Genomic DNA, 69,073 nt, shown 5'->3' on the forward strand with positions numbered 1-69,073 from the left:
CCCTGCAGAATCACAGGTAAAAAATAAGAGTCCTTTGGCAATGCTTTGAAATAATCATAGCAGACTGGCTGTTGTGGATGTTCTTCTGAAGATGAGAGATCCTTAGCCAGGGTTACAAGAATTTGTTGATATCCTAGTCTCATTCTGCTGGTTCATTCCCAAAAGCTTTACCTGATGCACTCACACAGGCCCTTGTACGATCCCCTCTCCTGGATCCTAATGTGCAGCTTGTGTGTACTGGGAAAACCTGTTAGTATTGGTCATGAACAGATGTCATAGCCTTTATTCAAAAACAGAGCAGAGCTGAAGCTCAGAAGGTAGACAGCTGGTGTCTACCAGCTTCTGAAGAGCAGGAAACTATCAAGTTTCTTATCCCGACACTGAGGATATCAGTTTAGAATCTTTGGGTTCAAGTGACAGAAAACAACTCAAATTGGTTTAAACCAAAACTCTTATTTAGTGGTTTCCATAGCTTAAAAAAAAAAATCAAAAACAAAAACACAGGTACATAAGCTTCAGGAGCAGTTTGATCCAGAAGTTGGATCACCAGGGATATGGACTCATTTTAATTTTTCCTCCGTTTCTTGTCCTCCTTTCTGTGTTGCTTCAACCTCAAGCCACAGCCCTCATGATTCTTCTGGTAGCTTCTGCTCAATGGTGCAGAGGCTGCATTTCCTTCTGTATCATTGGTTTAAAATGTGACACACGCTTATCCTAATCTAATCAGGGGTAGGAACACTGACTGGCTCAAATGAACTCAGTTTAAGGCAACAGCATTACCTTCTTTGTAACAATTTAAGTCAATCATGTCGAGGTAATCATTATTCTGACCTTAAATTTTATTTAAAAAAATGTAAACTAAAAATCTAATGTATGTGTAGCCACATTATCTATAATTTTTTTACCTTTTAGTTTTTGGATTACAGGGATAAATGAAATATTACATGTAAAGATTGCTATAATTGCAGTATAATGCATATTTCCATTCAAATATATATCCTAACATACAAAAATAACCAGTGCACATCTTCTCTAATATATTTAATTTGAAAAGTGAAATGGGTCTGGCCATTAGTGGCCTTCTTGGGGCAACATTACATGTGCCAATTTCAAGAATCTAGTAGAGTCTGAAAATGAAATTCTGTATAATGGCAAGGAGTCCTGGGGATTCTTCATGAGTTTTAACAATTATAGTGACTCTGAAGGCCTCAAGTCCAGCCTAGCTTTCCCAGAGGTTCCACAACGGGAATACCACCCCCACCCCATCTCCATTTCAGTTGGGCTGGTGGAACAGTGAGAACAGTGGGGTCACCAGGCACGGAGGAGCTGCTTCAGCCTCCCAGGGTCCCTCACTGGCTTTGCAACTTTGTGTATTCCACATCGTCTAAAAAATGAGGCAGATAATGCTCAGCAGATTGCAGTGAAAATCAGAAAAGCTGTGTGAACAGCTTTGTGAATGGCGAGGTGCTGCTGACACGCTGCAGGCCCTCAACAGGAAGCAGTGGTGGGCTGTGTGCTGGGCCTACAGCCACTGAGGGTCACAAGGCCGCCTGTTCAATTGGCCTTTTGCGACTGAGCGATCCAGGACAGATGTTCATTCAGGAGCTCTGGGAAACTGGGTATGCTCCCCAGAAGGCGACTCAAAGGACCCATTCACTCACAGTCCAGTCAGAAGCATTCCTGGCCTTCAGTCTTAGAGGCCCTGCCTGGGATCAGCTAGTCTGTGGCAGCAAGTGCCCTGACACCATACTCTGCCCCGCCGACCCTCCTACCCAAGCCAATCCAAGAAAGGAAGAAGAGCTTGGAACATAGGGTCCACCCAGATCTCCTGTCCCCCTGTCCCTTCTCTTAGAATAAGCCCCAGGTGGTGGTGTCCAGGGGGCTTTTCAGGGTTGGCTGTGGAGAAGTAACCAGCACTGGGTTCACGTTAGGCACTTCCAGAAGCCAACTTTGTGCCTGGTCCTTAGGGGAAACTTACAGCAATCAGATAGCAGCCAAATGAGACAGGTAGAGGAATGACACTCCATCAACCAAGTGAAAATACAAGGATCCAGCAACCTGCAACAGAGCCCTATGACTGGCAGATGGAGGAGCCGCCTGAGCTCTAGGTTTGGAATTGGAGAGTAAGGACTCGATTACTGGTTTTGTGACCTTGGGGGTGAATGGTCTAATCCTCAGAGGCCTGGGGATGACCTCAAGAGGAAGCCAGGGGGATCAAATAGAGGGACTGCAAATAAAAGGCACCGGGAACATTCAGGAGCAAAACACTTAAGATCTTCAAGATGAAATCTGCTTTAAGTTTAAAATGAGGAAACGGTTATCAACAAGTTCTCACCTTCCTCCCTCTGAACACCCACAGCAGTGTCCATCTCATGACAACACACTCCCAAAACAACAGGCAGGACTGTGGCAACTGCTTTGCACAATTCTCTTATCATCTTCTGTGTGACTGTGGGCATGAGACAGTTTACTCAAGTGTAAAACAGGGTCACCTGAGAATTACAGTAGTATCAATGTAGTATTGATCAAGTGCTTGTAACAGTGAGGATTAAATGAATTAAATTTTATAAAGTCCTCCAAACAGTACCAGGTCTTCTGTTTATCTAATAAATGCACATTTATTAAATACACTTTATAGAAACCTCATCCATCCCTGTGCTCACACAGAGTAAGTTACCTGCCTGAGATAAAGGAGCTAATCAGGTGATTCTGTGTCTGCAAGAAATCGTGTCACCTAAGCCTCATCTGCACAGGTGTCTCACTGCCCACTGACCCAGATACCACATCTCATCCATCCTTGTTCTTCCATGGTATCTGGCATGTTGCTAAATTAGTTTTTTAAATATCTGTGCCTATGCCTTTGGAGGGTCAGAATGTTTCAAAGAGAAATAAAAATGTAATGCTTTTTAAAAAGATTTTATGTAGTAGAATCTTTCTTTAAAAAAAAAAATCTGATGGCAGCAATAATTTAATGACAAGCTCCAGCATTCCTCAGAGTGGAGGTCCACTGCACAGTAGCTGTGACCAAGTGACCAAGGGACAAGTTTTATTCTGATGATTTCACAAGAAAGGTCCAAGAAGTTTACTAGACAGCCAGCCCATGGCAAGATACAAAATGATTAATGACATTAACAGTCACATTCCATTAGCTAAGTGCCACTTGGCACTACGAAACTGCCCCGGGGACATCTCTGGGCTCTCATTTCCTAACCGACAGCCCAAAGAAACAAAGTCTTTTAAATCAAGACCCTAATACAGAGGGATTCCAGAGACGACTAGGAAGACAGAATGGCTAAGAAAGCCCTGCTACACTTAGCAATGTGTGGAAGAGATGAGGGGTGGAAGGCACAAGACTGCAGGATGAAGCTGTATTTCTAAACACAGTAATAGGGAGGCAGGGATGGCAAGGTAGCAGTGGCTGGGATCTAACAACGGGTCTCTCTTCTACTTCTTCCTCCCGCCTCTCTCCTTGAGGGCCAGGTGGATCACAGCGCCATTGGCCATGTTGTAGTAAGCCAGTGAGTTGGAATCCTTGATGAAAATGCCCTGGAAGAAAGATGGTGGCCCTTTAAGTGCTAGGCAATCCAGCCTGAACATAGTACAGCAGCCTCAGAACTGAGAAGATGGGGGTGTGACTGGAAGGGTCCCTGGTTCCTCCCAGAATGCTTTTTCCTTCCTTCTCACCAATCCATGCCCTTCATCTTTGTCAATAGTTGGCTCAAAGCTCAAATCCCAAGATCACCCTGACTAACCTTACAAAATTCTGACTTTCAAATCACACGACCTTTAGGGATCACCTAACCCAATGCTCTCATTTTAGAGTGGGAAACTGAGGACCAGAGTGAGGCTTTTTCAGCCTAAGAGGGAGTACCCAGCACCCTCACAGATCACATTGGCTGAGAGGGCTCTTAAGACTGGGCCCAAGCCTGCCAGAGGTCACCCAAATCCTGTCCCCAGAACTCTACTCCAGTGACTGAGGCAGGGGTTGGCTACACATCCTGCAAGACTTTCCTGTGACCCTGCGAAGGCCTGACTGTCAGGCTAATGTGCCCAAGAACTCTCAGGCAGCAGCATCACTTCTAGGATGGACTTGGGTGACCAAACCCAAATGCTGCTCCACTCCTTTGTGTTTCTGTGTGGGATTTAGCTTCTGGGGCTCCAGAGACGTTGGGGTCACGAGATGCAGGACCCTGGACACCATGACTCACCTCATACTGCAGCTTCTGTTTCCCTGCAGGCATGCCTGTGGCTTCGTGAATCTTCACCTTGATGACAGAGACCTGTGGGACCGAGGAGAGGACCTTCACCCCCTTGCTAAGGCCAGCTGGAGTAAGCTGTCCCCTGCCCCCTTGGTTCCCATGCACCTGATGCCAGCTGGCGGCAGCAACCCATACCTGGTCTGTGAGCGGGAGGGTGAAGACCAGCACCTGTCCATTCAGTTTCCATTCCGTCTTATCCTGCATGTTGGGCACCTGGACTTTGATGGACACTGGACCCTGCAACACAGGAGGCAGTCATTATGCAGGAGCCCTGGGCTACTTGATAATGTTGCCTGCTCCTGGATTCTGGTCCCTGGTTCTCTACTGACAATACTTACAACACAGCACAAATCCCTTCCCCTTTCCAAGATCTTGGCTTCTCTTCTTTAAAATGATTCTTGCCCTACCTCCTGATGAGACTGGAGCTGAAGTGACAAAGTTAGAGGAAAATGCTCTTTGCAAACCCCAAGGAGTTTCACATATGGAAAGGATAGGAACTGTTAAGTCACAAGATCTGAATTTCAGTTTCCCTGTGAACTTGGTCCCTTTGGGCTTCAAGGCCCTGATCTGGGAACAGGGTAGATTCTATTCCTGCACCACACCCATTGGGATCATGAAGTAGGAAAGTCCACATAAGACGCTTGGCTCTATGCAGACACTAAGTAAGCAGTCAAGAAAGGGGAACTATTATTACAATGAAAAGAAAAGATTTGTTCAAATCTTGCCTCTGCCTCCTCACTGGAGCCTAAAAGCTTCCCTAAAGACCAGTAGGTCCAAGGTTCCCCAACAGAATCCCCCCATAGAGGCAGACCTCCCAAGGGCTGGAGCTGGGGAGAAAGGTCACAGAAGAACATGTCTTCAAAAATTAAACCTATGAATGGAATTAATGTCTAAGTCCCCAGCCACATAGAAATTAAAAACTGCACCCAGAATTTCCTGCAGATTTCCAGATCCTCTTTCACAACAAGTCCGGCTGCTTGTGCAGTTGGGTCTCCCTGCTGGACCCTACAATAGTTCACACCAGGGACCACCACCAGTGACACTGTTCCTCTGACTATTGACCCCAAATTAGTGTTTGCTCAGGAGCCCTCAGAGGCCTCCAATGGTGACGTAGACTCCAGGAGAACAGGAGTCTGTGAATGGGGCAGGACCGGAACCACCCTGACCCCACCAAGCCAGACACTTCAGGCTCACAGGCAGGACGCTGGAATCACAGACCTTGTTTCTGCGCAGGAACTCCTCCTCGGGCATGAGGCTGTCTTCTGTCTTCAGTTTCTTGGAGGTGGGCTCATCTTCCATGGGAGGTGGGGGGTGGACAGGGGGCATTGGGGCAGGAGCTGGAACAGGTGCCACAGGTGGAGCAGGCACAAAGGCTACAGAAAGATAAGGAGAACCGTAAGGCAGGGGAAGGGGTCCAGGACTCAGCTGGTGAGAAGTGAGAAAGGAGATTGTAAAGGTTTCCTGCCACTCCCCAGTCAGAGGCATGAATGGCCACGCCTCGCTGAGTCTGGCAGCCTGTAAGTTCCCTGGCAGGGGCATGTGGGAGTCCACCCAAATTGGGCAGCAAGGGATTGGAGGAGGAGCAGGGGCCAGCTAACAACAATCATCTGCTGAGGCCTCTGTGTCTGTTCAGGGCCTGACCCCTCCAGCCCACACCCGAGCCTCTCTAGGTGCACAGATGCCAGCTGTGCCAGTTCAGCCTCTTGTCGCCACCCAAGAAGCTGTGGTTCCCCAGCTGCCAGCTCAGGGATCTTTCATGTGGAGAAGCCCAGGCTCTCCTCTGGGCTGGGCCTCAGCTGGAACAGCTGAGACTAACACTGACCACCGTTCTTCGGCCAGTCCTTCACCTGAAGGCCCTGACCCGATGACCTGGAAAGCAATGTAAGAGGCACTGACCTGTTGGTACAATCATGGGAGGTGGGCGGGGTGCCATGATAGGAGGGGCCGAGGGAGGCATGGGCACCACGTTGATCCTAGGCGCGTGAATGATGGGTGGCATGGGGGCGATCACCGAGCCCGGGGGTAGGCGGACCACAGACGCCATTGGGGGCCGGGGCATGACGGGCACTGCTGACACAACAGTGGTGCGGACGGGAGGCGGCATCTGTGGGGAAGGAGGGACGATGGGGACCATAGGTTGCAGGAAGCCAACGCTGGACTCCAAAGGCAGGCAGAGTAGGCAACTGGCCACCAGCAGCCTCTGAGGGTGGAAGCTGAACGGCTCCAAATGGCCCTCAAGGGGCTGAGGCTGCAGCTTCACGCCTGGGGTGTCTGACAGAAACTTGACTTCTGAGAGCCCAGAGCTACTCTCTCCCAATTGGGACTCAGCAGGTCAGGCTCAAACAGTGGCTCGTGGCAGACCCTGAGGGAGCCGCTACAGAGGCTGACCTCGGCTCAGGCTCTTGGAGTCAGGCCAGCAATGCTCAAAGAGCAGTTAAGCCCTGATGCCCTTTCTGCCTCAGACATGCCTCTCACATTTGTCACTTGCCTCCCTCCCTGATCTACCCTCCTACGCAGATCAGGCTAGAGTTTCCCACTTCCTTTAAAGGCTTCCTTCTCTCTCAAGTGGACCCACTCAGACCTCAAGTCCCACTATAAGGCAGTTGCCCTTCTCAGCCAACAGCCAGTCCCCAAGAACCACTAGAAGCCAGTCACAGGGTGGCTGTGGGCTTACCGCAGGTGGTCGGGGCACGGAAGTGATGGGGGGAGCTGAGCTGGGGATGTTGGTGGCAGAAGAGGGAGGTGGAGGTTGCTGGGGGATTTCATTGGGCTTGCTGGGGCCGATCTTCTCTTTGGTGTCATCTTCTGGCACCAGGCCCTTGGCCTTGTGAATGGCTTCGATCTGCTCCTGGAGGGTAATATTGGCCTGGGCAGCCTGCTGGGTCCGGGCCATGCTGCCCGAATGGCCATCCCAGGTCACCTGCAAGGAAAGCAAAACCATAGCTCGTCAGAGCTCCCGGAAAAGGCCTGAGCATGAACGACTGAGGGCAGAGAAGGCACTAGAATCCATCTTAGCTGTACCTTTTCCTCTGGCTTCTGGATCTCTTCCTCACCGATCTTCTTACCGATGGCAGTTTCCTCTACACCAAAGATGTCAGTACGCCTCTCAGCCAACTGTTTCAAGCTGCTCTCGATATCCAGACCTATGTAAAATCACAGAATAGGTACAGGGAATGTGAAAGTAAACTAAACCAGGTGCCCTTCTGACAAGGCAGCAACTTTCCTAGGGTGCAAGGTAGAGGCTGGTTCCTTCTGACAAGGCCAACTCTGCGTCCTAATGTAGTATTCTTGTCCTCTGAGCCTGCAGGCCACTCAACAGGCACCAAGCCTCTAAAACCAGTGCGTATCCAACCTTTTTGACTTATACAAGAAGGATGGTGGGCCTGAAATGGCAACTGAGAGGACAAGGCCACAGGAGTGACAAGGAGCAGAGTCAGGACTGAAATCCTGGGATCCAGCCTTTTGGGCATCTCCTCCCTATTGAACTGTCTCTCACGCAGGAGCGGCAGTGCCATCGTGTTATACTCCAGAAACAGTTCATCTTAAGGACCTCAGCAACCCCTAGCTTCAGCCTTCTTGTATGTACAGTCTCAGGAATGAACACCCCTCCTGGCTACAGGTAACTCTTGCTCTAAGATATCAATGGGCACATGTCACCTACGTCCTGCCTGCCTTTAGAGGACTCCTGGAAAATGGAGAGTTCCTCTGTAACACCAGAGGTTGTGCCCATCCTCAAAAGTTTTTATCGACCTTGTTGCTTTCTATGTTTGCTTAAAGCAACCTGATTTTGAGATTCCCACGAACCAGAATCAGGGCTGAGTTAGAGAAAGGGTGTGGACTGGGGAGCCTACCTGGTGCGTACACCTCATCATCACTCTGCTTCTCACGGATGGAGCGATCCCGCTGCTCCAGCCAGCGGGGATCCAGAAGCCCGATTCGCATGTGTTCTTGCATTTTGCTGGCAGGGATCTTTTCCCCCGTGATGGGGGACACAAGATATTCATCTGGAGCAGGTGCTGGAGGCAGTGGCTTGGAAGCTAAAAGGAAACAGAGAAGTTTGAGAGAGCACTGGGTGGCAGCCTGGGTTAAGAGAGTGGTGTTTCATTCATGCGTCGTTTGTTCAAGTCACATCCATTCACAGCCATCCTTGCACCTGGCACTTACTGTGCAAGGCACAAGGGCACCAGACATGACCAGGCCCTGTTCCTCATTGAGAGGTCCTCGACAGAGGGATCACCAATGCTTTTACAAGCTGTCTCAAGCCCTTCCTAGTCACACGGTTCTGAAGAGCACATGGAATGTAGAGCAGGCCTACCTTTGGGGTCATAGTCCTTACGGACAATGACTTGGTCTGGAGTCGGGGGCAGAGGTGGAGGCATGGGTGTCTCTGGGGGTGGGGGCATTTTCTGCCCTTCTTCTTCATCATCTGAACCCTGAAAACCAAAGCAGTGAAAGGACTCAGAGAGGGGATGAGAGGTCACCTCCCTGCCGCTGAGCCCTGGCAGCCGTCAGGGTGGCAAGAAGCCTTGGCCCCTGTCAGCCAGCGTCTAGTGCTAAGCCTCCTGGAGCAGCCGAGGCCAACGGGCAACAGGCCAAGCTGTTTCCTCACAGTATGAATGGGAGTGCGGGGGCTGCGGTGCTAACACTCCTCCTAGGCATTTCCAGCAGCTGGCACCAGGCAGTCCCAAGAGGCCAAGAGCCCTTAGCATGCTGGAGAGGGGGGCGGAGGGAGAGAAGGCGCTCAGTGGTAGCTGCTCATACAGAGCAAAGCTGGGAGGGAGAGAAGTAGTCAATTCCCACAGACACAGGAGCCCTTTCTTCTCAGACTGTACAAAAATTCTTTGAGGGGAGGAGAGCAGCTTGGCTCTGCAAACTCTGGGCCAATGCCTGTTTGGAGGCCTGGCTTGAAAGGAGCAGAGGTGGCCAAAAGGAAGTGCAGGCCACATTTAGAAAAGCTCTGGGAACTACTGGGCCATTTGGCCCTTGGCTAAGAGCTCAAAATGCTGGGAAAGCATAAGGAGACACACAGAGGGTTTCCTACCATAAGGCTGGCATGGAGTGGGTGGGAGCAAGGCCTCTGGGCAAAAGGGGAAAGAAGGCCACAGAACAAGAGAGCCAGCAAAGCTTTTAGATTCTTGCCTGTCAATGAATGTTTGTGCCTGAGCTGGAAAGAGGCTATGTGCGGCCTCAGCCCAGCAGCTGCATGTTCAGTACGTCCTTGTTCAGGGTCCAGGCCTCCTCTTGAAGTTCAGAGGAGAGCTGGATCTGACTGCTGGAGAGCATCATATTCTCCTTGGGCTCCAGGGAAAAGGTCACCCGTGGGCTCACCCAGACCCTACCTCATCCATGTCTTGCACTTGAGTGTCCTGATCCAACTGGGAAGGAGGCTCCTCTGCCTTCTCCTGTTTCTCATCTTCCTCATCAGACTCGACCTCCATCTCGACCTCTTCACTCTCCCCGAATTTCTCATAGCGCTCCTGAATGAGGATTCGGGCCCCCAGCTCCTCTGGGGTGGTGGGAGGAGGGAAGTTCCCTGGTGGAGAATGAGTCAGAGTCAGAGGGATTCCCCCACAGACACTCCTTATCAAAGGCCCATCAATTTGCCTGTCTTCCCTTTCTAGATGGTGAGCTCTCTGATGACTGGGGTTGTGTTTATCTCCGTATCTCTAGAGGCCCACCCAGGATCTGGCACAGTAAGTCATTTGCTGAATTGGATCTAATTTTTCTTAGTGGCAAGAAATGAGCAGAGATGACACAGACGCTGATAAAGCCTTCTGAGAGTCTGTTGCTCCCTGGAAATAGTTAACCTCCCAGGATGGCCCAGAGTCCCTGGGTCCCCACCGGGAGTCACCCTTCTTGCAGACCTGACCCACCTTGCTCATTGGGCTGGAAGTCTACTGTTTCCACCACCACAAAATCGTGCCAGTCAATCTGAGCATAGGCCACTCGCTCCTTCTCCTTCTCCTCCTCTTCCTTCTTCCTCTCACGTTCCTGGAACTTGGCCCACTCCACTCGGTAACACACCTGCAGGGATGGGCAATGGCATGATGCTGAGGCAAATCAGGGTCTGCTCCCCAGGAGGCTGTCTCCCACACTCCGGAGCCTTTAACACAAGATGCTGCTCTGCCCACAAGGGGAACTTCCTGGAGCAAACTACGGTATTTTTATTTGGATTCAGGTAGGTCCAGAGTTTGGACAGGATGAAAATCCTAAAGCCTCCAGAGACTCCCAAGGGCAACTGTTTGTTATGACCTCAAAGTTTTCTGCTTGAGCCGGCAAGGGTCTCTGCACTCAGTCTCAAGCCCCTTCAGGAAGTCTGCGTGACAACCTAGTGCCCACAAGAGAGGCAGCAGCCGGAGCCTCAGAAACAAAAGCCTTCATGTAGCCACTAAAACCAGCCAGTACTGATATGCCTTCTCTTCTCAGCTCTGAAACCCTGGGGAACTTCAAAAAGAATCTATTACCAGAAGATATGCTCAGGAGTCTGCTTTCTAGCTACAGTGGAAAAGAGGGAGATTTGTTAAAGCTGAGAGCAAAGCAGAAAGTGGTGCTGTCTGGGAAGCATATGGAATTCAGGTCCCTCTGGTCTTTGCAACCATAAGGCTTTTCTTCCCATTACTATTGTGCTAAAACATAACAAGGTATTGCCTTCAAGACTTTCCAAACTCGAAACAGAATCCACATGGTCTAACTTTCATCATCGGTAACTGGTTATAAGAGATCCTGTTCAGCTTACCTGATCCAAAACTTCTCGGGGATTTTCAGCCTCTTTCTTGAGCTTTGTAAATAAGCCTTTGGGTGGAATCAAGATCTGAAACACAGAAAACAAGTTTAGTCAGCATCACCTCCTGGCACAACATGGGGCAAAGAGGATGCCTGCCTGGGCCTGTGAAAGGCTCAGGAGACGGGAAGAGCATGGGATTCTGGGCACCAGTCCCAGTTCCACTTGGCCAGCCAAGGTATTTAACCTCTGGAACTTGGTTCGATTTTCTTCTACAAAATGGTGATACCACTGCTTAAAGTTGATGCCACCAACTTAAAAGGCTACTGCGAGGATTAGCAGGAAAGCATACAAGACCACTAGTACCTAGCACACAGTCAGTATGTGACAGCTGCTTCCATGAGATTGTTGTTCTCCAACCCTTCTCACATGCTACTCAGGCCTCCTTGACTCCCCTATTGAAGACTGCAGCCCACCTGCCCCAACTCACCAGATTTCTGCTCCACTCCCTTTTCTTTTTCTCCTTAGTATTTATCACCACCTGACATATACTGACACTGCACTTGTCTGTGTCACCCCCTCCCGCCATGCAACTAAAAACTCCATGAAAAAAAGGATTTCTGCCTTCTGTTCACTCCACAGCACCTGTAAGCAAGGGCAGCACTCAATGTGTATTTATGAGGGAATGAAAGCTGGCTTTTTCCTAAGCAGTCATTCCAGCTGCTCCAACAGGATCTCCTGCCATTGGTGAAGTGGCTCCGTATCCCACTCCCCACGCCCCCACCCCTAGCCCTCCTTGACCCTTGACCCTAAAAACTAATTGCTCTGAGGGTTTCCAACAACAGCAAAACACCAATGTCCAGAAGTTCAGTAGTAAATGGAATATCCAGGTTATGAGGAAGAAAGGAAAGGGAAAGTAACAAATAAAAAGGGATCTGGGGACCCTTTGATCCTGGAAGCTCACTTAAAATTGATACTTTACTTGTAATAACCCTTGGCCTTGGACTTTTGATGATTTTTTTTTTAAACTATTCTACTGGCTTCTGAATTTGTTTCTTTTCTGAACACACACATTTTTATAATTCTCTCCAGTTGTATACTTGGGGTGAGTTAAGTCAGAGGAAATCATTATGAATTGTGGGGAACTGAGTCTTCCCCGTTGCCTGAGGCATCTCTGGGGTGGTGGCTTAGAACGCTGAGCCACAGGCCTGCCTAGAATGCCATGCAGGCCGGCCCTGTAAAGAAGTGTGTCTTGTGACTACCATTGTCTTAAACCTAGATTGTATTCACCTGATGTAAACCTAGATTGTATACACCTGATGTAAACATAGGTATCTGGTGGGCTCTCCCACACCTGAGCACCTTTAGCATATACACCTGATCTTCTGAAATAAATAGCTGGAGCAAGGCTGCATTGTCGTCCACTTAGCACGAGATGCAAGTGGGCCCCCTGCTCCCTTAATTCTTAACTTTGTGTCCATGTCTCATTCCTGCGTCGCCCTGTCAGCAATAATGAATCCTTTCAAGCACATCTTTAATGTGCTGCTTCTAAGTATCAAGAACAGATGTGTAGAACATCACACTAAAAAGGGAAGGAAAACAATCTCGGCCACAAGTGCGACAAGAAAATAGTGCCCCAAGAGAATAGGCCACAGGCCTATCTTTGCCAGTGTACTTTGAAATAAGTTAACAATCTGATTATTTTACGTTCCATTATCAACTTGTGCATATGCTTGATTGCAGCAATGTAGCATGGTAATATCTTAAGGTCTAGAGTAAACTGCCAAAGCACAAGGCCCAGCTCTGCAACCTTCTCTAGCTGTGTGATGCTGGCCAAGTTATTTAACTTCTCTGTGTCTCAGATTCCTCTTCTGTAAAATGAGCATAGGAATAGTGGCTCCCCCAAAGATTTTAGGAATTAATAAGAAGATACTGCCTGTGTAAGTACTCAGTAAATGTTAGCTACATTTACTTATATTACAATGTTTTCCATCACCTATTAAAATATTTCTGCTTCAATAGTACTTTGTAAAGTGGAAAATCACTAAGGTTTTAGAGTCAACTGTGGGTTTCAATCTCAGTGCAGCTATACTCTGAGAGACCATAAGTGACTTCTCCAATTTGAACCTCAGTTTACTCTACTGAAAAATGGGAGTAAAACACTTACCTCAGGGATTCTTGTGAGGATTAAGTTACATAATAGGAACTGATTATTAAGGGTTTGTTTCTTCTTGGACTCTGTGCTAAGCAGTTGGAAATGTAAATGTACTTAAATTACCACCACCTGGCTTCATCACATAGTAGACACTAACCTAATGGTAGTTACTAACCATGCGTTTCATTTCTCTTTAGAAACAAGCAGCCTGTGTGGCCTTTAAAAGAGAGTAATTGAATAGAAATCACGATTTCACATTAAACTGAGATTTTTAACATTTTTCCAGAGGAGTGGTGCCCTGGAAACAGTGAGTGGATGGAGTGCTTGCAGTGAAGTGCCTACCTTCCCTGGGCCCAGCACCCCAGCCCTCCCCTGCCCAGGCACCTTGGTATACTGTTCCACCAGCTTCGTGAAGTAGTTGAAGAGGCTGTGCTGTGGGCGGAGAAAGTCAAACTGGTAGTTGCGCTGCTCTTTCTGCATCAGTTGGGTTAGAAACTGGCGCCCATTCCGGGCCACAAACTGAGCCGTCAACTTCACCACATCCAGGTCGAAGGCTGAGATGGAGGGGGGGTCTGCAATGAACTCAAACTCGGGAGGGGGCTCTTTGGGAATGATGGTCTCTTGGATCACCTGGGCTTGGACCTAAGAAGCAGAGGGAGGGTAGAGAAAGAGGCGAGGGATCGAATGGCTGCAGAGAGGGATTGGAAGGCACCCTCTGGCAGGATGGTGCTGACCTCTCCACTCCTACTAATTACACACACACACCACACTGGCAACTGGTGTGAGAGAACTGTACCAATTTCTCAGCCAACTGTGGTCTAAACTTCTTGTACGGCCTCAAGTTAGACACATGCCCCTCTGCTCAGCACCATGGCCTAACAAATCCCCCCGAGGGGATGGAGGACGCAGCAAGCCTTATAGGTGTGCAGAGGATCCCACTGTACAAAGTACTTTTACATTTGTCACCTCACCTGCCCTCTACACAAACCACATGAGAAGGCAAAATAGGTACTATGAATCCTATTCACAGATGAGGAAACTGAAAAGCCCAAGGCCCTAGGAGTAGTAAATTGCAATGCAAGGTCTCAGAATCTAACTTCAACCACCCAAAGGCAGTGCTGCCTTTTTCATTACAGTTCACAGTGAAGGGACCAATCCAGGTCTGCACAGGAAGCTTAATGTGCTGGCCCTTCTTGCCTTATCCACACCCCACAGTTCCTAGTGCTGAGTCTTGCTAAGCCCAAGCCCAGCAAAGGGAAGGTGGCATTAGGGCAGACCAGATGGAGGGGCCCTAGGAAGAACAAACAGCAAAAAAGGATGGCTCAACAAGGGGCCCACAGGTGACACACTGTATCCTTCACATCCAGGGCTCACACCAAGGTCAAGGCAGAGGGGAGGGGCTAAAAGCCTTGGGAAAATCCCATCTCCCTCAATCCTCAGATTACTCATCTATAAAACAGTCACTCAGCCAGGCTCCTCGTGCACCCACTGCGAGGATGTAGTGAGACAACATACATAAAGCCCTGAACAGAGCCTGGTAGGCAGTGCTCAGTAAATGCCAACTAGCATCAAGGCTCAGCATTCTGAGCCCTAGTTCCTGTCTCCGTAAGATGGGGATAATCATCTAACTTTCCTCCCTGAGTGAACAGGAGGTTTGCGTAATAGTCAATTGCCCATCCCCTCCCTGTCCTTGCCTCCCTCTCAGCCCTAGGAAAGTGAGGGAGCGGGGCTGGACAAACCTTCTGGGGCAACTGCTGCTGGGTGGCTTGCTGCTGTTGCTGCATAACCTTGGGGATGGCGGCTGAGGGCTCCTGAGCCTTCCCCTCCTTAAACTCGCTGACCTTGTGGCGGTAGTAGGCATGGTAAGGGTCATTGGGGTTCAGGAAGTTGAACTTGGGGTTGTTGATCTCATTCTGTCGTATCCTGGCTTCAAATTCAGGCCCATTTCTGGAAGGAGGAAAAAAGAATTACCACCACAATGCTTGTGAAAGCTGAGACCCCAAATACCCCACACTCAAGGTGACTTCTTGCCACCACCTACAGCTCAAAGGAGGCTGTAGATCAGCATCACTGAAGGTCTCCCTGAGCCTACAGGGTCAGCGCCATCTCTTTGCTTGGCCAGGAACAGGGCTCGTCTGCCAGGGAGTCTCCAGACTTTAGTCATTTCTGCACTCCTCTGACAGTTTTGCCATTTCCCAAACTATCTGGACTACTGCATTTTCTTTTAATAAAAATCTTTTACTGTTAAAAAAAAAGTATTGAAAAGGAATATTTATACTACTACTTCAAATAAAATTCAGTACCATTTTACTAACAGAAGGCAGAGAGTTAAATGCAATGAAAACAAAGCAATGTCCAATTTTAACCAAAAGTTGGTCAAGACTCAGGCCAGTTCTCTTGGCTAAAAAGAGTAGGATTAGCAAGTGCTGGAGAGGTGTTAAAGACATACTAGCCCTAAAAAGACTTTCCACGAATGAGGATTGCAAAAAGCTCGAAAATTTAGACTACGTGGTTTAGTACCTTGTCCAAGTACTGCTAACATCACCTCACTGATACTGGTGAGGCCCACACAGGAAACACTGCTCCGCAAGGACCCAGATTGTGTGGCTTCCACCACACGTCCCTGGCAAGGCACAATCACATCATGGGAGAGCAGGCCAGTCTACCTGGGACGGTTCCCCAAATGTACCCCCATGTCTACCATGGTCACACGTGCCTTCAAAGCCTGAAGAAAATGGAACAATGCCCCTATTGTGACATTTAAGGAACCCTGATTTTTCATTCTTAAAGAGCCCCAGTGGTAACATTTAAAACTTCCATACAATACCTGTTTCACTCAGAAAGAACAATTCCTTAAAGACACAAGATAAGGCACATCTGAATGCTGAGTTCACTCCTGTCTCATTCAGTGACCCAGAATAAGTCACTGAACTTCTCTTGGCCTCAATTTCCCCATGTGGGTCACTTTGTGAGCCAGGTGGCAAACACCACCTGCTCTCTCTACCTTCAAGTGTTCTTCAGATCAAATTAGTCAAGGAGACACCAAAGTCTTTGAATCACAGTGGTCTGCAAATGCAAGGGGCTCATACTCCTCTGCAGGCTCAAGGGTTGCTCCTTACCCACCTGGGAAGATTCAGGCACTGAGATGTCTGTGGGGCTTCCACCACTCCTATAGTCAGGGCCCTGCACTCAGAAACCGCACCCCGTCACCACCACCAAGGCACGGCTCCAAGGCCAGTGCCAGCTGGATGGCGCCGTCTTTTCAGGCTTTCACTCCCCTGGCTCTAGCAGTCGAAGAAAGGGCAGGAAAGGCTGGGCCACAGATTAGCCAATACAGCAGTTTGTGCCACCTGGTGGTCATCAACACCCAGGCTGGCTCCTGAGCATGTCCTGGTCACATGCTATGGTGTGACTAACAGCAGGGGTTCCCAATTTGACAGTGTTTCAGTCCAACTGGGACATAAGGCTTTTCCTCTCTCCTGAAATAATGCAAACCACACATGAGGAGGAGGGTGAATACACACTTATATGCCACTAAACTAGGCCATCATGCCCAGCAAACACCAGGGCAGGTAAAGAGCTGCTAGAAACAGGGGCTCTGGGTGTATCCTACACCATGGGATCCTAAACCAGAACCTCAGACCTGGGAATAATCTGAAAGATAAAAGAACGAGAAGGCAGACATGCTCATTCCAAGCTAGTCTATTCCTTTAGAATAACTCAATGTTAATTTTACAATTATACATTCTAACACAAGGAGTAGATCTCAGCAGAAAAAGACAGGATTCTGGCTCAACTCAGCTGGTGGAGTTTTTATGGGTATTTCCACTTCAGTTTCTTGACAGGAAAATGCAAGCAAGGGGAGGCAACCGAGAGAAAAAATTCAGAAAATCACTTTTTGGTTTGTTGATGATGTCTACTGTGTGCACTATCAATGCAAGGGAACCCAGAAGGCAGGAGGTGCAGGGTCTCTGCATGCTAGCTTTACCCTAGAGGAAGATGTTGGTCTATTCTCTTCATTTCAACATGCTGCATAAGCAAACTCACAAACTTTAGAGATGACTACAAAAGTGATGGAAACAATAACCATTGCTATAAATCTGTCTATAAATGTGACGTATATTTATCTTTAAGGGAACTTAAATAGATTTATTTCTGTGGCAGCAGAGCTTGGCACCATATTATTGGAAAGCTATTTGGCAAAATGTTTAAGAATCTTTACAAAATGCTCTGAGCCAGGAATGTACCACCTAGGATTTTCTTCTATGGAAACAATCTAAAAGAGGAAAGTGCCCAGAGAGAGATTTCCTTGAGATACAGCCTTTTTTGCCAAATTGAAATGCTGGAAAACAACCTAACAAGAAAAGGGGAGATGATGAAGTAAAGGAAAACCCACCATCTTGAAGTGGCACAGCCTCACAAAGGAGGAAAGCGCAGCCTCAGGAAGACCACAGGCCAACCCAGGAATGTGCTCACAACATAACAAGAAAGGGGAAAAGCAGGATGGAAAAGTATCTCTGCTGATACTACAGCAACCTATAAAAAGATGACAAGGGCCAGAAGGAAACAGGAAAAGTTTAGCTGAATAGCTGAACTATTCTGGTAGCGAGACTGTGGGTGATTCTTCACCCAATACCCTTTTCTAATTTATTCTTTAATTATCAGAGGAAAAGAGAAAGTATGAAAGTTGTTAATGAGATATTAAAAGTTTATCTTAAACACATAACATGGTGCCCTATATCTGATGTGGCCCAATGGTCAACCAATCACGGACTGGTTTTTAATAACACCCAGGTTAATCAAAGTCCTTGAAATGAGATAGGATGAGTCTGTACAGAGCCTGATATCATCAGACATCAACCAGTGTGACATCTTTCCATATTGAATTTTATCAGGTGGCTGGGAGAGGAAGAAACCACCTGTTAAATGGTACATGCCAACGGGGATGCTGCCTTAGGAGAGTCTGTTGAGGCATGGTTCCTGGAGAGCATCTGCCCTGACTGAGGGCAACAGTTCTGACCAGTACCAGCCTATTGCTTCTACACAAGGAGGAGCCATTCAGTTTGTCAAGAAAAGCCAGAAATCCAGATTTTATGTGAAATCTCCTGATTTTTACATAGTGGCAACTAATTTGAATTTTTAGGAAATATTCTGAGGACAAACAAAAGACCTGTAGGCTGTATGTGGCCTGCTGGCTGTCAAAGGAATACTTTAAACACCCTAAACCAAGAGATTGGTTGATCTTTGGAATTTACAAGCAGCCACCAAGAAGATTTCAATTGAGGACGTGTGAGGGCGAACAGGTATGATGAAGAGGAAGAGGGTGGTACTTCTTTGAGAAGGCGACAGCAGCTAATGCCTGTATACCATAACTGAACTGCATCACCTCACTTCTGTCTCACAACAATCCTGAGGGGCCACTTTATTCCATTCTGCAGGTTGGTCACTTGAGGCTCTGTGGAATGCAGTCCTTGTACAATAAGAATGGTCAATTCCCTTTTTTTCCTTCCTTGGGCCAATGGCTCAAGATACTGACCGATGTCTTGTCCTTGACAGAGCAGTTTCCTAGGCATTTCCTCAGGCCAATTTTGGAAGCACAAGTTCCTGGAGACTCTGGGACTGGCTCTGACTCTCACTCCACCATAGCTGTGCTGTGTTGGAGAAGCCAGTTTCCAACCATGCTGTAGCATTAGATGAACTAATAGGCCTAAGCCAATACCCCTCTCCGAAAACCCAGGTGTTACCCACTTGTGCTGATTCAGGAGCTCGTGGTGCTAAAATCCACCAATGACCCACACACCCAGAAGTAGCTGCGTTACCTGGCCACAAAGCTGGCAGTCTTGTCGACAATGTTCCTGACCTCTGGAGGAGGGTAAATAATCCCCACCACTGGCTTGGAAGGGGTAGAATCCTCCTTTGAGGATGCTTCTTCTTCTGTTGGCTGTGAAAACAGGAAAAGGAAACAAAGTCTTGAAGTTCCTGGTTTGGGGCTGGAACCCCACTGTTAACCTCCTCCAGGATATTGTTGAAAGCAGACTTTCTTGCCAGGAAAATCCCACATCTCTCCCTTGGATTAGGACACTCTGCTTCAGAAGAGGAATTCTCTTCACACGCTAGCCTGCATGGGACTCTGCTGGGAAGTGAAGAGCAGCCTCCCTGGCTCTACCCCAGCTGGACCGTCTCAGTGGGACCTGGGATCTGCAATTTTACCAAATGCCCAGGTGATTCAGATCCAGGGAGGGCTCTGACCACATTCTCTGAAACCATGCTCCAGAATCCAGAAGGGCACATCTGTATCCCCACACCCAGTGCAGCACTTGGCATAGCATATCTGATTGACTGTTGCATAAAGAAACAAGAAACTCCTTGCTGGCAGCTGCTTTTGCCTTGCAAGCCCTTTCCCTCTGCATCCATTCCAGTCTTCACCACCAGACAATGCTCAAATGTTTTGAGACTCTATTGGAATATTCACTATTAATTGTTCCACAAATTCCTATTACTTTCCCCAATAGCTTCTCCTTAGTAAACAAAGGGTCAAGTCTCTCCATCTTAGAAAAATAAGTTTCTCCCCGGCCCTTGTGTTCCTTTCTGCTACCACCTTCTCCCAACCCTTCCTCTGGTAGCTAAACATCCTGAGTTCTCTTAGTCTTGCCATTCCTACTTCCTGACCTCCCATTTGGTCCCCATCCATTTCACATGCTTTTACCAAAGTCAGAAACAACTGCCTACAACAAAGTACAACGGTTATCCGGAAGTTTGACCAGTGACCACTCATTCGCAAAGCTTTCTCCTCAGCTCCCAGGCCCCATTCTTTCCTGTCTTTCCTCTCACTCTCTGACCACTCCATCTAAATTTTCTTCCTGGCTCCTGTTTTACCTCCTGCCCTCTAAATTCTGAAGACCCCCTTCCCTCAATTCTGTTCTTGGTTCTCTTGACAATATTCCGACTGTCCTCCATGCAAACACATCCTCTGCTTCCCCTACCACCTCTAGGCTGAACAATCCCTCAGGAGGTGATGTCCTAGCCCAAATCACAGTTTGTGCCACAGAGCTCTCGATCCAGCTGACTCCCAAGCACTTTCATCACTCACTCCTTTCCTCATGAATGGCCAGAAACCTGGGCCTCCTCTCCCTTCCTCAGCCTCCTCATGTAATCACTAATGATAACAATGGATAACATTTTTTAGGCACATACTAGGTCCCTGATGCTTTAAGCACTTTATATCAACTCGTGTATCCTTTATGAGAGGCCTATGAGGAAGGTGTTCTTATGATCCCCATTTACAGATGACAAAACAGAGGCATAGAGTGCTTAATGGGCCCAAATGGCAGAGCCAGGATTTGGACAGAGTACTCTGCGACAAAGGGTTGCCCATTCCATCTTCCCCATTCCCCTGCCACAATCTAAGCCAAGCCTTCAGCATTCAAAAAATGGACTGACTGGTCTTCCATCCTCCTAGCAATTCTCCACATCACTATGTGAATTTCTAAACACAAATCTGTCACTATCCTGCTTAAAACCCTTCCTCTTCTCCTGTCTCCAAAAAAAAGGTCAAATCCCACCACCTTCCCCATCCTATGCTTCAACCACACTTGTCTATTTATTCATTTATTTGGTTTTAAAGAAATGCTTTATTTACTACATCCTAAGAATGTAAATGGAGTAGTCTCTAAATAAATTTAAAAGCTTTTCAAATAACAATGCAGCTAAAAATAACTAAACCACTAGCATGTTTGAAAACGGAATTCTAAAGCTTTTTTTTTGTTTGTTTTTTAGTTTGTTCTTAACCCTAAGCAAAAAAAAAAAGCTCAAGTTATAAACTTACCTCGGTAGAATACATGAAATGGTTTTGAAACAGGAACAGACAGACCAAAATAGAAGGTTCACTGATACTTAACTGGCTATGTCACCAACATATGCTTGATAAGATAGTCTGGGAGTTGCCGTGTTAAGATACCTTTCTTTTTTCCCATTTCATTTCTTTTTCTCTTTTGCAAATAATTTACAGGCACATGTAAAATACAGTAAGGACACTGGGTCAGATTCTCATCCAGTGGACCGCCGGGATAATCCTTCACTGGAAGGAGAGTACTCCTTTCACACAAAGTCAAGGGATGAGGATCTGATCCAAATTGAATTTTGTTGGATTATTCATTCCAACATATTTGAATTTGAATGCAAGCTTGCTAGGTTCACCATCAGCAACACTGCACAATTACTTTATGTCATTTAAGAACCATGAGAAGGAATATTAGTAATGTTTAAAGACCTTACCCGGCTCTCAATAATTTTCTAGAATAGTTAAATAAATATTGCTTATATATATAAAATTCATCCCATCCCAAGATGAAAGGAGGCAGGGAAAGGCATCTAGGAATCTCTTAAATTTTAAAATGAAACTAAATATTTGCTAAGGGCATGATCCTATTATTAATCCACAATAAGAATTTCAGTCATCAGCAAAAAATCCAGTAAGTGGAACAATTTCATGGATCTCTAACATGACATAAAAACATGACTGCATGCTTACTACCTACTGTCTATTTACTCTTGATCAGAAGAATTATCTGCTAATTCACTTTCAGCTATGCCTTTGTGCTTATCATTATCTGGTAACATCTTGTTTATTCTTCCCCAGTTCCTGAAAAATGCCTGGGACGTAGAGGAACTTAATTTTTTGTGCCAAAGGCAGGGACTTCTGTCATGCTCCCTTTTGTATTCTGAACAGAAAGCAGTATATAGTATATGTTCAACAAATGTTTAATAAATGAACAACAATTGCTACTTCCCTTCCCCAATCACCTATACAGTGAACTCCCACTCATCCTTTTAAAAGCAACTTATCTCACGCTCCTATTGGCTTTACCTACTTTAGTATCTCCATCAAAGCAATGTTGATTAGGTTACTTTCTCCTCATACCCACCACATACTTTCATTATAGGGCATATCACCCCATGATACAATTATTTACACACATCTTTTCCCCTCAGCTGATGGAGAGCCTTTTAAAGGTCAGCCAAACTGTTGTGATTTTCGGTTATGGAGACAATAAAAATCTGTTGAGTATTCATGTCTGTCTCTCTCTCTCTCTCCCATTAGTCGGTAAGCTTTCTAACGCAGCGGTTGTGCTTCTTTCATTCCAGCAACATCAGAGGTTGGCATGGTGTCTGCTTACGGTAAGCACCAAGTAGACACTGAGAATTAATACCCAAAGGTGGGCCATGCAGGCTGGGACATTAGAGATTACTGGGCAAAGGCTGGAGGCAGGGGTTGGACAGGGGTTGGATCAGTGCTTCTCAAAATTTAATATGCATATGAATCATCTTGGGACCTCGTTAAAATGCAGATTCCTGTTCAGAGGCTCTGGGGTGGGGCCAGAGATTCTGCATTTCTAACAAGACTCCCAGGTGATGCTGAGGCCGCTACTCCGGGAACCACACTTCGAGAACGACCGTTCAGGAGTGGCCGTTTTCGTTTCCAGAAGGCAGCGCGGCGCGGGGAGCGCGCTGCCTCCTGGGACCTGCAGTCCCTCCAAGCCCTTCAAAGCGGCCGTTTCTTCCTGCACGAGTGAGGAGCACCCGCACTGGAGGGGGGGGTTCAGGCCCAAGCTCCGGCTGCCGGACGTGGTGCGGGGGGCGCGGTACCTGTTTGGGCTCGGTGACCACGGGCGGCGGCGGGGGCACCGCCTGCACCGGTCCGGCCGGCATAACTGCGACGCTTAGGGCCGCCAGTCCGCCTCCGTATCGATGAACAGTGCTGCGCCAAGACGAACTCCCCTCACGGACCAGACAACGAGCTACCAAGATGGCGGCAGTCGAGCGGGTCGTATCGAAGGAGGTGAGGCTGACACACTTCCGGGCCCGCCTCCCAGCTTCCTGTCCCTCCCTCACGGGCAAAGGTCGCGCACGACGCCGTTGCCATGGCAGCAGTCCCAGCGCCCGGCTGGGGGTTGCTGGGGTTCCGCGAGCTGCAGGTGTGCGGGGGGCAGTTCCATGAGCCGGCCAGACACACGGGCTGAGGCCGCGACTCAGGAGACAGGTGAGATGTTCTACGTCACCCCTCTGGATGCCCCTGGCACTCACGCCGGAGCCTTGGCCCCCTCCTTTACTCCCCGTGCCAGTTCTCCGCTCCTTTAGACCCCGTCTCCCAAGGCCCCCCACTCCCTCTCATTGGCCTCACATCTCCTCAGGGGCCCGTCTCCCTTAACCCCCTCATTCACTTCAGGCCCGTCTCCTCCACCCCTTTCCAAGTCCCTACACACTATTAATTCCCACTGGTCCCTTTCCTGGTGGACTTGTCTTCCCTAGATTCCCGCCCTCAAGCCCCACTGGACCCTCTCAGGCTATGTTGGGCTCCCTGCCACACAACTACAGGGGCGTCCCTGCAGACCACGTCCCGCCCCCTCGGCCTCCTCTCCTGAGGTCCCCTTATCCCTGTCCCTGCTCCCTTCTGTCCTAGCTTCAGATTGTGGGGAGGGGATTCTAAGCTGGTGCATGGACTTCACTTTCTTCACCTGTGGATAGAAAGAGATGCCTCCCACACCTGCTTCCGCTTGAGCACACACACACTCGCTCTGCCTGCCTTACTGTGGTGTTGGCTCCATTAGCATCCATCCCCTGTGCTATCACATTGGACAGTGCAGGGTTGGCAGCTTTGGGCTGAGGGTTCCACTCCAGGCCCAGGAATTACATAGAAAGCCCAAGCTCCGATTTTCGGAAGAAACCATATAAGGTAACCTTGGACATTTTTCAGTGTTAGGTTTTCCTCTTGTATATTCTTCTTGATGCTTTGCATTTGCTGCTGTATATCTGAACAGAAATCTAATGGGAGTTGGTATCTCAGGTGGCCCCAGATGGCAGCTGGAGTTATTTGAAGGTGAACAAATCAGTGTTTCATGGTGTCTTCTACAAGCAAGCTCCATGAGTTCTAGGTGCTTGGCGCCTGAATACCCTCCATCCAGATTGGGGTGTCTTGCTTGTTTCATTTATCTCCTTCCCCCCACAATCCAGGAAGGAAAGGCAGAATGATTGTTTTTTTTTTCTCTGATCATTCCTCATGCTTCACTCCTTGGGGACATAAAATCTTGTGGGCAGCAGTATCTCATGGGAAGCTGTCTCCAAGTCAACACCCATGTGTATGGGGTGTGGGCCCATGCTGTAGGTGAGTGTGTACATGTGTGCTGTGGAGTGGCTACACATCACCTTCCCGTCCTTGGGGATGGAGCACACGGAGCTTGCAGACCCAAGACTTACCACAGCACAGACCATCAGACAGAGACGGTGGTTCCTTGAGGCCAAAGCTCCACGTACCTGCTCCATCCCTAGTTCCCGATATAGAGCCCTGCATGTAGTAGGTACACAGGCAACGCTTGCTGAATGAACACACATCTGATCTACACCTGCACTGTCCAATATGTTAGCCACTGGCTCACGTGGCTGTCAGGCATTTGAAATGGTGACTGGCTTGAATTGAAAATGTGTACAAAAGAGAATGTAAACTATTTTCTTATTTTTTTAATTGATTTTATGTTGAAATGATAATGTTTTGGTTATTAGATTAACTAGAATATACTATTGAAATTAATTTACTTATTTCTTTTTACTTTTTAAACATGGCTAGTAGAAAACTTACAACCCCACCTATAGCACACATTATATTTCTTTTGGACAGTGCTGCTCTAGAAGCAGCATGGCCTGAGGACAGAGCAGAGATGTTGGACTCAGAATCCTAGCTCCCTGAGTGACTTTGGGCTAGCTCCATAACTTCCTGGAGCCTCAGTTTCCTCATCTGTAAAGGGGACAATAACCCCACCCTCTTTGGCTTGTTGTGAGGATTTCGGGGAGTGGCGCACAGTAGGTCCTTCTGTCAGAGCACTGCTGCCGTATGTCTGTGCTCAGGCTCAAGGCAAGCGTCCCGCCTGGCCCTTCCCCTTGCCCCATTCCTCCAGCCTGGAACACCTCCCCCCTTCCCAACAGCCCCCTCTTGGTGCCTAGGAAGCACCCCGACTGCCCTCTCACTCACTCTCCATTCCCAGGAACTGAACAGCCTCTTCGGTCCAGACCTTGCACTGGAGACAAGAAGCCGGCACCTGGATGAGCTTCTGGCCCTGAGCCTCAGAACCCACAGGCCAGCCCAAGGGCTGGACACACTCAGACACTCCAGTTCCAGCCCTGCAGCAGGCACCTGTACAGAGGTGAGGGCAGGGCTCTGTGCTCTGGGAGGTCAGAGAGTCCAGCTCAGCCCTCAGAAACCCCACCCCCCACCCCCCACAGGAGCCTTGAGCTTCCCAGCACCCCTGGACCCAGGCTGGTTCTCAGGCCTCTCAGCCCAGGCAGCTGGGTCACACTGCAGTAAACTCAGAAAATATGGTCTATGTGTTTGCAAGGAAGATGGACTAACTGCCACAAATAATTACTCAAATAATGATTTAGTCCCATGGGTGGTGTGTGGTGGGGAGGAAAAGAAGAGGATGCTCTGAGAATGTGTTACAGGAGACCTGACCTGACCAGGGGACTGGGGGAGCTTGCCTGAGGAGGAGACACTAGGTTGAGACCTGAGGGATGCTTCTAGAGACTAACCCTAAGGATGGGGCACATTCTGGATTGTGAGATGCAGAGGTGGGGGCAGACCACATGGGGCCAGGAGAACGTGGGAAGCTATAAGCCAGGAAGTGACCGGCTATGAGGTGCCTTTTTAAACGATCAGCCCAGCTGCTCGTACAGAGTAGAGAGGGGTAGTGAGGGGCAAGAGGTGCAGTTGGCGCCTTAGGGGGGCTGTGTCAGGGTCCATGGAGACAAATGGGTAGTTCTCTGGGTGGTCTAGACAAAGAAACAGCAGCACTTGGTTCTTAGATGTGGGAGTGAGGGAAGGAGGGGATTCAAGAAAATGCTGGGCTTAGGGGTGCTGTTTTCTGAGACAAGAGAGGTTTCCCAGCCAGGCCTGGACTCACTGGGTTCCTGAAGGGGCCACAGCCTAAATACTACCCAAGCAGCCCGTGCATTTCAGTGAGGGGTTATGCAAGAGGATGCTTTCTGCTGCTGAGAAATCCACGTAGGACAAGGGACCCTCACTGACAGGGTAAGGCAGGACCAGGGCTCAGCTGTCCAACTCCCAACAGAGCACTGGCTCTGCAACTAGCACATGGTGGCTGGGAGGAGGAGAGTAGGCAGTGGGACATGCCTGAGATGGTTGGAGGGCATATGGCCACAGGGAGCCTGGGGCGGGGGGGTGGGGGGTGTCATTGGCCAGCATCATGTAGTCAGATGGGGTTTGGCTCAAATTCCTGGTAGCTGAATTGATGAGATTGAAGCAGGCAGGCCTGCTGCCCAGCTGGAAAGGGCTGCAGTGGTTCAGGCGGGAGACGGGAGACGACAGCGGCCTGGTGTAGCCTAGCACACCCCCGTCAGTGTGACTGTAACTTCCCTTTAGTTGGGGTGGGGGAGCACATTCTTGTTCACAGCTGCATCTGCCCAGCCTCTCCAGCCCGGGGCCACCCAGGCTCTCAGGAGATACTGGTGTGATGATAGGATTGTTAGCGTGGGGCGTGGCAGGCAGCAGGTGAGAGAGTTTGCTCAGAACCTGGTTTTGGATCTTATGACCCAGGCCTGGGGCAGACTTTTGGCTCAGGAGCCACCTGGCTGATTATTGTTGTTTTTATAATTATGATAACATATATACACCGTAAATCTTGCCATTTGAGCCATTTTTTTATTTAGCGTATACTAATTACATTCACAATGTTGCACTATCGTCGGCAGCATCCATGACCAAAACTTTGTCATCACCCCAAACAGAAACTCTGTCTGTGCTCAGGAAGCGATAACCCCTCCCAGTCCCTGGTAACCCCTGAGCTCGTTTCTGTCCAGGCTTGAGCACTATCCCTCCAGCTGGGGCCACTCACCTCTGGCTGATGGGGCTCCCCCACCTGCCCAGGGCCTGTGAGGATGGCGCACCTGCTGGGCAGCCAGGCCTGCATGGACAGCCTGCGCAAGGACCTCACTGACCTGCAGGGCACCATCGTTGACGTGTTCTCCCGTGCTGGCCCCGTGTGTGCCCCCTCCTGGAAGTTCCCCGACCGCGTGGCTTGCGACCTGGACATGGTGTCCCTGCTGGAGCACTACGACTACATGCCGGGCGACCCCGAGTTCACGCAGCTGTCCCACGCTGTGCTGCTGGAGCTGGTGATCGACAGGTGAGGGCCTCCGCTGGACCTGGGCGTCTGGGGCACCCCCTAAAACCAGTAGCAGCGCCGGGTGCCCCTCCTGAGATGGCCATGACATTGGTGAAAACCGCCATTGACCCAGCTCTGAGCTTGGGGCTCTCCTGGCAAGCTTGCCAATTACTTTGTTTCATTTCATTTGAATGGCACTGTGGATGGACACAATCTGGTTAACTGTGCCTCCTGGTTCACAACCACAGTTAGCATTGGTCCCCATGTAGCCCTCTTTTATTTCACTTTATTTTTTATTTAATATAACAAACAGGCATGTGTGCACCACCCACTCAACTCTGGACTAGCACCTTAATGACTTCTCTCTCCCTGTGCACTCCACCCTCCCCATCTCCTGCCTCCCCGAAGGACCCACTCTCCTGAGGTCTGTGTGTGTGTGTGTGTGTGTGTGTGTGTGTGTTTACAGGTATATGCCAAGCTATATGTTGTTTACTGTTGGTTTCCTTTTTCACTTTCCGATGTTGTTTTCCTTTTTTCCTTTAGAGAAAGGGTGTCCTTCCATGGGTGGTTTTTTGGGACCTACCTGCCTTTTCCTCTCTGTGTTGTTTGGACAATTCAGCCATTTGGCTCTGGGGGTTGATTTTTACAGTGTTGTCTGACACGTACCACCCCACGGAGGGGTCCACAGCCTCTATTCATTCTGAGATCAAAAGACACATCCCCTGATTTGGGAATGAGGAAATAGAGGCACCTCCGGTGAAGAAGGCCTGCCTGACGCCCAAGGCTGGGGGGTCCTGGGCACACTCAGGAGGCTGGAGCAGGCCCGGCCCAGAGGACCAACTTTCATTCCAGAAGCTCTAACATGACCCAGTGCATACCTGGGTGACTCTGGGGCTCTGAGCTTCTGTCTTGAGACTCTGGGAGGTGGGGGATGCTCACAATTGGATGTCCAACACCCCCAGGAGGCCTTGTCGTCTTAGCTTGGGGAGTGGGTGCTGTCACTGCTCTAAGCCTCTGCTTCTTCCTGTGTCAAATGGGGAGAGTACCCATCCCTGCCTCAGGCAGTTGTTCCTCAGGAGCAATAAGCCGGTGTCTGTAAAGTCTTAGAAGCCCACCTGGCTTGCAGCCAGCACTCCACACACAGCACTTGATACCGTTTTTGTGGCTCTGTGGCTTGAGGTAGTGGAGAGAGCCTGGCCTGGGAGGGAGGAGCCAATTCGCTGTGCTGCCTGGGGGAGTCCCACCCCATCTCTGGGCCTCGGGTTGCTTGTTTGCAGAATGTGACATGTACACATGTCCCTGCTGGGCTCTGAACAGAGGCCATACTTCCTGTCCTGGCTCTGAACAGCACTGGATCTTGTTATACTAGAAACCTCTCCGCAGGCTGCCCAACTGGTCTCTGCAGCACTGCTGCTCGGACTGCTGCTTCTCCAGCCACCCCCAGCTCCCTCCTCTGGGTATTTGTATGTCGGGGGATGCCACAGCTGCTGCTTAGAGTTCCCATCCTCTTCTCTGGCATCTTTTAGGCTTTTCCTTCTGCACATCACAGACCAGACACAGGATTGGTTTCCAAATCCTGGCCCTGCTGGGAAGAGGGCAGCGGACCCCCTGCAGCCCCACCTCTTCTATACTATTGTTGCAGTTAACACGCTTCTTGGGGAACTCACCCACCCCAGGCTCTCAGTGCTCAGAAACCCTAACAAAGTCATGGGGGCCAGACAGGCAGCTAAGATGTGGGAAGGATCCCAGTCACCTGCCTGGGGACAGAGCAGCCAGGTTTACTACATGAGGCCGGAAGGAGCCCTTGGTGGGAAAGCCCAGGCCACACCTCCCTTCCACCATGACTTTGCATGTGCTGTGCCCTCTCTAGGAATGCCCTTCCCATCCTCTGCTTGGCCTGGCCAAGTCCTGCTAATCCTTCAAGGCCCATTTACATTCCTTCCTCTGAGAAGCTGTGGCCAGCTGCCTTCCTCTTCTTCCCACCTCCGGCTGTGTTTGCTGGAATCTCCTCTGGGCTCCTGTGAGCCTGGCAAAGGCTGCTGGGTCTGGGCCAAGACCAGCCCGGGAACCCTGGAGGACAGGGCGGCTTTCAAAGCCTGGCCTCCAGCCCAAGGTGTAGCATTGAGAGGTGCTCAGTTCATGTTGGGATGGAATTAAGGCTAAGGATGGAAGGGACACAGACAGCATGGCATTCTCTACTAGGAGGCTCTGTCTGTTGAGCAGACTGATTGTGCTGTCAGGGCCCCGCTCTGTCTTCTTTCCAAGTGCCCTCACGTCCCCCAGTGCTGCTCGGCACTGTTGTCCCCACTCACAGATGAGGAACTGTGGCCCAGAGAGAGGCAGGACTGGGGTGGGGTGGGGGGTGCATTGGCGCGCGCGCGCGCACACACACACACACACACACACACACACCTCTTTCTTTATGGTAGCTGGGTTCCCACACACATGCAAGCTTTATCTTTCCAATAGCCTCTTTCCTTGAAATCAGTCCTTGTCTCTAATTTGGAACCCCAAGGTTAGGATAGAGACCTACCTTTCTTCACTCTACATGTCTTGTCATGGAAGCAGCTCACCCTGTAGAAAGTAGCCCCTGGACTAGAGTCAGGAGGCTGTTTGCCCCTCCCTGCCCTGTCCTCCTCACTCTGGGGCTTGGGCCAGCTCCTCCTCTCTGGGTCTCGGCTCTGTCACCTGTAAGGTGAGGACTCTGGGCCATGGGGTAAAAGGAAGTCACTCACCCAATGCTTTCTGAGCACTCTGGGAACAACTAAGGTGAGACCAGGCTCAGCCTCCCAGGGCTCCCTGGTCCAGTGGGGAGATAGCCAAATAAAAATGCTGCCACCCAGGTGGTCCAGAGAAGGCCCCTGAGCTGAGCCTGGGGGCCAAGGAGGGGTTCCTGGAAGAAATGACCCCCGGATTGTGTTTGACACTGGCCCAGGAGAGCACGTTCTGAGACTCCCCAAGTCCCCGATGCTGAGGCCAGTTCCCCAAGCTGGAGGCCACCTGGTTCTAGGGCATGAGGGCATCCCAGCTCTGACTTTGGCCCTGGCTTACCCTGGCGTCTCTGTCTGCAGGCTCCTGCTGCTGCTTCAGAGCTGTGCAAGCTACCTGGAGAACCTCAGCTCGGAGCAGATGATGCCCCTGGCCCAGGCCGTGGGGCCCTGTATGTCCGTGGGGCTCACAGTGCGCTGCTTCTGGAACAGCCTGCTGAAGCTGGGCACACTTTACCAGCAAGCAGCCCCCCAGGTGGGTCAACCACACACCCCTCCCCGGCTCCTGGCTGGTCACCCCACTGTGCCCAGCCTCATGCCAGTCCACCTGCCCCGGCTTCCAAGCACACTACCATGTGCATCCGCAACCTTCACTGGCTCCCCATTACCCAAAGGGTACATTGCAAACTCTGAAGCCTCGCAATCAACTCCCACCATGGGGCAGGCCTTGGGGATTGTGTCTGGGCTATCTGGCTCCACCACTTTGAGGCAGCGGGACTTCAGAAAAATTCCTACCCACTGGGAACCTCCATTAGCTCATCTGTACAATGGATGTAGCAATAGCCCCTACCTCTTAGGGTGCTATTGATTAATAGTGCTAATATGAACCCTTATTTGTTATGGGTAATCCCATAATCACAACCACTCAGTGGGGAAGAACTGCTGTCACCATGATGGGGAAGAAATTAAAGCTGAGGGGGCTTCGGTGACATGAGAGCAGGTAGACAGCGAGAGCATGGTGACCAGCAGCTGTAGCTGTTACCCTCCCAATAATACCATACACATGATTGCATTGGGCCTGGGGGGAGTACGGAGGAGGCCCTGACTTGGTAAGTTGAGGCAGCAGGAGGGAGGGAAAGGTTCTTCTCTAATTCATGTTGGTGTCAGATATGTCAGGATGTGAGCATCAGGTGGGACCTGTCACAGAACATTCCTAGGGAACTGGTCACCTCCCAGGCCTGTCTATCTCACCTGCCTTCTTTTGTCTTTTCCTGACCACAGAAAAGGGTGAACCAAGGGGAAACCCTTACCTCCAAGCCCACAGCCAAGGGCGAGCCAGTCAGGAGCCCTGAATTTGTACCTGCCAAGTTCATCAAGCCCCTGTCCCCAAAGCCAGACTTGCCCCAGAGCTGCCAAGAACCAGACACTGTCCCCATCAGAGCAACCAGGGCCACTGAGAACGCCAGGAGCATCCACTCCCAGACCGTTGAGACGGCCCTGGTGCCCTGTGACGCATGCGCCAGCGTTCAGGGCAGCCTGCGGGAGGTGGGCAAGGTGGTCATGAGCCTGTGTCAGGCCCAGAACTTGCCCTCGTCCCTAGGCCCCTTCCAGCAGCTGGTGCAGGACAGCATGGGGCTCAAGCCACTGCCAGCTGCCACCGTGGGCCACTGGGCAGCAGAGCAGAGCAAAGACCTGCTGCGTGTCAGTAAGCATGTGGAGGCCCTCACTCAGCTCATCGGGCCCCTCCGGGCCCAGCTGGAGGAGGCTGAGGGACAGAAGGCCGGACTGAAGAAGCAGGTGGGCGAGCTGGAGCAAGCCCTGCAGCAGGAGCAGGGAGAGCGGCGGCAGCAGGCAGAGGAGGCTGAGCAGCGCCTGGCTGAGCGGGAACATGACAAGCAGCAACTGCTCACAGGTCTGTGCCCAAGGGGCTGGACCCCGAGTGCCCCAGGACCTCTGCTACAGCCTTAGCAGGGGCTCTTCCAGAAGCAGACCCTGAGCTGGGCTTCAAGTGCAAGTAGTTTGTGTGGAAGGACCAGGAAACCCAGGTTGGGGTATGGGGAAGTGAGACTGGTAAGGGAAGGCAGCAAATAAGGGTTTGTCCATCAAACCAGTTACATTTTGGGCAACCAGAGCTCACTCCTGTTGGGGAACACTGAGAGACTGTGTAGAACACATGCCTCATGGAGTTATCCTGTCAGAGGGGTGAGGGAGCGGGGTATTTACCTGCTGACTCCTGTCAGTCACTGAGGGTCTGTCCTGGGGGAGTTAATTCACCTGGCACTTCCAGTCAAGCCAAGCCGCCTCCGAGGCTTTAGCAAAAGCCACCAACAGTGACGCAGCTACCGGCTCTGGGAGTCAGCCAGGGTCCACTGATGTAAGGCCTGAGGGATATTGGGTGAGTCACTGCCGTTCTCCACGGAGGACACTGGGCCCCAGACGGGTAGACACAGCAGCCAGTGGGGCGGGACAGGCCGCAGGTCTCCAGAGCCGCTCCTGCAACCCTGGGCATCCCTTCCACATGCCAGTGGCTGCCTCACTCTGCGGGGTGCACTGGGCATGAAGGCAGCCAGCCCAGGCCCCAGGGAGCCTCTGAAGAGCCTCTCTTTTGGCTGCCATAGAAACGAGAGACCTAAAGAGAAAGGTGGCCGCCCTGGAGGAGCAGCTGAGGCAGCAGCAGGAGTCCATAGAGGCTGTGGGTAAGGAGCCCCACTGTGTACTCCCCGGCTGGATGAGCAACTCTTATCTCTGTCTCCTGCGCTCCTAGCGCAAAGATGAAGGGACCCCCCTCCCCCTCCACACACACACACTATTGGGTGCCACCTCCTGCCCAGAGAGTATCTTCTCTTTTCTAAACCCTCCTCAGGCAGGGTTCAGAGCCCCATTTTGTGGCTGAGGACGCTGAGGCCCAGAGACGGGATGTGAGACCCTCAAGTCCTGTCCTGAGTCAGAGGCGGTGCAGGGACTCGCACCCAGGGCTCCCTGCCCCACCCTTCCTGCACCCGCCCGCTCCCGCAGAGGCAAAGGCAAAGCAGCTGCAGGAGGAGGCGGAGCTCAGGGCGGCAGCTGAGAAGCAGGTGCAACAGCTGGAAGAGCAGGTGCAGCTGCTGGCCGGGCGGCTGGACGGGGCCAGCCAGCAGATCCGCTGGGCCAGCACAGAGCTGGACAAGGAGAAGGCCCGGGTTGACAGCATGGTCCGCCACCAGGAGGTGAGGCCGGGTGCTGGGTGCCTCGCCAGCTCCCTGGGTGCCTGCAGCATCAGCCATCGGGAGAGGGCTCCACTGGCTGGAGGAGGGTTGGGTGACATCTTGTAGGGCACCCACTCCCCAACATGCACCCAAGTTTTGATTTGACTTGTCTTTATGGAAGGTCTGTCCTGAGCTGGGCACCAGGGGGACATGACCCAGGGACAGGTAAGGCCAGATGAGCCCTTGCGTGGGAGGGGCTCCCCACCTGGCAAGGGTGAGCAGTTATGCCACCAACAGCTCCCCTGACAGATAGCTAAAAGGGATAGGGAGAGTGCTGCAGGGTCCAGGAGGGATGGTCATGTCTGTGGGAATCCGGGAAGACTTTTGGGAGGAGGCGGCCTTTGAGCTGGCTGCCAAAGGCTGGTGGCTGAGCTGTGAGCCAGGGGAGGTGTATGTGGGGCAGAGCTGAGCCAGGGCCCAAAGCCCAGGGTGTGGTTGTGCTCTGGGTGATGGGGCCACACTGGAGTCCTGTCCAGAGAAGGGGGGCAGGCCTTGGGGCCGTCCTGGCTGGGCCTCTCCTCAGAGGCTCAGTGGGGAGCCAGGGCCCCTGGCAGGAGTCCCCTAGGACAGGCCAAGCCCAGAATAGGGAAAGCCTTTTGAACCAAGAGGAGGTGCTCCTCTCAGTGCCCCACACACCACCAAGGCCACCATGCACAGGGTGTCTCCTATGAGCCAGGCTGGGCTCTGGCCTCTGCCTCTGCAGCCTTCTCATTCTAATCCCCACCACAACAGTGGGAGGCAGATACTACGGTTATCCCCATTTTATAGATGAGGAAACTGAGGCTCAGGTCAGGTTAAGGAAGTTACTCAAGGCCACACAGCTAGCAATAGGTGGAGCTGGACTCAGGGTGGATCAGCTTTGGCTCTTCCTGCTTTGTTCTTACAGGATGTTGGGAAATTGGGCTGAAGGGAAACTGGAAACTTAAGGAGATGGAAAAAAAGCTTATCTCACAGAATTCCTCTCTGGGTGTGGACTGTGTGTGGTTGGAGGGAAATGCAGGGTGAGGCTGACAGAGTCAGCCAACTGCCTCCTGAGAGGTGGGGTCTGCAAGCAGAGGGCCTGAGCTCCAAGGTTCAGGATGTGCCAGCCCCCATCTGTCCCTTTCCCTCCACATGTGCACCCAGGGAAGGGTTCCTTAGTGCCACAGGCCTGGGCCTAGCCCCGTGGATGGATCTCATGGCCTGTCCCACCCGCCCTGCACTGCTCAGTCCCTGCAGGTCAAACAGCGAGCCCTGCTACAGCAGCTGGACGGCCTGGACCAGGAGCGCGAGGAGCTACGAGGCCGCCTGGATGAGGCTGAGGCCCAGCGGGCCCATGTGGAGGAGCAGCTGCAGTGCCTGCAGAGCGAGAGGGAGCAAGGCCAGTGCCAGCTCCGGGCCCAGCAGGTGGGGGCAAGCACAGGGCAGGAGTGGGCAGGAGGTGCAGGGCGGGCTCATCTGGTTCTCCAGAGGAGCCCCCACCCGGCTGTGGGGGGAGGAGGGCCCTTGAGAAACCAGGAGCCGTTCCCCAAGCCAGGCCTGAGCTTCCCCCCACCCCAGGAGCTGCTGCAGAGCCTGCAGCGGGAGAAGCAAGGCCTGGAGCAGGCGACGACGGACCTGCAGCTGACCATCTCAGAGCTGGAACGGGAGCTCCTGGAGCTGCGGGAGCGAGAGCGGCTGCTGGTGGCCTTCCCGGACCTCCACAGGCCCAGCAAGGCCCAGATCCAAAGTAGGGGCCTGGGGCTAGTGTGGAGGGCTCCCTGGGCAGGACAGGGGTCTGCCATTCCCCAGTCTGCAGCCAAGGCAGTAGGGGGGTATCCTGCAGTGTGGCCCCCTAGCAGGGATTGGGGGCCTGACCCTACAGAGCCCCCATGTTGTGCAGCTATTCTGTATAGAGGAGAACAGAAGCCCAGAGAGGCAAGGTAACTGCCCAGTCACACAGCCCAGCCCAGCTCAGCTGCAAGTCTGCTGCCTCCATAGCCCCTGCTGTTAACCCCGTCACACGCCAGTCCTCACTCGACTTCCCTGTGTCCCCTTCCTGGAGTTCCCCCAAACCATACCGTAGGTCTGGCTCCAGAGGCCCACCTGACACAGGGCTGCTAGGCACCCATCTCAGCACAGGACTGTGTACGAGATGACAAGGGTCCAGCCCCTCCAACCCTCTCTAGCTCCGACCCTCATGGTAAAGTGGGACCGAGGAAGATGGCCACCGTTTCCCTGCTCCTGACACTCCTGTGGGCCAGGCCTTCTTAGCCACCCTGCAAGGTGGGCAGCAGCCCCTTTCACAAGCCAGGAAACCAGGAAGCCGAGCGGGCAGCAACTTGCCCAGTATCATAGTGCCATGAGCCACTAGGATGCATCCATCACAATTTGAAGCAGCCAGGGAAAAAGCATCCTTGCTGAATTCCTGTTCCTCACCCCCAAGAGGTGTCTGTGTGACCTTGGACAACTCACTTCGTGCCCACCTCCCAAACCAGAAGGCATTGGAAGAAATTCATTCTCTTGCTCATTTGCTTACGTCTTCATTGAGCTCTAGGTCCCAGCTGAAATTCTACGATGCTGTGGTCACCTTCCCAGTGGGTGGGGGGCAAGGCCTCAGGAGAAGGCATGCCAGACGGGACACCCAGCTCCCCTGTGCCGGCTGGGCCCACGTGCCTGCCCTCTGAGGTCCTATCCCAGTGGGGGCAAAAGACAGCCCGGGTGGGGTAGGTCCCTGACACCGTGTCCCCGCAGGCTCCGGCAACATCACAGATGACATGGAGAGGCAGGTAGAGGCCAATGACATCCGCATCCGGGTCCTACAGGAGGAGAACGGGCGGCTTCGGGCCACGCTGGGCAAAATCCACGAGGTGGCTCAGCAGGGGGGCCTCCAGGTGGGCAGCCTGGCTCCCCTACCTCAGATGTGGGCCCCCGGGGACCTGGAGGAGGCCCTCAGACCCCATCCTGGAGATGTTAGGAGCTTGCCTCATGGTACATGGCTTCAGGCCAGGCTTTTGTGAAACCGCCATACCTCCCACATTTCCAAAACCATGAAGATGTTATGGATCTAGATCCTTCTGGCTCCAGACATCCCCACAGCCCTTTGTACCTTTATTCCAAGTGCAGTCAGGAGCTTCTTCAGAAAGCTAACCTTCCTGCACTGACTTCCTGCCCAAAGATTTGCAGCTGAGGCCAGGGCCCTGGGAGGCTTCCCATACCCCTGCCTCCTCGGTGGAAGAGGCCAGAATACAGATTCTAGCCCTCTCCGCCCCTCCATGGTATGACATCCTCTCTGTAAAGTAGGAAGGGGACTTCTCGTCCTTTCTGAGCCTGGCTTTCTTTGCAGCTGATCCCCCAGGACCAGCTCTGGTGCCCTCCAACCACGGGAAGCCAGGGCACAGCACACACAGCTCGGGCCCAGAAGGCATCCCCAGGGTGAGTGAGATGTCTGCCAGAGGTGGGCAGGGGGTGGGAAGGCCCCCTGGCTCAGAGGGGATCTGTGATCTGGTCCTCCCCCAGGCCCCTGGGCAGGCGGCCCCTGCCAGGCAGCAGGACAGGCAGTGCAGGCAGGAGCCAGCCAGGACAGCCCCGAGCATCCCCGCCTCAGCAGCCCTGCAGCCAGCCCAGCCAGTCCTCCCTGGAGGACGTGACCCACTCGGCCATCTGTGCCCAGAACCCCATCAGGGTCCTGGCCAGGCTGAGGAGGAGAATCTCCCCTGGCCGGGGCCAGGCCAGCTCTGCAAACCAGCCCCAGGAGCGGCCCACATAACCTGCAGTGGTGAAGGGACAGAGGGACAGGTGGCTGGTGACCCACCAAGTCTAATAAAGCCCCGGCCATCTGCCCCCAGCGATGTTGGCCTCAAAGCACTGGCAGAGCTGGTGAGAGTCCTTCCCCCATCCTGGGCAGGATGTGGAGTCCCCAGCCTTGCCGAGTCCAGGCATGTGGTGGGCCCCGGAGCTCCTGGCTTCCTCCAGACGGGAGATGGGACAGCACACAGAGGGCAGAAAGAAGCTTCTGGCACTTGGGCAACATGGAAGTCTTTCTCTCCCTAGTGCAAGGGCTACAGGGTAAAACATGGACTCTTAACCATCTCAAAGAAGAGAGGTTTCAGGGTGAGGGTGGCGATGTGTGGGGAATGGAAAGCAGTGCTGAGCTGGGCCCAGGAGGACACTGAGGCAGGAGGGGCAGCGATGCCTTCCCCAGCCCAGGTGTGGACCTGGGGCCTCCTGCCCCAGATGTGGAGACATTAAGTACCAAAAAAAGAAAGTCAGTCCTTTCACAGAGGAACTTCTCACCTTTAGGAAATGGTGAGAGTCAAAGGGTTTCTTGAAATCCAGGTGGGCAGATCCCCAGAAGGCCACTGAAGGCAGGACAGGCCTCATCTAATCAGTGAGGTGGCTTTCCCAGAGCTGTCCTTTTGAGGCCAGCCCAGTCCAGGATACCACCTGTCATGCCAAGCCCACAGAGATTCAGTTTTCCTCCTGAAGCCTCCAGTCTGCCCTGAGTTACCTGGTCTGTGCAGGGCACACTCTGAGTCCTTGCCAAGAAGTTACTGGGGTGGGCGCACCCAGCCTCCTATGAGATTTCCCCCAGTGAGGTGGCCGTCAGGTACAGCTCCCAGTTTACAGGGAAGGGTCAAGAGGCTGTGTGTGCAGCTGAGTTGGCACAAGCCTGGGTCTGCCCTGCTCCTGTGGAGCCTGGGGGCTCCTGTGGGAGGCCATGGTGCCCTGGCCCAGGCCATCACAGGGCACAGCCAACTGCCAGAGCAGCTCCCTGGGGCAGCAGGCCCATGCCAAAGTCCAGGTGAAGGAACTCTCTGAGGGCCTCTGCCTGCTCAGCAGGAACACGGGATACAGGCTTCCCAGGTACTTCCCCAGAAGACATGAAACTGCTTAGCAGTGTGTTAGGGTTTTGTTGTGTTAACTGATCACAAACTCAGCATGGCTGAGTTCTCTGCTGAAGGTCTCGGAAGGCTGAAATCAAGTTATCTGCCAGGTTGCGCTCCTCTCTAAGGGCTCTGGGGAAGAGTCCACTTCCAGTCTCCTTCCGGTTGTTGACAGAATTCAGATCCCTGTGATGGTAGGACAGAGGGCTCCATGTCCTTGCTGGCTGGCCATCAGCCCAGGCCCACTCAGCTCCTAGAGGCTGCCCAGATCCCTTGCCACGTGGCCCCCTCCATCTTCAACAGAGACTTTCTCACATGTCAAAATCCCCTCATGGTTCCACTCTTAGCTTTCTCTTCCATCAGCCAGAGAAAGCTTTCTGCTTTTAAAGGGCTCCTCTGATTAGACTGGGCCCACCTGGATAGTCTCCCCATCTTAAGATCAGCTCCACCGTATAATATAACTGAGTCCAGGAGTCAAACCCATGATCTTCACAGTTCCAGGCATACTGGTTGTGCACACTGAGGCGGGTGGATTTTGGGGCCACCTTAAAATTCTTCCTACCACAGACAGTAGAGAGTAGAGCCCAAGGAGACTGGTTGTTTTATCTAAAAAAATCCACGCAAAGTTTACATCTTATGTCAAAATATATACATGTTTATTTTAATATTAAACCTCCCCACCCCAAATCTTCTCTAAAAAACCTGATGCCCTGGAAGATGCACCACATTTATCCTGTGGCTTCAAGTATCACAGTCAATGACACGTAGCCCCGACCCAGAAGCACAGGACTGGATGGTCTCTAAGGCCTCTGGTCCCAGTCGGGCCTGGGGAGCCCAGCCGGGTGGGCAGGGCCCACAGACCAAGAGCAGCAGGCAGTGGTGGGGTCTCTGGGTTTAATATCATAGCCTTGATTGAGGTGTGTTCTGAAAGATGGTCAGGCCTGGGTGCCCTGAAAGCCACACTGCTCCTCCCCCTACCCCCCACCTCCCAATAAATAAACAGAAAACAGAGCACTGCAGCTGCAGTCTCCAGGGATGCTCTGACAGCAGACCAGAGGAAGCCCCCAGAGCCCTGGGAATGGCTATACCATCCCCACACCCTCTTTCCCAGGCCCCTGCCTGGGGTTCTGGGGAGCCGCCTGTGAGGACAACAGACACAGAAGCCCCAGGACTGCAGAGCAGACCCCAAAGCGGCCCCTCTCCCTTGACTGGCGGGTCTGGCCTTACATCCTTGCCCTCAGGGCTGCCGACCTGACCTTCCCAAGGTGGAGGCCCCTTATCCTTCCCATCCGCAGAAGTTTCCATCCTGTTTATCCCGCTGTCCTGTTCCAGGAACCCAGGCCAGGGGCAGAGTGCAGCGGAGGGTCCACCTCCACGTGCAGAGGCCCCCACCGGGCAGCTAATCATCTGAGTAGCGGTTCCCTGCAGGGAGGAGAAAAAGAGCCGGGAGAGGCGTCAGGCAGGGGCTAGGAAGACTCAGCCAAGGGCCCCCCCAGCCCTGGTGCTCACCCAGGACGTTGAATTTGCACAGCGGGCAGGTCTGCTGGAGCATCAGCCAGGGGTCCACACAGTCTCGGTGAAACTCGTGCTTACAGGGCAGCACCCGGAGCCACTACGGGCAGGAGGGTGCGTTCAGGCCACACAGAACAGGACTCCCAAACCAGGGCCTGACCTCCCCAACCCCGTTTCTGTTCCCTTAGCCCTGGTGCCTGGGAAGGGGGCGCTGGGAGAGGAGGCCCTAGTTGGGGTGGTTCAGGTGGTCTCTCAGGAGAGGGGCAAGTAGGGACACCCTGGGTCAGCCATGGCTGGCCTCTGCCCAGGGGGCCAACCTGCTTGTTGCAGAAGTGGTCCAGGCACACGGCGCAGGTTTCAGGGCTGGGCTCCGGGGGCCCCTGCGCTGCTCTGCCCAGTCGGCACCGCCGGGTCTTGAGTGATGCCAGTCTCTGCACCACACGGCGCCTGAACAGGTCCACCTGTGGGGAAGGGGCAGCCAGGTCTTGCAGGCTACAGGGCTGGGGGGCTGGAGGGCGGGGAGGCTGGGGCTCCCACCTGGGCTCCAGGCTCCTGTGGGCTCTGCCGTGACGCCTGCCGCTGGGCCCGGACCACAAGGCCTGTGCACAGGAGCATGGCCACCAGCAGGATGGCATTCCACAGCTGCTGCAGGGGCTTCTGGGGAGGGGATTGGGGGTCAGGGTGACATCATCAGCGACGTCGAACTTCAGGAGCACCAGGGGACCCAGGAGGCGAGGTGGGCAAGGATCACTGGTCCCTGCTTGCTCCTGGCCTCCACTTCTGCCTTCTCTCCAACCTACACTGTCCCCAGCTCAGGCATCTCTCCTGAGCAACAAACTCGCCTCCAAGAGTTTTCATACCCAGGGAAGCCTCAATCGGACAGCCCCAGACTCCCCGACCCAGGACCCCCTCGCCCTCCCACCCCCACCTTGCATTTCTTCCTGGTCTGCTTTCTCAGGAACCCCATCACCTTCCTACTTCCACCCCTTCCTCTTGGAGCAAGCATTGTATTGCTCCTCTCTCCCAGATCTCTCATGCCCCTCATTTTCTCCATCCCACGACCCCTCCCCTGCTCTTCTGGCCCCCTGCCCCCAGTCTCGCTTGTCTGGAGGGATCTCAACAGCAAGCTCGACTGCAGCTTCCCTGCTGGACACCCTTCCCTGCATCCCTCCCCCCAGCCCCTCCATCCTGCCCGCAAAGCCCTTGTGATCAGGCCAGCTCATTTCTCCCTCTGCCTCCCTCTTCTGAGCGTCCCGTGCTCCCTGCCCACTCTCATGTCTGTGCCTTTCCACACACTGTTCCCTGCCTCGGGGGCTCTCTCCTCCCTTACTCTCTCTCTTGCCTAGTGCCTTCGGACACTCCTTGCTCCAGGAAGCTCTCCCTGACCACTGTGGGCTGGGTGAGTGCTATCCCCACCTTGCTTTTTCACACCTAGTTGTGTCTTTCCCTGCTGCTGCCCCTCAGCGGGTCTGTGAGCTCCTGTTGGCAAGAACCACGTCTGCTGTGGTCAACCCTGTGGCCCTGGTACCCCAGGTAGATTAGAGACTCAGGTCTCTGCAGAAAAAATGAGTTTGGAAAGGAATGATGGATATTTAAAACCTAAGGGACCTGGTCCACTGGGGCTTCAGGGTTATTGGGGGATCCTCCTGACCCTGGTTGAGCTCCCACTGTGCGCAGTGTGGCTGCTGGGTTTTGGCTATTAAGCAGCTAGCTCAGAAATGACGTGGCAGAGTTAGCAAAGAGCCACCTGTGGATACAGAAGTGCGACGCCCATGCAAGCACACTCTTTCTCGGGGTCTGTACGTGCAGCTGTGACTAATAAACGTTTTCACTTAAAAGCTTTTTGCAGCTCTCAAATCTGCCATCACGTTTTTCCCTCTCAGCCAATACCACAGTTCAAATGCCACCATGTGGGGGCAGAGGGGACTGTCAACTGATTTGATGGTAAAACTGGCCCCCACTCTGGATGAGTCCAGGTGCTGCTAATGTCACAAGATGTTGCTCTTGCTCACAGCAGAGATACTCGGGGGCCGTGACCAACTCCCCGCTTTGTCCCCATCTGCCTTCCAGTTCCAGTGGGGTGGTGGCACCCACTCTAGGAAGTGCTCCCTAAGCCCCTGAATGCCCTGTGCCTATCCCCAGCTCAGTGCTCACCCCAGGGGGAGGGACAGTGTCTCTGGGCTCTCTCCTCCCCAGACTGGGCCCCGTGAGCCCAGGGCTGCAGCTGCCCTGGCCCTGTGCTGAGCCAGGCAGGCATATGCCAGACTTAGAATGGCCATCACAGAGGGAGCACCCAGGGCTAAGCTTGCCCTAGACCCCTGTGCTTTGGGGCAGTCAGACTCACGAGGGGACCCAGGGTGTGGCCAGCCTGGAGCTCTGCTGCAGGCCAGAAACCCAGCTTCCCCAGGCTCAGTGCCCCTTGGGGTCCCCAGCTGAAGGAGGGTGGAGCCTTGGGCTTGGCCATCAGAGGCTGGAGGGATGGTGACTGGGCCCTGAGGTCAGGGTCAAAAGCCCACCCCGGCTGCTCTGCAGACACCCCACTTCTGTAGGGGTCCACCTACAGTACAGGCCAAGGCTGTTCGGCTTTGCCCTCTGCACATTGCCCCCTGCAGGCCTCCCCAGCTGTCTCCCAGCCTGCCGCCGGCCCCCTCGCTCTAGCCTTTCTGCCAGCACCTAGCCTCTCATCTGATGGCCCCTCACCAACTGCCTGGGTTGCCCTCTAGGGGGCGATATACAGCAGGACACCTTTCTCTTCCAGAAAGCTCTTCCCTGGTATTTGCTCCCTCAGTGCTTCTGCAGCTCATGCTGTTCAAACAGGAATTTGTGAGCACATGTTTTCTGGGCTGAGTCAGTGAGGTCTCCATGGATGAGTTCCTTCCTCCCCACTTGTCTCTGAACCATTCAAGCACACAGAACGGGTCTCACAGGCCTTTTGTATCCTCTGCAGCCCTTCATATCAAATCCCAAATGTCCTAGGACCTCAAAAACCATTTGGTGACTGCAGATTTATTTAAGTGCTTATAACAATAAAAATATTCCAAGGAGCAACACCAGCCCATGTACTCAGCACCCATCGTGACCGCAGTGCTTTATGTCACCATCCCCTGGCAATCCTGTCCCTGTTCTACAAATGAGGAATAGGGCCAGAGATGTTCAACACTCAGCCTATGATCACTCAGCTAAGGTTTCAGGGCCAGAATGTGGCCCCTGAGCCTGCCTGACCTGAAGCCGGCCCACATTGCCCATGTCCACTGACACCTGCTGGACACTGCCCAGGAGACAGGCCCACAGAGGAGGGGCTCAATACACATCTACAGACTGAACACCACTGAACCCCCTAGATGCCAAGCACTGGAAAATCCAGAGACCAAAAAGGCATAGTCCCCGTCCTCAGGAGACAAAGTCATGTACCCCAAAACTTACACAGATGGCTGTCCTACATGCGCTACAAAGGAGAGAGAGAAAAGACACAAGGCTTTCCAAATAAGACAGGTGGGATGAGTTGTGAAGGCTCTAGCTAGACTGGGATACATGGAGATGGAGCAAATGGGTGTCTGTGTCAACGGCCAAGCATGGACAGTGCCCAGTGGCAGGAGACTCCAGGACACATGTAGAAGCCTGCAAATGGCACAGGGTGGCTCAGGCAGAGGGCAAAGAAGAGCAGGGGGAAGGAGAGAAGACTAGAAAAATAGGACAAGAAGGTTTGTTATGGGGTGAATCAAGTCCCCGACGAGGACATGCTCAAGTCCCAACTCATGAACCTGTCTGTAAGAAAGATTTCTGAAGATGTTATTAGTGAAGCTGAGACCAAATTGAATCAGGGTGGGTCTTAATCCAATAAGACTGGAGACCTTATAAGCAGAGGAAATTTGGACATGGTAGGAGAAGACAGATGGGGAGAGAAATGGCCATGTGACAGAGGCAGAGGTTGAGTTACGGGTTGCCTGTCGGCCACCACCGAGGCGCTATAGACTTCAGAGAAAGCATGACCTACTGAAAACTTGATCTTGGACTTTCAGCCTCCCAAACTGTGAGATAATAAATTCCTGTAGTTTAAGCCAACTAGTCTGTGGTACTTTGTTTCAGCAGCCCTGGCTGACCAAGTCAGGGTCAGATCAGGACAGCCTGGAAAGCCAGGCTAAGGAGGCTGAACTTTACTCTGGAGAGCCAAAGGCGGAGCGACAGAGCAGGGGAGACAGATGGCAATAGGAGCTAACACTGAGTGTGACAGTGGGCGTCCTCCCATCATGATCACGATCTGCATTTATTGAACATGCACAACAACGTGTGTGTGGGAGAGGCGATCGTCACCACCGAGTGGAGGAGAGGCCACAGGTTTGTGAGACAAGGCCGTGGGTGTGGCCCCACCCATGCCTCTTCTCCCCCAGCTCCATATAATCCCTGATACCCACCTGCTCCTGGGCACGACTGCCTCCCAGGCATACCAGGTCCTGCCAGCCACCGGAACCATCCTTGGAGAGGCCGCAGGTGGTCCACAGCGTCAGCTTCCACTCGATGTTGGCCGACAGGGACTCCCCTCTGGTTATCTCGGCTGTGGCCTGGGTCCTCCTGGGAGGGAGAGCCACAAAGGGGCCAGATGCCGAGGCTCTTGGGAGGGGGAGCCCAGGCCCACTCACTCCCAACCCTGAGGGAAAAGGACACCCCACAAACCTTCTGCTTTGGCCCCCAGGTCTTTCCTGGCCATTGGTTTTTCTAATTCTTACACAAGCTCAGGGAATGGCCTCCCAATCAAATACCCAGCTTCCTCCTTGCCAAGGCCAATCCCAAAGAAACACCTCCTCCTTCCAGGCCCTGGCTCCCTCTTCTGGTCCCTTCTCCCATTTTTCAGACTGGGAGGCTTAACAGTCTTAAGGCTAACAGGAGACCCCTGAGCCAACAGCAGAGACAGGAAATTCCAGCACCCAGGCTCCCAGTCCTTCTGGAGCCCAAGCCCTCAACTCACTGCAGGAGCGCCTCCAACAGCTTGGTGACATTGGAAGAATAATGGAGAACAATCACCGGCCTGAGCAGAAGCTGTGAAATGTCCAGCTGTGGGGCACAGGGAGGTCAGCAGGGCTTGGAGCCTTGGGCCCCAGCCCGCACACCCCACCCCTGGCCTGCCCCGGTTTACCTCTCGGACCACATTGTGGTTCAGGATGAGCAGGAGAAGGGCAGACGCTCCCAGGAAGAGGGCCCGGCGCATCTGCAGGAGAGCAGAGGACAGAAGGTAGCACACACCTGCCAACCTATCTGCCCTGCCACCTGTGACCAGAGTCACCCTTAGCTCGTGGCTCTGCAGTCAGTGCTTCCTCTGGACCAGGTGACTATAAGTTCCTGAAGCCAAGGGGAGAAATGCCTATTCCTTCTGTTCTCCCCCCAGATGCTCTGTGGGACCCAAACAATGCTGTGCCTTCCCCTATCTGATACCCTCAGAGCCTGGTGGAGCTTCTTGATCTCTCTCTGGCCTCTTCTCCCTCCCTGCTTTGACATCATGCTGACTCGATTCTCTAAACTTCTCTGGAAGCCCCTTAGGGCCTGCCTGGTAGCCTGGCTCTAGCAGATGTCTCCACGCCCCTCCCCCTCACACGTCCCCTGCACCTGCTGGATCAGGGCTTTGGGATAGGCCTGCGAGCCACCACCCTGATTCTCCTGGTGGAACTGGGCCTCCTGCTCCTTGCCCACGTAAGCCACTGCAATCCAGCCTTCTCCAGGTGCCTCCTGCTCCGCATCCACAATGTCCATCTGTGGGGCAAGGGGCCGTGAGCAGAGGGAGGCAAGGGGAGGAAGAGGGAGCAGGAGTCCGACACACCGAGGACCCAAGCCAGGGTTTGGGGAACGACTTTGGAGCTGAAGGAATCTGGATCTTAGGTTTTGGAAGCCTGCATTCCGGGGCCCAGGCAGCCTGGGTGGTCAGGATTCAGCCCAGTATGAAGGGCAGCTCTGGGTGCGGGGTCTATGGCGGGGGTCGGGAGGAGGGTGTGGGCTAGGCGTCCGGAAGCCCGGCCTGGGCCGGGCAGGATGGAGGAAGCACGGCGGCGCTCACCAGCAGCAGGCGGCCGCCCAGGGTGGGTGCCGGGTCGGCCTCGGGGCCGATCCTGACGCCCTCCAGAACCAGCGCGTCCTGCCGCGGCAGCCTCACGTCCACCCGCACGGCGCGGGCCCCGCCCCGTCCCGCCCCAGCCGCCGGCTCGCTGCCATCCGCCGCGGCCCCGGGCCCCGCCAGGCCCAACCAGAGCGGCAGCAGCGGCAGCAACAGCAGCAGCGGCGACGGCGGCTGAGGAGGCGGTGGCGGCGATCTCGGCGCAGGGCGAGCGGCGGGGCCCATGGCTGGACCAGGCGGGCGGGCGAGGCTGGGGGTCCCAGGTCCCGGGCGCGGGGGGAGGAAGGGAGCGGGGCCGCGGCCGGACGGGGTGGGGCGGGGCGTCGGGGGCGGGGCCGCGGCCGGACGGGGCGGGGCTCTGGGGGTGGGGCGCGTGCGCGGAGGCTCCGCGCTCAGGCTGGGCCGCGCGCGCCCCCTGGTGGATGCGGAGAACCCCGGCGCCGGAGGCCGGGAGGGCTGGGAGGGGGCGGAGCCGGGTCTGCAATGTGTGGTCGGGAAGTCTGAGAAAGGAGGCGCTTATTGCCTTCCGGGTTGTCAGACCGCGGAGATCGGAGAAGAGGAGACGGAAGGAGATAGTTGGAAAGGGCGACCTGGGGAGGAGGAGGCATGATGAGGGCCTGAGTAGGGCTGGAACGAGGTCTGGAGGGACCTCGGGGGCCTGGGAAATGACAGTCCCTGTGCCGCGTTGCGGCGGACCCATGGTGTGGTCTGGGCCAAGTCGTGCGCCTCTCTTCAGGGGCCTCCATTACCCGGGTCGTGGGTCTCGGATTCTCCAAGGGGCCTTCCAGTCCCCAAACTCCGGGAGGCAGAGATCCAGGGATGGGCTTGGGAAGCAGACGGGGAGATTGCGGCAAGGGTCCGGAAGGGGCAGGGAGCCGGGCTGGGGCCGTATGGACACAGCTCCTGAGTGGAGCAGAGAGGCGGGGTCCTCAGGCAGGTCACTTCCCTTGGCTGTGAAATGGGTACGATATAAGACTGGCAGTGCCTCACCTCCAGCAAATAATCTCTGATGCCTAGCGGGATGTGAAAGATACATATACTATCCTAAAAACTCATCCTTTTCTCCAAGGGCTGGGGCTCCTGGGAGCTGGCTCTGTCTGAAACCCAAGACTTTTGTTTTTTTTAATGCAGTGTTACTGAGATATAGTCACATATCATACGATCATCCGTGGTGTACAATCAGCTGTTCACAGTACCATCATATGGTTGCACATTCATCACCTGAATCTATTTTTTTTGAACAATTTTCCTTACACCAGAAAGAATAAAAAAAAAAAAAAAGTAAAATAGAACACCCAAATCATGCCCCCCATCCCATCCTATTTTTCATTTAGTTTTTGTCCCCATTCTTCTACTCATCCATCCATACACTGGATAAAGGGAGTGTGATCCACAAGGCTTTCACAATCACACTGTCACCCCTTGTAACCTACATTGTTTACAATCGTCTTCAAGAGTCAGAGCCACTGGGTTGCAGTTTGACAGTTTCAGGTATTTACTTCTAGCTATTCAATACATTAAAACCTAAAAAGCGTTATCTATATAGTGCGTAAGAGTGCCCACCAGAGTGATCTCAACTCCATTTGGAATCTCTCAGCCACAGAAACTTCATTTTGTTTCCTTTTGCATCCACTTTTTGGTCATCCCATGTCGGGTCCAGATTCATCCTCGAGAGTCATGTCCCACGTTGCCAGGGAGATTTACACCCCTGGGATCAGGTCCCACATAGCGGGGAGGGCAGTGAGTTCACCTGCCGAGTGAAACCCAAGACTTTTAAAAAATGAACTGTGATAACAGGGCAAAGGCCAGATATGTCAAGACACTCTTTTCATCAATATTTTATTATGAAAAACTTCAAATGAAAGAATTGTGCAGTGGACATCTGTATAACCGCCACCTGGACTTGCCAAGACGCTCCTGAGGATGGGGGAAATGAGACGGTTGAATATTGGTCCAAAGATAGAAAAATAAGGCATCGAAATAGAAAGGCCAGACACCGATCACGCATTGGAACCTCCTGCTTGTCAGAGGAAGCATTGCAGTGGGGTGGGGGTGGGAGGGGAAGGTGGTTTGATGGAGTATTTGAAAAATCATGTTAGAAAAACTGATTAACCAAAAAGAAATGAAATTGGACCCCTACTTCACACCATATACAATAAATCAATTTCATTTGGATTAATAACCTCAATGTGAAAAATAAAACTAAATATTTTTAGGAAGAAACATAGACTATCTTGATTATCTCAAGTCCAGAGAGATTTCTTCATACAGAAAAACAGATTGTAAAGGAAAAGACTGAGAAATCCATCCACCCTAAAATGAAAAATTTATGTTAATCAAGACATAATAAGATGTCAGGAAAAGCCGCAAACTGGGAGATGAGATTTGCAACAAAATGATTCATATGCAGAATATATAATTATATACACATGGACAAAAGGTAGAAAGGAGGCATTTGACATAAGAGGAAACAAGAATGGTTGATAAATATGAAAAGATGCTCAACCTAATTATTAATGGGGAAATACAAGTTAAAATCATAATGAAAGCCCAACTGGCAAAAAATGAAAAAGTTTGACAGTGCCAAGCATAGGTGGAATGTGGAGCAAAGAAATCTGTACACATTGTTGGTGGGAGTGTAAAGTGATACAGCTAGTGGAAAACTATTTTCCATTGTATCAAATAAAGCTGATACACTTTCCTAAGAATTCCATGCCTAGGAATATATTCTAGAAGAGTGGTTCTCTATGCAAACTGCACATTAGAATCACTTGAGGATCTTGTTAAAAATACTGGTTCCCAACACTCCAAGTAAGCTGAATTATCAGCTCTGGAGGTGAGCCCTGGTAGCAGGTAATATTTAAAAGCTTGCACCCAGGTGTTTCTAATGTTCTGGACGTGTGCAGAACAGTGTTGTTTGAAGAGCAAAAGACTGGAAACTACCCAACTCTCCATCACTAGAAGAAGAGAGAAATTTTGGTGTCTTCTTGTATAGAATACCAAGCAACAGGGAAAAAAAAAACTAGTTGCGTGCGTCACCAGCATCACCATGGATGATTCTCACAGAATGGAGAGCTCAAAAAGCAAGTCATTGAATAATACAGGCTATTTAAGCTCAAAAACATGCAGGACTGAATATATTCTTCAAGGATACATTCATATGTAACGAAACTGTAAAGAAAATCAAGGAAACGAGAAACAGGAAGTTCAATTCAGCCATAGTGGGATGTAACCGGGAGGGCAGCCAGGGGTCTCCAAGAGTGCTCATTTTATCATTCTTTATTCTTTGTGTAGCTTACTAACACTCTTTTGCATGTATAAGATCACTCATTTTATAAACTGTAAAATGCACTGTGGAGGCCCCTTGGTGTCCACAGATGGGCTTGCTTCTCTGAAGCTGTGAGTGTCCCAGCCCATCTGTCAGCCCCAATGATAGGGTTGCAAGGACACACCCTGTAATTAGCCAGACTGTTGGCTCCATGGTCTGTCTATCCTTAGTTCCACCCCACCATGTGCTCCCTTCCCCCACCCCCGCCCACACAGGCTGGGGATTCTTACTGTTCTCCCAACACCCGCACACCAACCAGACTTTTCCCCGACCTAGAATGCATTTTTCTTTCCCTACAAGTACCTATGTTCTAGCCTTCCATCAGCAGGAGCCAGAGCTCTCCTATGAACTTGGCGGGTGTTCCGTTTTGCTAATGCTGCTGTTATGCAAAATACCAGAAATGGATTGGCTTTTATAAAGGGGGTTTATTTGGTTACAAATTTACAGTCTGCAGGCTATGCAAATGTCCAAATTAAGGCATCAACACAAATATACCTTCACTGAAGGAAGGGCAATGGCATCTGGGAAACCCCTATTAGCTGGGAAGTCACATGGCTGGCATCTGCTGATCTGGGTTGTGTTCCAGCTCTTCTCTCAGCTCCTGTGCATTCTTCAAAAGGTTGCTCTTGGATGTTTTGTTCTCTCATAGCTTTTCCGGAGCAAAATGTCAGCAAAAGTCTGCCTTCAATGTCTGTCTCCAAAATGTCTCTCTTGGCTGCAGCTGCACTGAGCTGCTTCTGTCTGAGCTCTTATAGGGCTCCGGTGATTTAATTAAGACCCACACTGATTGGGCGGGGCGACACCTCTATGGAAATAATCCAGTCAGTTATCACCTATAGTTGGGTGCGTCATATCTCCACAGAAACAACCTATTCCAAAGGTTCCAACCTAATCAAGAATAAATATGTCTGCCACCACAAGATTGCATCAAAGAACCTGGCGTTTTGGGGGACATAATACATCCAAATCGGCACAGCAGTTATCCACTGGTGGGTCCTGGTGTTGATTATCCTGGAAGAGACAAGAGCTTGAGCAAGAACCTCAGTGTGGGAGGGGATAGCCAGCCCAGCCTAGCCCAGCCTAGCCCTGCCCAGCCGGGGCCATTCTGCTGTTGTGGGTGGTGGTAGGGGGAGAGGGTGAAGGAGCAAAGAAGATGGTAGCTGCCATTGGAAGGGGTGTGAGCCCAGGAAGGGAGGTGGCAAAGAATGAGAGATTTGCTGCAGGGAGACAAGTGAGCTGGTGGGGCCCTGCCTTGGAGAAGAGCATCTGAAAAGAAACGGCCTGGAGGACCCCAGAAGGGGCAGGAAAGATGGCAACTGGGAGAGGAGGCAGGGCACTGGTCTGGTGCTGATCCTTGGGCACCGTCACTCCCAGGAATAGACAGTCAAGATGTTCAGAGCAGCCAAGCCTACAGATCCCAGCATGCTTCACTTCTGGGGCAGGGTGGGGAGATGGCAGGGACAGGGGCTGTCACTCCTAATTCAGCCTCTTTACTTGTTAATGGTCTGTTGCAGTCTTCTATTTCTTCTTGTGTCTGTTTAGGTAAATGGTGTGTTTCTAGGAATTTGTCTTTTTCATCTAGTCTATCTAATTTCTTGGCATAGTAGCCTATTATAATTCTTTTTATTTCTGTGGGATTGGTAGTAATGTTCTCCTGTTCATTTCTGATTTTAGTTATTTGAGTCCTCTCTTTCTCTGTCAGTCTGGCTAAAGGTTTGTCAATTTATTGATCTTTTTAAAGAACCAACTTTTGGTTTCATTAATTATCTCTATTATGTCTCTATTCTCTATTTCATTCATCTCCACTCATCTTCACTGTTTCCTTCCTTCTCCTCACTTTGGGTTTAGGTTGCTCTTCTTTTTCTAGTTCCTCCAGGTGTGAGATTAAGTTACTGATTTGAGATGCTTCTTCATTTTTAATTTAAGCATTTACAGCTATGATTTTCCCTTTCATCACTGCCTTTGCTGGAACCCATAAGTTTTGGTGTGTTTTGTTTCTGTTTACATTTGTTCTCAAGTTATTTCCTAGTTTTCCTATGATTTCTTCATAGGGATTCATATGGTTGTTTAAGAGTGTATTTCCGGCTGCCCAGGGGGCGGGGCAAGATGGCGGACTGGTGAGCTGTATGTTTTAGTTACTCCTCCAGGAAAGTAGGTAGAAAGCCAGGAACTGCGTGGACTGGACACCACAGAGCAATGTGACTTTGGGCATACTTCATACAACACTCATGAAAATGTGGAACTGCTGAGATCAGCGATATCTGTAAGTTTTTGCGGCCAGGGGACCCGCGCCCCTCCCTGCCAGGCTCAGTCCCGTGGGAGGAGGGGCTGTCAGCTCCAGGAAGGAGAAGGGAGAACTGCAGTGGCAGCCCTTATCGGAAACTCATTCTACTGATCCAAACTCCAACCATAGATAGACTGAGACCAGACACCAGAGAATCTGAGAGCAGCCAGCCCAGCAGAGAGGAGACAGACATAGAAAAAAAACAGCATGAAAAACTCCAAAATAAAAGCGGAGGATTTTTGGAGTTCTGGTGAACATAGAAAGGGGAAGGGCAGAGCTCAGGCCCTGAAGCTCATATGCAAATCCCGAAGAAAAGCTGATCTCTCTGCCCTGTGGACCTTTCCTTAATGGCCCTAATTGCTTTGTCTCTTAGCATTTCAATAACCCATTAGATCTGTGAGGAGGGCCCTTTTTTTTTTTTTTTTTTTAATCCTTTTTTCTTTTTCTAAAACAATTACTCTAAGAAGCCCAATACAGAAAGCTTCAAAGACTTGCAATTTGGGCAGGTAAAGACAAGAGCAGAACTAAGAGAGCTCTGAGACAAAAGGCAATAATCCAGTGGCTGAGAAATTTCACTAAACACCACAACTTCCCAAGAAAAGGGGGGTGTCTGCTCACAGCCATCATCCTGGTGGACAGGAAACACTCCTGCCCATCGCCAACCCCATAGCCCAGAGCTGCCCCACACAACCCAGTGTGACGGAAGTGCTTCAAATAACAGTCACACTCCACAAAACTGGGCATGGACATTAGCCTTCCCTGCAACCTCAGCTGATTGTCCCAGAGTTGGGAAGGTGGAGCAGTGTGAATTAACAAAGCCCCATTCAGCCATCATTTCAGCAGACTGGGGGCCTCCCTACACAGCCCAGCAGCCCAGAACCACCCTGCGGGGACGGCACTCACCTGTGACTTAGCACAGTCATCCCTCAACAGAGGACCAGGGGGTGCACGGCCTGGAAGAGGGAACCACTTGCAAGTCTCAGGAGCCATACACCAATACCAAGGACTTGTGGGTCAGTGGCAGAGACAAACTGTGGCAGGACTGAACTGAAGGATTAGACTATTGCAGCAGCCTTAAAACTCCAGGATCACCAGGGAGGTTTGATTGTTAGAGCCACCCCCCCTCCCTGACTGCCCAGAAACACGCCCCATATACAGGGCAGGCAACACCAACTACACACGCAAGCTTGGTACACCAATTGGACCCCACAAGACTCACTCCCCCACTCACCACAAAGGCAAAGCAGGGGAGAACTGGCTTGTGGAGATCAGGTGGCTCGTGGACGCCACCTGCTGGTTAGTTAGAGAAAGTGTACTCCACGAAGCTGTAGATCTGATAAATTAGAGATAAGGACTTCAATTGGTCTACACATCCTAAAAGAACCCTATCAAGTTCAGCAAATGCCAAGAGGCCAAAAACAACAGAAAATTATAAAGCATATGAAGAAACCAGACGATATGGATAACCCAAGCCCAAGCACCCAAATCAAAAGATCAGAGGAGACACAGCACCTAGAGCACCTACTCAAAGAACTAAAGATGAACAATGAGACCATAGTACAGAATACAAAGGATATCAAGAAGACCCTAGAAGAGCATAAAGAAGACATTGCAAGACTAAATAAAAAAATAGATGATCTTATGGAAATTAAAGAAACTGTTGACCAAATTAAAAAGATTCTGAACACTCATAGTACAAGACTAGAGGAAGTTGAACAATGAATCAGTGACCTGGAAGATGACAGAATGGAAAATGAAAGCATAAAAGAAAGAATGGGGAAAAAATTTGAAAAAATTGAAACGGACCTCAGGGATATGATAGATAATATAAAACATCCTAATATAAGACTCGTTGGTGTTCCAGAAGGGGAAGAAAAGGGTAAAGGTCTAGGAAGAGTATTCAAAGAAATGGTTGGGGAAACTTCCCAAATCTTCTAAACAACATAAATACACAAATCATAAATGCTCAGCGAACTCCAAATAGAATAAATCCAAATAAACCCACTCCGAGACATATTCTGATCACACTGTCAAACACGGAAGAGAAGGAGAAAGTTGTGAAAGCAGCAAGAGAAAAGCAATTCACCACATACAAAGGAAACAGCATAAGACTAAGTAGTGACTACTCAGCAGCCACCATGGAGGCAAGAAGGCAGTGGCATGATATATTTAAAATTCTGAGTGAGAAAAATTTCCAACCAAGAATACTTTATCCAGCAAAGCTCTCCTTCAAATTTGAGGGAGAGCTTAAATTTTTCACAGACAAACAAATGCTGAGAGAATTTGCTGACAAGAGACCTGCCCTACTGGAGATACTAAAGGGAGCCCTACAGACAGAGAAACAAAGACAGGACAGAGAGACTTGGAGAAAGGTTCAGTACTAAAGAGATTCGGTATGGGTACAATAAAGGATATTAATAGAGAGAGGGAAAAATATGGCAAACATAATCCAAAGGATAAGATGGCCGATTCAAGAAATGCCTTCACGGTTTTAACGTTGAATGTAAATGGATTAAACTCCCCAATTAAAAGATATAGATTCGCAGAATGGATCAAAAAAAATGAACCATCAATATGTTGCATACAAGAGACTCATCTTAGACACAGGGACACAAAGAAATTGAAAGTGAAAGGATGGAAAAAAATATTTCATGCAAGCTACAGCCAAAAGAAAGCAGGTGTAGCAATATTAATCTCAGATAAAATAGACTTCAAATGCAGGGATGTTTTGAGAGACAAAGAAGGCCACTACATACTAATAAAAGGGGAAATTCAACAAGAAGAAATAACAATCGTAAATGTCTATGCACCCAATCAAGGTGCCACAAAATACATGAGAGAAACACTGGCAAAACTAAAGGAAGCAATTGATGTTTCCACAATAATTGTGGGAGACTTCAACACATCACTCTCTCCTATAGATAGATCAACCAGACAGAGGACCAGTAAGGAAATTGAAAACCTAAACAATCTGATAAATGAATTAGATTTAACAGACATATACAGAACATTACATCCCAAATCACCAGGATACACATACTTTTCTAGTGCTCACGGAACTTTCTCCAGAATAGATCACATGCTGGGACATAAAACAAGCCTCAGTAAATTTAAAAAGATTGGAATTATTCAAAGCACATTCTCTGACCACAATGGAATACAATTAGAAGTCAATAACCATCAGAGACTTAGAAAATTCACAAATACCTGGAGGTTAAACAACACACTCCTAAACAATCAGTGGGTTAAAGAAGAAATAGCAAGAGAAATTGCTAAATATATAGAGACAAATGAAAATGAGAACACAACATACCAAAACCTATGGGATGCAGCAAAAGCAGCGCTGAGGGGGAAATTTATAGCACTAAACGCATATATTAAAAAGGAAGAAAGAGCCAAAATCAAAGAACTAATGGATCAACTGAAGAAGCTAGAAAATGAACAGCAAACCAATCCTAAACCAAGTAGAAGAAAAGAAATAACAAGGATTAAAGCAGAAATAAATGACATAGAGAACAAAAAAACAATAGAGAGGATAAATATCGCCAAAAGTTGGTTCTTTGAGAAGATCAACAAGATTGACAAGCCCCTAGCTAGACTGACAAAATCAAAAAGAGAGAAGACCCATATAAACAAAATGATGAATGAAAAAGGTGACATAACTGCAGTTCCTGAAGAAATTAAAAAAACTATAAGAGGATACTATGAACAACTGTATGGCAACAAACTGGATAATGTAGAGGAAATGGACAATTTCCTGGAAACATATGAACAACCTAGACTGATCAGAGAAGAAATAGAAGACCTCAATCAACCCATCACAAGCAAAGAGATCCAATCAGTCATCAAAAATCTTCCCACAAATAAATGCCCAGGGCCAGATGGCTTCACAGGGGAATTCTACCAAACTTTCCAGAAAGAACTGACACCAATCTTACTCAAACTCTTTCAAAACATTGAAGAAAATGGAACACTACCTAACTCATTTTATGAAGCTAACATCAATCTAATACCAAAACCAGGCAAAGATGTTACAAAAAAGGAAAACTACCGGCCAATCTCCCTAATGAATATAGATGCAAAAATCCTCAACAAAATACTTGCAAATCGAATCCAAAGACACATTAAAAAAATCATACACCGGAGGCGGGGCAAGATGGCAGACTGGTGAGCTGTATCTTTTAGTTACTCCTCCAGGAAAGTAGGTAAAAAGCCAGGAACTGCGTGGACTGGACACCACAGAGCAATCTGTCTTTGGGCATACTTCATACAACACTCATGAAAACGTGGAACTGCTGAGATCAGCGAAATCTGTAAGTTTTTGCGGCCAGGGGACCCGCGCCCCTCCCTGCCAGGCTCAGTCCCGGGGGAGGAGGGGCTGTCAGCTCCAGGAAGGAGAAGGGAGAATTGCAGTGGCTGCTCTCATCGGAAACTCATTCTACTGATTCAAACTCCAACCATAGATAGACTGAGGCCAGACACCAGAGACTCTGAGAGCAGCCAGCCCAGCAGAGAGGAGACGGGCATAGAAGGAAAACAACACGAGAAGCTCCAAAGTAAAAGCAGAGGATTTTTGGAGTTCTGGTGAACACAGAAAGGGGAAGGGCGGAGATCAGGCCTTGAGGCGCATATGCAAATCCCGAAGCAAGGCTGATCTCTCTGCCCAGGGCACCTTTCCTTAATGGCCCTGGTTGCTTTGTCTATTAGCATTTCAATAACCCATTAGATCTCTGAGGAGGGCCGTTTTTTTTTTTTTTTTTTTTTTTTTTTTTTTTTTTTTTTTTAAATCCTTTTTGCTTTTTCTAAAACAATTACTCTAAGAAGCTCAATACAGAAAGCTTCAAAGAATTGAAATTTGGGCACGTCAAGTCAAGAGCAGAAATAAGAGAGCTCTGAGACAAAAGGCAATAATCCAGTGGCTGAGAAAATTCACTAAACAACACAACTTCCCAAGAAAAGGGGGGTGTCCGCTCACAGCCACCATCCTGGTGGACAGGAAACACTCCTGCCCATCGCCAGCCCCATAGCCCAGAGCTGCCCCAGACAACCCAGTGTGACGGAAGTGCTTCAAATAACAGGCACACACCACAAAACTGGGCGTGGACATTAGCCTTCCCTGCAACCTCAGCTGAATGTCCCAGAGCTGGGAAGGGGGAGCAGTGTGAATTAACAGAGCCCCATTCAGCCATCATTTGAGCAGACTGGGAGCCTCCCAACACAGCCCAGCAGCCCAGAACTGCCCTGGGGGGACGGCACTCACCTGTGACATAGCACAGTCATCCCTCAACAGAGGACCCGGGGTGCACAGCCTGGAAGAGGGGCCCACTTGCAAGTCTCAGGAGCCATACGCCAATACCAAAGACTTGTGGGTCAGTGGCAGAGACAAACTGTGGCAGGACTGAACTGAAGGATTAGACTATTGCAGTAGCTTTAAAACTCTAGGATCATCAGGGAGATTTGATTGTTAGGGCCACCCCCCCTCCCCGACTGCCCAGAAACACGCCCCACATACAGGGCAGGCAACACCAACTACACACGCAAGCTTGGGACACCAATTGGGCCCCACAAGACTCACTCCCCCACTCACCAAAAAGGCTAAGCAGGGGAGATCTGGCTTGTGGAGAACAGGTGGCTCGTGGACGCCACCTGCTGGTTAGTTAGAGAAAGTGTACTCCACGAAGCTGTAGATCTGATAAATTAGAGATAAGGACTTCAACTGGTCTACAAACCCTAAAAGAACCCTATCAAGGACAGCAAATGCCACGAGGCCAAAAACAACAGAAAATTATAAAGCATATGAAAAAACCAGACGATATGGATAACCCAAGCCCAAGCACCCAAATCAAAAGACCAGAAGAGACACACCTAGAGCAGCTACTCAAAGAACTAAAGATGAACAATGAGACCCTAGTACGGGATATGAAGGAAATCAAGAAGACCCTAGAAGAGCATAAAGAAGACATTGCAAGACTAAATAAAAAAATGGATGATCTTATGGAAATTAAAGAAACTGTTGACCAAATTAAAAAGATTCTGGACACTCATAGTACAAGACTAGAGGAAGTTGAACAACGAATCAGTGACCTGGAAGATGACAGAATGGAAAATGAAAGCATAAAAGAAAGAATGGGGAAAAAAATTGAAAAACTCGAAATGGACCTCAGGGATATGATAGATAATATGAAGCGTCCGAATATAAGACTCATTGGTGTCCCAGAAGGGGAAGAAAAGGGTAAAGGTCTAGGAAGAGTATTCAAAGAAATTGTTGGGGAAACTTCCCAAATCTTCTAAACAACATAAATACACAAATCATAAATGCTCAGCGAACTCCAAATAGAATAAATCCAAAAAAACCCACTCCGAGACATATACTGATCACACTGTCAAACATAGAAGAGAAGGAGCAAGTTCTGAAAGCAGCAAGAGAAAAGCAATTCACCACATACAAAGGAAACAGCATAAGACTAAGTAGTGACTACTCAGCAGCCACCATGGAGGCGAGAAGGCAATGGCACGATATATTTAAAATTCTGAGAGAGAGGAATTTCCAGCCAAGAATACTTTATCCAGCAAAGCTCTCCTTCAAATTTGAGGGAGAGCTTAAATTTTTCACAGACAAAGAAATGCTGAGAGAATTTGCTAACAAGAGACCTGCCCTACTGGAGATACTAAAGGGAGCCCTACAGACAGAGAAACAAAGACAGGACAGAGAGACTTGGAGAAAGGTTCAGTACTAAAGAGATTCGGTATGGGTACAATAAAGGATATTAATAGAGAGAGGGAAAAATATGGCAAACATAATCCAAAGGATAAGATGGCCGATTCAAGAAATGCCTTCACGGTTTTTAACGTTGAATGTAAATGGATTAAACTCCCCAATTAAAAGATATAGATTCGCAGAATGGATCAAAAAAATGAACCATCAATATGTTGCATACAAGAGACTCATCTTAGACACAGGGACACAAAGAAATTGAAAGTGAAAGGATGGAAAAAAATATTTCATGCAAGCTACAGCCAAAAGAAAGCAGGTGTAGCAATATTAATCTCAGATAAAATAGACTTCAAATGCAGGGATGTTTTGAGAGACAAAGAAGGCCACTACATACTAATAAAAGGGGCAATTCAGCAAGAAGAAATAACAATCGTAAATGTCTATGCACCCAATCAAGGTGCCACAAAATACATGAGAGAAACATTGGCAAAACTAAAGGAAGCAATTGATGTTTCCACAATAATTGTGGGAGACTTCAACACATCACTCTCTCCTATAGATAGATCAACCAGACAGAAGACCAATAAGGAAATTGAAAACCTAAACAATCTGATAAATGAATTAGATTTAACAGACATCTACAGGACATTACATCCCAAATCACCAGGATACACATACTTTTCTAGTGCTCACGGAACTTTCTCCAGAATAGATCATATGCTGGGACATAAAACAAGCCTCAGTAAATTTAAAAAGATTGAAATCATTCAAAGCACATTCTCTGACCACAATGGAATACAATTAGAAGTCAATAACCATCAGAGACTTAGAAAATTCACAAATACCTGGAGGTTAAACAACACACTCCTAAACAATCAGTGGGTTAAAGAAGAAATAGCAAGAGAAATTGCTAAATATATAGAGACGAATGAAAATGAGAACACAACATACCAAAACCTATGGGATGCAGCAAAAGCAGTGCTAAGGGGGAAATTTATAGCACTAAACGCATATATTAAAAAGGAAGAAAGAGCCAAAATCAAAGAACTAATGGATCAACTGAAGAAGCTAGAAAATGAACAGCAAACCAATCCTAAACCAAGTACAAGAAAAGAAATAACAAGGATTAAAGCAGAAATAAATGACATAGAGAACAAAAAAACAATAGAAAGGATAAATATCACCAAAAGTTGGTTCTTTGAGAAGATCAACAAGATTGACAAGCCCCTAGCTAGACTGACAAAATCAAAAAGAGAGAAGACCATATAAACAAAATAATGAATGAAAAAGGTGACATAACTGCAGATCCTGAAGAAATTAAAAAAATTATAAGAGGATATTATGAACAACTGTATGGCAACAAACTGGATAATGTAGAAGAAATGGACAATTTCCTGGAAACATATGAACAACCAAGACTGACCAGAGAAGAAATAGAAGACCTCAACCAACCCATCACAAGCAAAGAGATCCAATCAGTCATCAAAAATCTTCCCACAAATAAATGCCCAGGGCCAGATGGCTTCACAGGGGAATTCTACCAAACTTTCCAGAAAGAACTGACACCAATCTTACTCAAACTCTTTCAAAACATTGAAAAAAATGGAACACTACCTAACTCATTTTATGAAGCTAACATCAATCTAATACCAAAACCAGGCAAAGATGCTACAAAAAGGAAAACTACCGGCCAATCTCCCTAATGAATATAGATGCAAAAATCCTCAACAAAATACTTGCAAATCGAATCCAAAGACACATTAAAAAAATCATACACCATGACCAAGTGGGGTTCATTCCAGGCATGCAAGGATGGTTCAACATCAGAAAAACAATCAATGTATTACAACACATTAAAAACTCGAAAGGGAAAAATCAATTGATCATCTCAATAGATGCTGAAAAAGCATTTGACAAAATCCAACATCCCTTTTTGATAAAAACACTTCAAAAGGTAGGAATTGAAGGAAACTTCCTCAACATGATAAAGAGCATATATGAAAAACCCACAGCCAGCATAGTACTCAATGGTGAGAGACTGAAAGCCTTCCCTCTAAGATCAGGAACAAGACAAGGATGCCCGCTGTCACCACTGTTATTCAACATTGTGCTGGAAGTGCTAGCCAGGGCAATCCGGCAAGACAAAGAAATAAAAGGCATCCAAATTGGAAAGAAGAAGTAAAACTGTCATTGTTTGCAGATGATATGATCTTATATCTAGAAAACCCTGAGAAATCAACGATACACCTACTAGAGCTAATAAACAAATTTAGCAAAGTAGCGGGATACAAGATTAATGCACATAAGTCAGTAATGTTTCTATATGCTAGAAATGAACAAACTGAAGAGACACTCAAGAAAAGATACCATTTTCAATAGCAACTAAAAAAATCAAGTACCTAGGAATCAACTTAACCAAAGATGTAAAAGACCTATACAAAGAAAACTACATAACTCTACTAAAAGAAATAGAAGGGGACCTTAAAAGATGGAAAAATATTCCATGTTCATGGATAGGAAGGCTAAATGTCATTAAGATGTCAATTCTACCCAAACTCATCTACAGATTCAATGCAATCCCAATCAAAATTCCAACAACCTACTTTGCAGACTTGGAAAAGCTAGTTATCAAATTTATTTGGAAAGGGAAGATGCCTCGAATTGCTAAAGACACTCTAAAAAAGAAAAACGAAGTGGGAGGACTTACACTCCCTGACTTTGAAGCTTATTATAAAGCCACAGTTGCCAAGACAGCATGGTACTGGCACAAAGATAGACATATAGATCAATGGAATCGAATTGAGAATTCAGAGATAGACCCTCAGATCTATGGCCGACTGATCTTTGATAAGGCCCCCCAAAGTCACCGAACTGAGCCATAATGGTCTTTTCAACAAATGGGGCTGGGAGAGTTGGATATCCATATCCAAAAGAATGAAAGAGGACCCCTACCTCACCCCCTACACAAAAATTAACTCAAAATGGACCAAAGATCTCAATATAAAAGAAAGTACCATAAAACTCCTAGAAGATAATGTAGGAAAACATCTTCAAGACCTTGTATTAGGAGGCCACTTCCTAGACTTTACACCCAAAGCACAAGCAACAAAAGAGAAAATAGATAAATGGGAACTCCTCAAGCTTAGAAGTTTCTGCACCTCAAAGGAATTTCTCAAAAAGGTAAAGAGGCAGCCAACTCAATGGGAAAAAATTTTTGGAACCATGTATCTGACAAAAGACTGATATCTTGCATATACAAAGAAATCCTACAACTCAATGACAATAGTACAGACAGCCCAATTATAAAATGGGCAAAAGATATGAAAAGACAGTTCTCTGAAGAGGAATACAAATGACCAAGAAACACATGAAAAATGTTCAGCTTCACTGGCTATTAGAGAGATGCAAATTAAGACCACAATGAGATACCATCTAACACCGGTTAGAATGGCTGCCATTAAACAAACAGGAAACTACAAATGCTGGAGGGGATGTGGAGAAATTGGAACTCTTATTCATTGTTGGTGGGACTGTATAATGGTTCAGCCACTCTGGAAGTCAGTCTGGCAGTTCCTTAGAAAACTAGATATAGAGCTACCATTCGATCCAGCGATTGCACTCCTCGGTATATACCCGGAAGATCGGAAAGCAGTGACACGAACAGATATCTGCACGCCAATGTTCATAGCAGCATTATTCACAATTGCCAAGAGATGGAAACAACCCAAATGTCCTTCAACAGATGAGTGGATAAATAAAATGTGGTATATACACACGATGGAATACTACGCGGCAGTAAGAGTAAGGAACGATCTGGTGAAACATATGACAACATGGATGAACCTTGAAGACATAATGCTGAGCGAAATAAGCCAGGCACAAAAAGAGAAATATTATATGCTACCACTAATGTGAACTTTGAAAAATGTAAAACAAATGGTTTCTAATGTAGAATGTAGGGGAACTAGCAGTAGAGAGCAATTAAGGAAGGGGGAACAATAATCCAGGGAGAACAGATAAGCTATTTAACGTTCTGGGGATGCCCAGAAATGACTATGGTCTGTTAATTTCTGATGGTTGTAGTAGGAACAAGTTCACTGAAATGTTGCTATATTATGTAACTTTCTTGGGGTAAAGTAGGAACATGTTGGAAGTTAAGCAGTTATCTTAGGTTAGTTGTCTTTTTCTTACTCCCTTGCTATGGTCTCTTTGAAATGCTCTTTTATTGTATGTTTGTTTTCTTTTTAACTTTTTTTTTCATACAGGTGATTTGAAAAAAGAAGGGAAAGTTAAAAAAAAAAAAAAAAAAAAAAAAAGAAAAAAGACAAGGGGAAAAAAAAAAAAAAAGATGTAGTGCCCCCTTGAGGAGCCTGTGGAGAATGCAGGGGTATTCGCCTACCCCACCTCCATGGTTGCTAACATGACCACAGACATAGGGGGACTGGTGGTTTGATGGGTTGAGCCCTCTACCATAAGTTTTACCCTTGGGAAGACGGTTGCTGCAAAGGAGAGGCTAGGCCTCCCTGTATTTGTGCCTAAGAGTCTCCTCCTGAATGCCTCTTTGTTGCTCAGATGTGGCCCTCTCTCTCTGGCTAAGCCAACTTGAAAGGTGAAATCACTGCCCTCCCCCCTACGTGGGATCAGACACCCAGGGAAGTGAATCTCCCTGGCAACGTGGAATATGACTCCCAGGGAGGAATGTAGACCTGGCACCGTGGACGGAGAACATCTTCTTGACCAAAAGGGGGATGTGAAAGGAAATGAAATAAGCTTCAGTGGCAGAGAGATTCCAAAAGGAGCCGAGAGGTCACTCTGGTGGGCACTCTTATGCACACTTTAGACAACCCTTTTTAGGTTCTAAAGAATTGGGGTAGCTGGTGGTGGATACCTGAAACTATCAAACTACAACCCAGAACCCATGAATCTCGAAGACAGTTGTATAATAATGTAGCTTATGAGGGGTGACAATGGGATTGGGAAAGCCATAAGGACCAAACACCACTTTGTCTAGTTTATGGATGGATGTGTAGAAAAGTAGGGGAGGGAAACAGACAGACAAAGGTACCCAGTGTTCTTTTTTACTTCAATTGCTCTTTTTCACTCTAATTATTATTCTTGTTATTTTTGTGTGTGTGCTAATGAAGGTGTCAGGGATTGATTTAGGTGATGAATGTACAACTATGTAATGGTACTGTAAACAATCGAAAGTACAATTTGTTTTGTATGACTGTGTGGTATGTGAATATATCTCAATAAAATGATGATTTAAAAAAAAAAAAAAAAAATCATACACCATGACCAAGTGGGGTTCATTCCAGGCATGCAAGGATGGTTCAACATAAGACAATCAATCAATGTATTACAACACATTAAAAATTCAAAAGGGAAAAATCAAATGATCATCTCAATAGATGCTGAAAAAGCATTTGACAAAATCCAACATCCCTTTTTGATAAAAACACTTCAAAAGGTAGGAATTGAAGGAAACTTCCTCAATATGATAAAGAGCATATATGAAAAACCCACAGCCAGCATAGTACTCAATGGTGAGAGACTGAAAGCCTTCCCTCTAAGATCAGGAACAATACAAGGATGTCCGCTGTCACCACTGTTATTCAACATTGTGCTGGAAGTGCTAGCCAGGGCAATCCGGCAAGACAAAGAAATAAAAGGCATCCAAATTGGAAAAGAAGAAGTAAAACTGTCATTGTTTGCAGATGATATGATCTTACATCTGGAAAACCCTGAGAAATCGACAATACAGCTACTAGAGCTAATAAACAAATTTAGCAAAGTAGCGGGATACAAGATTAATGCACATAAGTCAGTAATGTTTCTATATGGTAGAAATGAACAAACTGAAGAGACACTCAAGAAAAAGATACCATTTTCAATAGCAACAAAAAAAATCAAGTACCTAGGAATAAACTTAACCAAAGATGTAAAAGACCTATACAAAGAAAACTACGTAACTCTACTAAAAGAAATAGAAGGGGACCTTAAAAGATGGAAAACTATTCCATGTTCATGGATAGGAAGGCTAAATGTCATTAAGATGTCAATTCTACCCAAACTCATCTACAGATTCAATGCAATCCCAATCAAAATTCCAACAACCTACTTTGCAGACTTGGAAAAGCTAGTTATCAAATTTATTTGGAAAGGGAAGATGCCTCGAATTGCTAAAGACACTCTAAAAAAGAAAAACGAAGTGGGAGGACTTACACTCCCTGACTTTGAAGCTTATTATAAAGCCACAGTTGTCAAAACAGCATGGTACTGGCACAAAGATAGACATATAGATCAATGGAATCGAATTGAGAATTCAGAGATAGACCCTCAGATCTATGGCCGACTGATCTTTGATAAGGCCCCCAAAGTCACTGAACTGAGTCATAATGGTCTATTCAACAAATGGGGCTGGGAGAGTTGGATATCCATATCCAAAAGAATGAAAGAGGACCCCTACCTCACACCCTACACAAAAATTAACTCAAAATGGACCAAAGATCTCAATATAAAAGAAAGTACCATAAAACTCCTAGAAGATAATGTAGGAAAACATCTTCAAGACCTTGTATTAGGCGGCCACTTCCTGGACTTTACACCCAAAGCACAAGCAACAAAAGAAAAAATAAATAAATGGGAACTCCTCAAGCTTAGAAGTTTCTGCACCTCAAAGGAATTTCTCAAAAAGGTAAAGAGGCAGCCAACTCAATGGGAAAATATTTTTGGAAACCATGTATCTGACAGAAGACTGATATCTTGCATATATAAAGAAATCCTACAACTCAATGACAATAGTACAGACAGCCCAATTACAAAATGGGCAAAAGTTATGAAAAGACAGTTTTCTGAAGAGGAAATACAAATGGCCAAGAAACACATGAAAAAAATGTTCAGCTTCACTAGCTATTAGAGAGATGCAAATTAAGACCACAATGAGATACCATCTAATACCTATTAGAGTGGCCAGGAAACTACAAATGCTGGAGGGGATGTGGAGAAATTGGAACTCTTATTCATTGTTGGTTCATAATGGTTCAGCCACTCTGGAAGTCAGTCTGGCAGTTCCTTAGAAAACTAGAAATACAGTTACCGTTCGATCCAGCGATTGCACTTCTCGGTATATACCCGGAAGATCAGAAAGCAGTGACACGAACAGATATCTGCACGCCAATGTTCATAGCAGCATTATTCACAATTGCCAAGAGATGGAAACAACCCAAATGTCCTTCAACAGATGAGTGGATAAATAAAATGTGGTACATACACACAATGGAATACTTCACGGCACTAAGAAGGAACGACCTCATGAAACATATGACAACATGGATGAACCTTGAAGACATAATGCTGAGCGAAATAAGCCAGGCACAGAGAGAGAAATATTATATGCTACCACTAATGTGAACTTTGAAAAATGTAAAACGAATGGTTTATAATGTAGAATGTAGGGGAACTGGCAATAGAGAGCAATTAAGGAAGGGGGAACAGTAATCCAAGAAGAACAGATATGCTATTTAACGTTCTGGGGATGCCCAGGAATGACTATGGTCTGTTAATTTCTGATGGCTATAGTAGGAACAAGTTCACAGAAATGTTGCTATATTATGTAACTTTCTTGGGGAAAGTAGGAACAGGTTGGAAGTAAAGCAGTTATCTTAGGTTAGTTGTCTTTTTCTTACTCCCTTGTTGTGGTCTCTTTGAAATGTTCTTTTATTGTATGTTTTTCTTTTTTGTTTTTTTTTTGTTTTTTTTTTTAAATTTTTTTTCCCATACAGTTGATTTAAAAAGGAAAAAAAGGTATAAAAAAAAAAAAAAAAAAAAAAAGTAAAAAAAAAAAAAAGGAAAAAAATATGTAGTGCCCCCTTGAGGAGCCTGTGGAGAATGCAGGGGTATTGGCCTACCCCACCTCAATGATTGCTAACATGACCACAGACATAGGGAACTGGTGGTTTGATGGGTTGAGCCCTCTACCGTAGGTTTTACCCTTGGGAAGATGGTTGCTGCAAAGGAGAGGCTAGGCCTCCCTATAATTGTGCCTAAGAGCCTCCTCCCGAATGCCTCTTTGTTGCTCAGATGTGGCCCTCTCTCTCTGGCTAAGCCAACTTGAAAGGTGAAATCACTGCCCTGCCCCACTACGTGGGATCAGACACCCAGGGGAGTGAATCTCCCTGGCAACGTGGAATATGACTCCCGGGGAGGAATGTAGACCTGGCATCATGGAATGGAGAACATCTTCTTGACCAAAACGGGGATGTGAAAGGAAATGAACTAAGCTTCAGTGGCAGAGAGATTCCAAAAGGAGCCAAGAGGTCACTCTGGTGGGCACTCTTACGCACACTTTAGACAACCCTTTTTAGGTTCTAAAGAATTGGGGTAGCTGGTGGTGGATACCTGAAACTATCAAACTACAACCCAGAACCCATGAATCTCGAAGACAATTGTATAAAAATGTAGCTTATGAGGGGTGACAATGGGATTGGGAAAACCATAAGGACCACACTCCCCTTTGTCTAGTTTATGGATGGATGAGTAGAAAAATAGGGGAAGGAAACAAAGAAACAAACAGACAAAAGTACCCAGTGTTCTTTTTTACTTCAATTGCTCTTTTTCACTTTAATTATTATTCTTATTATTTTTGTGTGTGTGCTAATGAAGGTGTCAGGGATTGATTTAGGTGATGAATGTACAACTACGTAATGGTACTGTGAACAATCGAATGTACGATTTGTTTTGTATGACTGCATGGTATGTGAATATATCTCAATAAAATGAAGATTAAAAAAAAAAAAAGAGTGTATTTCCACATATTTGGAGTTTTCCAGTTCTCCCTCTGTTGATCTAGGTTCATTCCATTGTGGTTGGAGAAGACACTTGGCATGACTTCCGTCTTTTAAAATATATTGAAACTTGTTTTGTGACTTAATTTATGGTTTATCCTAGAGAATGATCCATGTGCAATTGAGAAGAATGTGTATTCTGCTATTGTTGGGTGAAGTGTTCTACATATGCCTTTTAGGTCTGGTAGGTTTATAGTATTGTACAAATCTCCTTTTTCCTTATTTGTCTTTTGTCTAGATGTTCTATCCATTATTGAAAGTGGTATGTACTGAAGTCTCCTAGTATTAATGCAGAACTATTTTTCCCTTTAAATCTGTCATTATTTACTTCATATATTTTGGAGCTCTGCCATTAGGTGCATATGTGTTTATAATTGTTATGTCTTCTTGTTGAATTGACCCCTTTATCAGTATATAATATCCCTCTTTGTCCCAGTTTTTGACTTACAGTCTCTTTTATCAGTTTTTTGACTTACAGTCTCTTATATCTGATATTAGTATAGCTACACAAGCTCTTTTTTTGTTGCTACTTGCCTGATATGTTTTTTTCCATCCTTTCACTTTCAACCTACGTATGTCTTAGAAGACTAAATATTGTTAAGATGTCAATTCTACCCAAAGGAATTTACAGATTCAATGCAATTCCAGTCAAAATTCCAATAGCCTTCTTCACAGAAATGGAAAAGACAATCAACAAATTCACATGGAAGGGTAAGGAGTGTCCAAATAGCCAAAAACATCCTGAAAAAAGAAGAATAAAGTTGGCAGACTCACACTCCCCAATTTCAAAACAGTGTGGTACTGGCACAAGGACAGATATATAGACTAATGAATCAGGATCAAGAGTTTAAAAACAAACCTTCACATCTATGGTCAGTTGACTTTTGACAAGTGTGCCAAGTCCACTCATTGGGAAAAGAATAGTAACTTCAACAAATGGTGCTGAGGAAACTGGATATCATCCACATACAAAATAATGAAAGTAGACCTCCACCTCATAACAAGTACAAAAATTAACTTAAAATGTATCAAAGACCTAAATGTAAGAACTAAACATAAATCTCCTAGAAGAAAGCATAGGAGAATATCTTCAGGACCTCGTGTTCTAGTTTGTTAATGCTGCAGAATGCAAAACACCAGAGACAGATTGGCTTTTATAAAAAGGGGGTTTATTTGGCTACACAGTTACAGTCTTAAGGCCATAAAGTGTCCAAGGTAATACATCAGTAATTGGGTACCTTCACTGGAGGATGGCCAATGGCGTCTGGAAAACCTCTGTTAGCTGGGAAGGCACATGGCTGGTGTCTGCTCCAAAGTTCTGGTTTCAAGATGGCTTTCTCCCAGGACATTCCTCTCTAGCAAGCTTGCTCCTCTTCAAAATGTCACTCACAGCTGCACACACTGAGTTCCCTCTCTCTGAGTCAGCTCATTTATATACCTCCACTGATCAAGGCCCACCCCGAATGGGCGGAGCCATGCCTCCATGGGAATATCTCATCAGAGTCATCACCCACAGCTGGGTGGGGCACATTCCAAGCAAATCTCTGCCCCACAAGACTACAAAGATAATGGCATTTGGGGGACACAACACATTCAAACTGGCACACCTCGTATTAGGCAATGGGTTCTTAGACTTGACACCAAAAGCACGAGCAACAAAAGAAAAAGTAGATAAACTGGGCTTCATCAAAATTAGAAACTTCTGTGCATCAAAGGACACTATCAACAAAGTGAAAAGCAACCTAAAGAATGGGAGAAAATATTTGGAAATCATACATCTGACAAGGGTTTAAGATCCAAAATATACAAAGAACTTCTACAACTCAAAAACAAAAAGACAAACAACCCAAAACAACCCAATTTTTAAATGGGCAAAGGAGTTGAATAGACATTTCACCAAAGCATCATTAGCCATTAGGGAAATGCAAATCAAAATCATGAGATACCATTTCACACCTTCTAGAATGGATACTATTTAAAAAATGGAAAGTAAGAAGTGTTGGTGAGGATCAGGAGAGACAGGAACCCTTATTTATTATTTTTGGGATGTAAAATGGTGCAGCCATATGGAAGGAGTTTGGTGGTTCCTCAGAAAGTTAATAATAGAATTACTGTATGTTCCAACAATCCCACTCCTAGGCACATACCCCAAAGAATTAAAAGCAGGGACTTGGACAGATACTTG

The 69,073-nt window shown here is 48.8% G+C and overlaps 3 protein-coding genes across 9 annotated transcripts; 1 reads left to right on the forward strand and 2 right to left on the reverse strand.

Moving 5' to 3' along the window:
- Window positions 1–2,991: 2,991 nt before the first annotated feature.
- SF3A1 (splicing factor 3a subunit 1) lies at window positions 2,992–22,843 on the reverse strand. Its single transcript, XM_037816764.1, has 16 exons — window positions 22,781–22,843; window positions 18,955–19,076; window positions 14,875–15,082; window positions 13,520–13,777; window positions 10,996–11,070; window positions 10,133–10,283; window positions 9,599–9,792; window positions 8,575–8,692; window positions 8,111–8,296; window positions 7,281–7,402; window positions 6,934–7,179; window positions 6,156–6,363; window positions 5,478–5,632; window positions 4,395–4,496; window positions 4,209–4,280; window positions 2,992–3,546 (listed from the first exon to the last, which is right to left on the reverse strand). The coding sequence occupies exons 1-16, from the start codon at window positions 22,841–22,843 to the stop codon at window positions 3,445–3,447; spliced, it is 2,382 nt and encodes a 793-aa protein (XP_037672692.1). The 3' UTR covers window positions 2,992–3,444.
- Window positions 22,702–41,726, forward strand: CCDC157 (coiled-coil domain containing 157). Of its 7 annotated transcripts, none has more exons than XM_037816769.1 (12): window positions 22,702–22,973; window positions 25,196–25,329; window positions 27,146–27,327; window positions 30,378–30,549; window positions 31,296–31,926; window positions 32,633–32,710; window positions 33,030–33,220; window positions 34,469–34,532; window positions 34,797–34,967; window positions 35,972–36,111; window positions 36,564–36,652; window positions 37,125–41,726. In XM_037816769.1, exons 1-12 carry the CDS (start codon window positions 22,883–22,885, stop codon window positions 37,390–37,392), a joined length of 2,211 nt encoding a protein of 736 aa, XP_037672697.1. In that variant the 5' UTR covers window positions 22,702–22,882; the 3' UTR covers window positions 37,393–41,726. The 7 variants fall into 7 exon arrangements, with proteins under 7 accessions (XP_037672697.1, XP_037672693.1, XP_037672695.1 ...); XM_037816765.1 differs by having other exon boundaries at window positions 22,704–22,973; window positions 34,469–34,645; window positions 34,799–34,967; window positions 37,125–41,724; XM_037816767.1 differs by having other exon boundaries at window positions 22,707–22,973; window positions 34,469–34,645; window positions 34,799–34,967; window positions 36,737–37,249.
- RNF215 (ring finger protein 215) lies at window positions 38,730–46,020 on the reverse strand. The gene is made up of 9 exons (XM_037816773.1): window positions 45,659–46,020; window positions 45,214–45,357; window positions 44,747–44,818; window positions 44,579–44,664; window positions 44,028–44,184; window positions 40,153–40,272; window positions 39,933–40,076; window positions 39,613–39,715; window positions 38,730–39,525 (listed from the first exon to the last, which is right to left on the reverse strand). The coding sequence occupies exons 1-9, from the start codon at window positions 45,938–45,940 to the stop codon at window positions 39,503–39,505; spliced, it is 1,131 nt and encodes a 376-aa protein (XP_037672701.1). The 5' UTR covers window positions 45,941–46,020; the 3' UTR covers window positions 38,730–39,502.
- Window positions 46,021–69,073: the final 23,053 nt, after the last annotated feature.

This window comes from Choloepus didactylus, chromosome 23 (assembly GCF_015220235.1).
Source record: "Choloepus didactylus isolate mChoDid1 chromosome 23, mChoDid1.pri, whole genome shotgun sequence".
NCBI lineage: Eukaryota > Metazoa > Chordata > Mammalia > Pilosa > Megalonychidae > Choloepus > Choloepus didactylus.

Bases quoted from the DNA above. Each gene is read 5' to 3' on its own strand.
- SF3A1 (XM_037816764.1), bottom strand. From the start codon at position 22,843: ATGCCGGCCGGACCGGTGCAGGCGGTGCCCCCGCCGCCGCCCGTGGTC. The intron at 15,083-18,954 runs GTAACGCAGCTA...TCCTCCTTCCAG, and splicing joins ACTGCCAGCTTTGTGGCCAG to AAATGGGCCTGAATTTGAAG. The intron at 11,071-13,519 runs GTGCCTGGGCAG...TCTGTGTTTCAG, and splicing joins TGGTGGAACAGTATACCAAG to ATCTTGATTCCACCCAAAGG.
- RNF215 (XM_037816773.1), bottom strand. From the start codon at position 45,940: ATGGGCCCCGCCGCTCGCCCTGCGCCGAGATCGCCGCCACCGCCTCCT. The intron at 44,665-44,746 runs GTAAACCGGGGC...TGTGCCCCACAG, and splicing joins ACCACAATGTGGTCCGAGAG to CTGGACATTTCACAGCTTCT. The intron at 40,273-44,027 runs GTGGGTATCAGG...TCCCCTCCCCAG, and splicing joins GCAGTCGTGCCCAGGAGCAG to AAGCCCCTGCAGCAGCTGTG.
- CCDC157 (XM_037816765.1), top strand. From the start codon at position 22,883: ATGAACAGTGCTGCGCCAAGACGAACTCCCCTCACGGACCAGACAACG. The intron at 31,927-32,632 runs GTCTGTGCCCAA...TGGCTGCCATAG, and splicing joins CAAGCAGCAACTGCTCACAG to AAACGAGAGACCTAAAGAGA. The intron at 36,112-36,563 runs GTGGGCAGCCTG...CTTTCTTTGCAG, and splicing joins CTCAGCAGGGGGGCCTCCAG to CTGATCCCCCAGGACCAGCT.